At 39.6% G+C, this 72,089-nt stretch overlaps 2 protein-coding genes across 5 annotated transcripts; one reads left to right on the top strand and one right to left on the bottom strand.

Moving 5' to 3' along the window:
* The first annotated feature begins 14,305 nt into the window (after positions 1–14,305).
* Positions 14,306–25,389, top strand: elf2a (E74-like factor 2a (ets domain transcription factor)). 4 transcript variants are annotated; one of them, XM_040118992.1, is made up of 9 exons: positions 14,306–14,646; positions 16,080–16,163; positions 16,960–17,254; positions 18,124–18,231; positions 20,527–20,640; positions 21,074–21,160; positions 22,123–22,315; positions 22,416–22,670; positions 24,151–25,389. In XM_040118992.1, exons 2-9 carry the CDS (start codon positions 16,089–16,091, stop codon positions 24,722–24,724), a joined length of 1,701 nt encoding a protein of 566 aa, XP_039974926.1. In that variant the 5' UTR covers positions 14,306–14,646; positions 16,080–16,088; the 3' UTR covers positions 24,725–25,389. The 4 variants fall into 4 exon arrangements, with proteins under 4 accessions (XP_039974926.1, XP_039974927.1, XP_039974924.1 ...); XM_040118993.1 differs by having other exon boundaries at positions 21,077–21,160; positions 24,151–25,388; XM_040118990.1 differs by having other exon boundaries at positions 20,524–20,640; positions 24,151–25,388.
* Positions 25,388–44,109, bottom strand: nocta (nocturnin a). Its single transcript, XM_040118995.1, has 3 exons — positions 43,426–44,109; positions 31,349–31,642; positions 25,388–30,645 (listed from the first exon to the last, which is right to left on the bottom strand). The coding sequence occupies exons 1-3, from the start codon at positions 43,634–43,636 to the stop codon at positions 29,783–29,785; spliced, it is 1,368 nt and encodes a 455-aa protein (XP_039974929.1). The 5' UTR covers positions 43,637–44,109; the 3' UTR covers positions 25,388–29,782.
* Positions 44,110–72,089: the final 27,980 nt, after the last annotated feature.

The following is a 72,089-nucleotide window of genomic DNA, read 5'->3' as shown; positions in this document are numbered from 1 at the left end:
AGGAACCCAGGGTAACTTCTAAACATCTAAAGGCCTCTGTGACATTGGCTAATATTAATGTACATAGGTGCAACATTGGGAGAACACTGAACAACAATGGCGTGCATGATAGGGTTGCAAGGAGAAAGTGAAGCGTCATGTTTGGAGAAAATTAAACACTGCATTCCATCATAAGAACCTTATCCCATCTGTGAAATGTGGTGGTAGTATCATGGTATGGTATGTTTCGCTGCATCTGGGCCAGGATGGCTTTGCCATCATTGATGGAACAATGAATTCTGAATTATACCAGTGAATTCTAAAGGAAAATATCAGGATATCTGACCGTGAACTGAATCTCAAGAAAACGTTGTCTTAGGTGTGGCAAAGAAAACGACCCTAAGGATCCAAATCATTCTACCAAAGAATGGTTAAAGAAGAATAAAGTTAATGATTTAATCAATCACCTCTTGAACTGTGTCATTTTTTTGTACTCGTAGGTCACATAGTGGCCATTTTGGGTATTGGGCTGATGCTGACTTAAACATTATTGCATTATCCACTAGATGACAGCAGTGAACTGTGCTGTATTGTCAAGATTTTGACAAAAATGGATGTACCACTATAACATTACCTGGACAGCAGTTAATAGCTGGAAAAAGTGAGTTTAGTGTTTTATACCCCATACACTGAGCTTGTGGACACATGACATGTTAAGTCAAGCTCAATATTTTCAATTTTAAACATTTAAAATCAGGGCACCCCTGATTTTATATTCATATAAAATCAGGGGTGCCCATTTTATATTCATAGGTGTTTAGTGTAGACGTTTAAGTAATCGGCGACTAATCATTTTTAGTCTTGTTTTTGTTTAGGCTGAATGAGTTTTTTAATTATAACTGAAATATGATAAGCACATCTCTTACATAACCATAATGTTGCTAAATAGTCTGTGGTCTTTCATGGGCACTAGATTTTAAGAAGTCCCTCTGCATGACTGCAGAAGGGCGACACAATTTTAAATATTTTTAGTACTTCCGCTACTCAATTAGTAGACAGAATTCTACAAATATTAGTTGACTATAATGTTCTTAAGTTGATTACAGCCATATGTTATGTTTTTAAATCCCTGGGAAGGTAAATTCCTGACTGGCTCTTAATTATGTAATTTGGGATCTAATGTGCATATAGTAAACACGTAAAAAGTAGGCTATGAGAGGATAGCCTTTGTCATAGCTACGTAACTCTTTTGAATAAGTCTCTTTCCCATCCCTAGTTTCTGGGTTGCAATTAGGCGTGGCTAAGCAAGGAATCTTAGTAAGTAATTGGATTCTCGTCAGTCCTTGCATCTTATGCAGCAATCATATTTAGGAGAAAGATGATTGATGTGGCTATCTTGCCAAGCTGACTTCACAACACCTCCAATCATCTCCCCATGGGAAAACTGTTTCTTCGATTTTAGCTATATTGAGCATTCAAATTAGCCTTTCATGTTTTGAAATCTACTGTCTTAAGCTAACTAGCTGACTGGGGTAGACTACACCACCCAAATCTGTATTAATCAAGGAGCTGAAAAGTAGCTCAAAAGTGTAGCATAGTAAAGCTAATGGTAACTGTTTCATGTAAGTGGATAGAAGATGCTAAAACACTTAACATCTTAACATCTATGTATAGTTCAACACAGATATGGGTGATCTACCCTAGTCTGCTAGTTAGCAGATTAGTCAAGATAACTAGCAGACTATTAGGGTAGTTGATAATAAGCTCCAAAGTTTCAAATAGAAAAACTAATGCAAATCCTCTCCTGTAAGCAAATGGAAAATGCTGAAATGATAAGCGCCATACTCCAGGAGGTATAGTTAAATAAAAAGAAACCTCCAGATTTGGATGGTCTTGTACCTAGTTTGCTAGGACCTAGTTTGCTAGTTAGTCTATTAGTCAAGCTTTCTAACCAAGTAGGGTCCATTGGATAGATTTGGTAGTTTATTCTACGGCAGCGAAACATTTTAGTGATTGAAAGGAAAATTAAATGGTACTTAAACTCAGAGGGAGCTGTTCATCAAGCGTAATTTAATTGCGCCCCCAAGACAATCCTGACAAATGGTTTGAGCAGCAAAATGAGCTGTTATAAAATAGGTTTTCTAATAGTTATGAACCTTAATTTTCACTAATTTTAGTGGATGCTTTATAAAACACTCAACTTTGATACTGTATACATACGGTACTACTTTAAACATTTTAATATATCTGTTTAATATATCTGTTGATGCCTATGTCGCCATATGGTTCTGAAAATGGTAAATTTACAAAGATTTAACCCTCTCTCTTATCTCTCTCTCTCACTTTCTGTGTGTGTGTGTGTGTGTGTGTGTGTGTGTGTGTGTGTGTGTGTGTGTGTGTGTGTGTGTGTGTGTGTGTGTGTGTGTGTGTGTGTGTGTCTGTCATAGGCTACTTTTGGGGACAAATTTCAGATTAAAGACCAGTTAATAGGGGAAGGCTTGTCCGACTGGGGGAAAAAAGCTGATTTTTGGGTCAGAAGTTAAGGTTAGGCTTAGGTTAAGGTTAGGGTTAGGGTTAGGCAAGTAGTGGTTATGGTTAGGGTGACGGTAATTTTACAGGAAATGAATGAAAGTCTATGTAATAACCCCAAAAGGGATCTAGATCAACCTGTGTGTGTGGGCTTGTGTTACTATATCCGTGGGGGTCCAAAAACCATGAGCCCACTGTACTTGTGTGGTCCACCAGCTTTGTGTGGACCAAAGTGCTGGACTCCACAAGTTTCAATGGCTGTTTGAGGGTTAAGACTTGGTTTTAGGGTCAGGGTAGAATTCGGTTTAGGTTAGGGTTACGGTTAGAGTTAAGCATTCAGTTGTGATGGTTATGGTTAGGGTAAGGGGCTAGGGAATGCCTTATGTCAATGATGGGTCCCCATGAATATAGTAAAACAAGAATTTGTGTGTGTGTGTCTCTTTCTCTGTCGTTCTCCTTCTCTCCTCTCTTAGGATCCAAACCTGAACCAAGAGGCCAAGCCTGGAGTGCAGACCTAGGAAGATGGTCCAGCTGATGCCGACAGTCTGGTCACTGGCAGATCACCATCCCCTGTACATACTTGTCAGAACTCTCTGCTCAAAACCCCAAACTCTAAAACCTTTTCAAACCTTATGAAACTGTGTCAGACTCAAGTGCTCAACAACTGTCTGATCAAATCAATACTGACTGTATGTCTACCCGTAACTTGTTCATGCAGTCTGTGTCTGAAAAGCAAGTCCCTGAAGCCATGTCTGAAGCTGTTGGTAAGCCAGTGGCTGAATCCAAGATTGCTGACAACCATCACAATGCATTTGCATCGCCAAATGCACCTATTGAGAGCTGTATTTCCATATCACCCGTGAAGCCTTTCTTACTTGGCTCACAACTACTTCCTTCTTACTGTACGCTTCAAGCCATGCCATTTGAGGTTAGAGGAGGCAAGGTGACAATCCCAGGAAACATGATGCAAAACTGTGAAGTGCCAACCACCAGGGAAGACTGTTAAAAACAGTAATGCTAAAAGAGACCAACAAGAAGGCAGACCACTTTACTGCGCTGTGTTCAAAGGTGAACATGAGAGTACTGCCACATGAACCAAATCTTTGCATGAACATACAACTAACTGTGAGGTACAGGCAAGTTCATGTAACCTACCGAGTGCAATCAGTATGAACACATTAAATAGCACTGACGTCCATATGAACACAGATATTAACTAATGTATCAATGATCCCTTTCGCTTACAAGTTGCTGAGTGCTGTGACAAAAGGAAGACTTTCCTTAGAGATGGGTGTGAGAGATGAGAATAGAAATCAGACACAATCTGTAACCATATCAGGTATGGGAAGAGTCTGAGACACGAAAAATCAATTCAAGGGGATGGCATCTGTTTCTTTTGAGCTTTATCCTACGCCATTTCAGGAAATGAGAATGGACACATGAAATTGCGCTGGGGAATTGCTGACCCTCTTGTAACTCACGCAGAAGAGTTCCACAAGTACCTATGAGCAGGAGAGTTCTCTATTCCAGATCATTTAAAGAGTTCAAACATGAAATGCACGGGTTCTTTGCAACAGAGATTGAAATCTGGGCAGCTGCTAACTTACTACAGGTTGACATGCACGTACAATGCAGACAGAGGGAACTATTTCCCATGAATTCACATACCAGGTAATCATCAAGCAGGTGACAGAAGTGGTGAGGCTATTTACCCGTATCACAAAAATGGCAATCATTATGATATTGTGACGTGTATAGGACGTGCACAATGAAATCATAATGTGCATCATTTGATAAACAAGTCAGTCACGATAAACACTGTTGTACAGATGAAGAGAGAATAAGGAAAGAACAGTATCAGGCAAACCATTGGTCAAGAAAAAGGAAATTGACAGCTTTGGAGAAAAATATATGCAGCCAACAAAGAAGAGATTTCAGAGAAAAGAAAAAGGACATGTCACAAGGAATGCTAAACATCTATAAAGAGAGAGAGTAAAGTAGGCTAAAGAGTTTCGAGTATGTGTGTGCGCGCCACAATAAATATGCTACTAATACAGTATTTCAATACCATGTGCGTGAGCAAAGTAAGAAAGGATATGCAAATTAACCTCATCTGAAGAAACAATTATGTGTAGCGACACTGCAGAAGTACCACAATGATGAAGCATTTAGAGAAGTAGTGAAAAGCGGAAAATGTATCATGGCTAAAAAACAAAAGGACAGGACAAAAGGACATTGCCAGTACTTGTGTTATTGAAGATTTCCGTAAAACAGTAAAGCACAGTCCAGGATATATCTGCTGCTGTTGTCATAGACTTCTTTTCAGGAACCAAGTTAAAGGGTGTGGGATGAATACATAGTGTGGGTTCAGATGGCAGTGCAGTTGCTGACAAATGTATAACAACTACTTATTTGTATGTATGTGATAAATTTTGTGGGAAGAATTGTAGTTTTCAAGATGAGGCTTTTTCCAAATTATCTGCTATACGTGTGATAGATATCTTCTCAAGGGTAAAGGGCCTGGCCAGAGTGTTGCTTACAACTTGCATTTGAAACCTATCCCCCCCGAGACAGAATGTGTCACTGAGTTGAAACAACACCTTATTTCCCTCACATTCACTTCATCAGACTCAAGGGAGTCCAGAACCCTGTGCAAGGACCAACTTTGTGTGTGCCATCCAAACTATCATGTGACGAGCATTTAGCCAAGAGATGAAAGTGAAGGATAAAATGGTGAGCATGAAACTGAAAGGTAAACTGAGCTATAAAGGACGTTATCAATACATGCATGTTGACAAAGGAAAGTCAAAAAAAGTCAAAAGGGGTCTGAATTATTTAAAACCCAATAATACATGGTATAAAGTATCAACCTAAACTGGATTAACACATTAGATAAAATTGAGAATTAAGAGATTGAAGATGAAACGGCTGAAAATGATTAAAAGATTGAAGCTTGTATTGATTATCAAACTTTAGACAAGAAAGATGATGATACACCAGAAATACAAGATTTATCACATGTTAAAGACAAGCACACAATGTTTGCATCCTCTTGTTTACAACCTGTGGATTTATGACAAGAGATACTAGATCAGCATTTGGATGGGATTCTATCTGTCACCCCAGCAAAGAAAATTCTCCAATTAAACTGTTGTCTGATTCTACAAATGAACCCAAATATTAGCATCCCTAATCCTCTATCAAGAGCAGTGGAAACCGCCCCTATTTCAGCACCACACCCTATAAACCAAAGACTCATACGAAACAGTTGTTGTCCTCAATAGCCATGACCACATTAACTTAAAGCCCATACAAATAAGTAAGCAACTCCTTTCAACACAAACACGACAAACACACCCATTTTGTTTTAAAGATATTCTATGCAGGATTTGGCAGTAGCAGTAGTGGTCGAGCAAGCTAGAGAGTGAATGAAGAGAGGCAGCGGCGTTAGCGAGAACAAAGCACTGGATCAGGGAAACAAAATGTTATTTTGTGATTGTTTCACAGAAGTTACGTTCCAAAGTACAAATAAACACACCCATACCTCTGCACCTCTGCGGGAAGGTGCCGCATTGCTAATTTTTTTTGTAAATACAGGCCAAGCACACACTTCTTCGTGTCTGCTGTGGCCTCTCTGCTTTGCATGTGTGTGAGTGTGTGTGTGTGTGTGTGTGTGTGTGTGTGTGTGTAGCTCTGACTCAACCTCGGTCAAACAGACACACAGACCTGCAGCTCTTTATACATCTATGAAACATAATGAGAGCAGAGGAGAGAGACGGAGACAGCGATGTAACCTGGTCGCTATGTTTTTATAGAGTCCTCACACTCTGTATGCAGTTATTGGCTGGGGGCTACGCACACAATGCTCAAAGGCTGCACGCCAGAAACGTCCCAAACACAGCAAAATAAGAAGAAAATAATAAAATACATGCACAGGGCAGGGTCTCTGCAGATAAATACACCACCACATGTTTCTAGTGGGTCATAAGCGATGTTTGAGAGGGATTACTTTTGTGTGAGTCTATACATTATTTTTTAGGAATATCCTGCATAGTACACCTTAATTATGTCATTTCCATTTCTTGTTGCCGGTAATCGCGCTCATGCTTGTTTCTATTAGTTCATTCATTTCTACTACTTCATTGGATGTTCAGCATTTTGGCCTGGCAAAATTACCGGATTACCTCTGCAACTATCAAAAAGTATGCCATCACACATCTACCACATGCATGCCCCTATACAGTCTACTAACCTTTTCATACACACATGATCACTTATTAACTGTACACTCTCCGCTTTTCTGCAACTTGGCACAATTACTGATCCCTCCTGCATTTTCTCATATGTTCCAGACTTACCCAGGTCACTATTAAATTGATGCGCAGAACACATGTAAAATCGGGACTGTGGGCAACCAATATGGGATACTAATAGACACATGATTACGTCGTTGCTGATACCACTGCCAGTATGGACCTGTCTGCCTGGAGAAACATCACATTGACTTGTAACATGTCAACATCTACAGCTATTCATCTATAACCTGATGTATATTACCTCCTTGTGACACACTGACATCACTGCACTAAACTGGTATCCCCTATTCCTAACAACACTGAGCGAGGTTTGAAATAATTGGTGGTAGCATCACATGCCGCCATACAGGCCCTTGTAACCAGCAACTTAAACCCTGACTCCCACAAAAGCTCTGACTTTGACATGACCAGCATCCGTCAGAATCCAACGTGCTGATCAAGAACACTCTACCCTCCAAATAACTGAAACTTTAGTGCACTTCACAGTCCCAGCTGCCAGCCTCAATGTCAAATATTCAGCGCGGACTCTTACTTCCTGGACACTGACTTAACCTTCATAACCATTTTGTGTGCAGAAGGAAAATTAGGTTCCACCAGGTTCTATCTCTACAGGAAACACCTGTCAGACAAATTATCTGATTTGCTAAACAAGGCAAAATTTGTACATTTGGACTGGGACAGAAGTAGATTACTACTTCATCTACAACAAAATCCATGGAAATGCATATTTTGTTTATACATATTGAGTGGGTTTATATATCCATTAGTATCTTTGTTTTGAGCCTTATCCTGTTTTTGATTGAATTCAGGATATGGCATTTACATGGAACATGAAAAACCTCGTTATTCATATACCGGTGATGTGATCATAACAGTATTCAGGTTTCTGATCATGTGACTGAAAGTGTGTCTTGATTTCTCATTATCTCAGCCACTATGAGATGGCTCAGATGCCTGGATAAGGTGTTTACATGCCAGAGTGTCCTGGTTTCTATTGGAGTACTCAAGGTATTATATCTAGGTTTCTCAAAACAGGGATAAGGTCTTATCCAGGTTTCTGAAACCAGGATAAGCTGTTTACATGCACAATACATAACGAGGATACTCCAAAAACCTGATCATAACCAGGATACTAGTGTAAACACACTAACTGATAACTCACAACAAAGGGTAACATTCAAAATATATTTTAAAAGTGATGATGATGGTTGAAATTACACAATTTCAGAAGAAAAAAATTTACCACATCTGGTGACACAGGCAGAGACGGACATGGCCCATTGCATAAAAAGATACAAGTTTTACTTCATGATCACACACTAAACACACACACACACACACACACACACACACACACACACACACACACACACACACACACACACACACACACACACACACACACACACACACACACACACACACACACACACACACAATGTGTTATTCTTTAATACGATGTTTTTCTGAATAGTTTCCTGTAAATTAATGTTATAGTTGTGACATCTAGCTATATGCTTTTATAGGATTTTCAGCTTCTTTGCGTTCTTTACGTTAATAATGTAATAATGTAAGATATTATTGGTAATTAATTCCATTCTCCTCACAAAAAGTGTCACTGCAGTGAATTTAATGAGCTGTACATTCTCTTGTCTTTCTATACATGTATGGACCCTGTCATTTCCTGTCATGACCCTGCTGAGGCCAGCTTGAATTGATGCTAGTCTATACTCTGAATGATATTCAATCATATCCATATCAGTGATTCCATAAATTACTTTACAGTGATTGCATAATGTTCTATTGTACTTCAATTTCTCTCATATCAATGGTGCTCCACAAATAAGATATTTACATATTATGTCTATTTAGTCTTTATAATTTTGAAATGCCATTACTAATGACCTACTTGAAAATGAGCAAACATTTTAAACACCAATGCAGGTCCAAGTTGCAGGACAGTACAATATTCAAACTTATTGACTTGTGTATTCTCCATTCACTGATCATGCCTAAGAACAGTTTCATAATGATTTGTACAAGATCTTAATTTATTAGATTGACAAATTGGATTAATAGTTGTACAATAGTAAAGCCTAAAGTGCAAGCCAGACTCCTTCTGTTGTAACTGGTACTTGACCTGGGCTGGCACTATCAAGTTTGCGACCCTTCCGGTTTTTGCCCATGTGCATACTGTTAGTTTTTCTTTGATTACGACTCTATCAAAACCAAATTCGATAATTAGTCTTTCAGGACTGAGATACACAATTCTATTAGACATGGGCAAGATCGGTCACTAAAAATGGCCATTATCAAACCAAAAACTTCACAAAGGGTCTGGCTTAGCAGTAAATTGGTCATAACTCAAGCCGTTTCAGAGAAATCCTGATTAATCTCAGTGGGGACATCGAGCACTGCGTCCCGAACATACACATCAATACGCTTAATACTTAAGTTTTACACTTTAAAAATAAGAATAAATCAAACATACCACACAACCTGGACCAATTGCAGCTGAAACAGGGCAAAAAATGATTTAGCGTCATAACAGCACCTTCCATTGCTGTACACTTTTTCTCTTTTCATAAGCTTGTCATTACCTCCAGTCAAAGTCAAAGAATTTTTTGCTAATTCTTTTGGAGGAAAATATTAATAAACAGCATTGATGTAGATTTTTTACATTAATGATGCATGAACTATATGGCAGACAAGATAAGATGTTATTTACTATGTGGACTCTGTGGAATTTAGAATTTTTTTCTGCATAGATTGTGATGATGAAACAAGTGTATAATTGGTCTCAGGGCTTCTTAAACAGAATCAAACTAGCTGTAGTGATTTTACTCGGCTTCGTCAAGCCTGAAACCTGCTTGCTGCTTGCAGTTTTAATTTTAAGTGATTAAACATCTTCCTTCTGTTCCGCGCAAAAAAAGTTGAACCCGCAAATTACCGCTTGCGGCTATTTTTTTAATTTTTAATTTTTTGTATACATGCAGGTAAGCAAGCTGCATTTTACAATGAAATGATTGGTTTTAACTGGGATGATGTAGTATTTTCTGATGACAAGGAGTATGGCTGTAAAACATTTACTTGTAGAATTAAGTCTGTAAGGGAAAAATCTACTGTAAGGGTCCAGAAAAAAATTCCAAAATAAAAGTAATTTATCCTGGTTAAATGAAAATCTGTGGAAACTAATGAGGAAAAGAGATTTAGCATTACAGAAAGCATTTAAATCAAGAAGAGAAACAGATATGTTGATTTATAAAGTCTGAAGGAATAAAGTTATTCGAGAACTAAAGTTAAACGGCTAAATCTCGTTTTTATCCCCATATAATGGATGAGGCCAAAGGTAGTAGTAATTTAATCTGGAAGAATATTAATAATTTTACAAGGAGGTTCACACTTTTTTATAAAGAGATCTCCAGTTCAATGCACTGGGACAATAATCTGAAGACATATCCTGTTATTGTTTGTGTTTTTAAACATGTTTTTCTTGAGTCTGTTCATTAGTCACAAAAAGGGAACTGGATATTGTTCCCTCTGCAGATGTTGCAGGTCAGGTTTTTGATTGGTTTTCAATCAATGAGATACAAGCAAACAAAATGATCAGTTCCTTAAGACTCTCTAAATGTAGAGATGCTTTCCAGCATGATATCATGCATAATTATTTCAACTCCCCATATTGCTCATTTAATTAACTTGTCACTTAAACAAAGTACTTTCAGTAATGACTGGAAACATGCAATTGTCCCTCCTATTTTTACATCTGAAAACCACCATGTAGCCAGTAACTATAGAAGCATAGCATTTTGCCAGTACTATCAAAGGTTACTGAGAAAGTTTACATTGAACACCTGACAATTTATCTTAACACAAGCAATTTTGGTTGACACCACATGCAGTTTGGCTTTAGAGCAATTCATTCCATCAGAGTGAAACCTAAAAGAGAAATTACAATCTAGGCTTAATAAAGGAGTGGTTGGTCCTAAATTTATTTTTTGAACTAGAATACTGGTGTGAATGTCCACATATTTATCTGTGTATTTATGTGTGTTATACACTGTCCAGCAACATTAAGTGTACAGTGGGTGTACTGCAAGGATCGATGATAGGCCCCCTTTTTTTTTATCAATATCTATAACAGTGACATGGGATTAAATTGCAAATGTATCAAGGTGACTCTGCTTTATATACACATGCAAAAACAGCTGAGTTAGCAAATGAGAAGCTAACAACTGCTATGGAAAGCATCACATAGTACCTTGATCAATCATGTATTAGCTTGAACTTTGGCAAGACAAAAGGTATGTTCTTTTCCAAAACCAATCTACAGCCCCCTAATGTTGACACTCTCACCAAGGGTAAAAACACTGATGTACACTCACTGAGCACTTCATAAGGAACACCTGTACATCTCTTATTTCATGCAACTATCAGCCAATTTTGTGGCAACAGTGCAATGCATGAAATCATGCAGATACAGGTCAGGAGCTTCAGTTAATGTTCACATTAAACATCAGGTGGGAGAAAACTGGACGGAAACACTTTGTTGATGAGAGAGGTAAGAGGAGAATGGCTAGACTGATTGGAGCTGACAGAAAGGCTACGGTAACTCAGATACCACTCTTTAAAACTTTGGTGAGCAGACAAGTATCTTAGAATGCACAAAAAGTGAGGCAAATGGGCTACAACAGCAAAATACCACGTTGCGTTCCACTCCTGTCCGCCTAGAAGAGAAATCTGAGGCTGCAGTGGTCACGGGGTCACCAACACTGGACAGTTGAAGACTGGAAAAACATAGCCTAGTCTGACTAATCTGGATTTCTGCTGAGGCAGCAGATGGTAGACTCAGAATTTGGCATCAACAGCATGAATCCAGGGCCCCGATCTGCCTTGTGTCAACAGTCCAGGCTGGTGGTGGTATAATGATGTGGGGAATGTTTTCTTGGTACACCTTGAGCCCCTTAATACCAATCAATCATGGTTTGAGTTCCACAGCCTATCTGAATATTGTTGCTAACCATGTGCATCCCTTTATAGCCACAATTTACTATTGTGTTCTAATGGCTACTTCCAGCATGATAATACACCATATCACCAATAAAAGTCGTCTCAAACTGGTTTCATGAACATGACAATGAGTTCAGTGAACTTCAGTGGCCTCCCAGTCACCAGATCATGAATCCAACAGAACACCTTTGGGATGTGGTAGAAAAAAAGATTGGCAGCATGAATATGCATCTGACGAATCTGCAGAAAGAGTGGAGGCTCGTTTTAGAGCAAATGGAGGCCCTACCCAGTATTAATATGGTGTTCCTAATAAAGTGCTCAGTTAGTGTAGTTAAACTTAAATATCTTGGCATAGAAATGGACCAAATCTTAAGGAAATGTCTTTATGAAATTTCACAAAAATGGTAAAAATACAATTTTAGACAAATTAGAAACTCTTTCAATGAATGTAGCCAAGATATTTATGCATGCTACGATCCTTTACCACATCTCCTGTTGTGTTACATGCTGAGGGCGGGCTGGAGAAACTGTAGACAAGAGTCATTAAACTACTTTGTACAAATAAACCTTAAAAATTCTAGATGATTCTAGGGATTAAAAAGATTTAAAGGGAGTTTTTCCTTTCCACTGTCACCAAGCACTTGCTCATGTTGGGAACTGTTGGGTTTCTCCCTATACTATAGGAAGGTCCTGACCTTTGTAAAGTACCTTGAGATAGTGTATGTTATGATTTGACGCTATATAAATAAAATTGAATAAAACTGAATTGAAAAGCCAATTTCATCACTGTAGGATACTGGATAAACATCTTCTGAGCTCTGAGAATCTTAAATTAAATTCAAATTTGTTTCTTTTGTATAAAAAGTTAAATGGCTCCACCCCTTCTCCATGACATGACTTTGTTTACTTTGGTTCAAAGAACTCTAAGGACCCTCAAGGCTATCTTGAGTTGGGGGGGGGGTGATATATTACTGTGTTGGTATTATGTGTTTTGAGATGAAAATTCACTTTAAGGTAACTCTGATACAATACATCAAATAGTAACATTTATGTTAATATTGTGCTTGGTCCCTTACAAATTAAATATGTAATTTTTTCAGTGCTCTGAGCACCACAAACAACATTTCAGAATCAATAGAATAGAAAGTGAATAGAATTTTCCATTCAATGAATAGAAAAAATGTACAAATGCAAATGTAGAAAAATAAATGTGCGAAGTAGAATTGCCAAGCCTCTTTAACATTAGTATACAGCAGGCCCTTGGTCCTGTCTCCTCTGGTAGTGCTGTCCACTGGTAGCGAAGCGCACAGAGATCATGAAGAAAGCACTGGGGTGTAGAGTCTGGAATCTCGCGGTGATAGAATGGATGTCATCACACGTGGTTGCCGGGCTAGAGGAGGGAGGGATGTAAACAACAACCAAGATGTTGTGTGAGAACTCCCTGGCTATAGAATGGACGTAGCCCCACAGCTAACAGCTCAATGTCTGGGCTGCAGCAACGTTGCATCCTGTCTGCCCAAACCCTCATTATTCCTCAAACCAATTATTCCTCATTTTAGCTTCTATATCAATATCTGTTTATTTGTCTGGCTGTCTCCATTAAGACATCAAATATGATTTTGAGTAGTCAAACATTTTATCATCTTATTTCCATGACAAACCCTTTTCAGAAAACAATATTCAACAATATATTCTTGCTAAAATTCTAAATTACATCTGTCTTCATAAACCTGCAAACATAATTAATATGACGGCAAATTTATTTTGTTATGTTCCAGTTCCTCCAACTGTCTGCATGGCAGGATTATCCTGCGATGACAAAAATAAGATGCTCTTCCACTGTGTATGCTATTGTATACAGTATTCCTGTGCTGGATTACTACTTGCAACCAGGTTTGCAATGTGGTAGTTTGATGTAAAACACTTAATTTAGGAATATGCCCTTTAATAAGTAAATATGGTGTCAGTTGAAATTTTGGTTTCAAAAAATAGATTTTGACATAGGAATCAACATCAAGATGGGGCTCCAAGGGGGAATTTGTACTAAAAAGACCATCCATTTGATTTGATTAACTCAGACTGCTGAAGCCTCATATTAACTACAGAAAAACTTTGGTATGTATTTTGCATGGATTTTGTTCTCCATCTTTGCATAAAAAGGGGATATCTTAATGGCCAGCATGAACAGGAGGAATGATTACAGCAAACAAAAACGCTTTAAAAGAGATGAGATATGACATATGAGAACCTGACTATTGTTTTAAGACAGACTTTAAAAACTGTGAATCTGTCCTTTAATAGTCACAGTTATCAAACTGATATGAAATTATTTTATTCATCTATTTATATGTATGGATTTTGATGTTTATGTAATGACAAACTATACGTATTTTTTTTTTTTTTCTTTTTTAGAGTTTGGTTAGGAGTTACAAGCTAACATCTTACCGGAGCGTACATACGAGGATTCTTATCGTTGATGGGGTTTGTCCTCGTGACGTCACAGCGGTCTGTGCTTTGACCCACTGGATCGGTTGTGGCGAAGAGGCGGCGCGCCGGAAAGCTAAAGGATAGCAAGAAACTAGCAATAATCAAAACCAAACTTTAGGGCCTCCATCCGCGTTCATCCTTTAGATTTCAACGCAGGACGTCTATAGGTGTCTGCAAAGTGATTCCCGAGGGACGGAGGACTTGCAAACGCTTGGTTATGCGAGCGAAGTAAGCGTTGTAGCCTCGTCAACTTGGCTAACATTAGCTAAAATTAGGCCCAGCTAGTGCAAGCCGTGGATCTTTTCGCTAGCAAAAGCAAAACAAGGTAAGGGGAAGAAACTCGTTTCATTAACATATCAACAGGCTCCGATAGACCACAACTCCCAACGCAGATCTCGTAAATTTACTCTTTTGGCCAGTCAGTCATAGTTTAGTCCTTCATTAAATACGGTGTATATGTTCGCTAGCTGTCTGCAAACTGATTCGAGCTCAATAACTAACCTTAATGATAGCCATTTCTAAGTTATTGTGTTGTGGGGGATCTCCCCTTTAAATGAGAAGGCAGTGTTCATTATTTTTATCTTACTGAATAAGTGACGATACTTAACAAAGTACTTAATGTAGTAGCTAAGTTGATTAAGTCCTCTTAAGTAAGTAGCAGAAGCGTTAGCTAACTAGTTAGCTTGAGAGTTTGGAGCTGCAGAGAGAGACAGAGACGTTCAGAAAGTAAACATTGGCCTGTGTGGTTAGCAGGGTCAGTGCCTGTCCTCTCTTCGAACGAACCAGTCGTGTTTGACATTATGGACACCTTTAATAAGTCGTTTTGGAATTTATCCAACCCTACGGGTTTCCTCTTTGCATCCTGAGCTGCTTGTATTCAGGATACTTGCCTTGTTTACGGCAAGGGATCAACTGTCAGAAGAAGTCCTTTCAGAATATCAATTAAGACAAGTAAACATGATATCATATACCAAGCCTCTGAGTCAACACTTTGCATACATTGTGTGAGCAATGTTTTTTTAATATCATATACTGATTTGTTTAAACTTGATGAACGGGAATTATGAACGATTATGTTTAGTCTTAACCCACTATAGTATATTACAGGAGGCAATTGTGAACAGTGTGAAGCAGCTTCATAAGATTTAATGTTATTGAAATATTAAATTGAGTGTTATCTAATGAATACTAGGTAGACAGGTGTGTAGGAAAATCTGTAATCATGCATGTGTGTCATGAATTCCCACACACTCTTAGCGCTATGTTAAATTAAAATCCAGCAACTCCTCCTTTGTTGGTTGTTGAAGTCTGTAGACTGTAGTATAAAGATGTTGTTTCTTATTGTGAGTTTGATGCTTGACGAAGGCCTATGACCAGTAAGTTGCATTCTCAATACATTTAGTGACGGTGATACTGATTAATAATTAATTGATAAATAATTAATGCTTGTTGTTAGACTACTTACATGATAAATTCAGCATAAGACTGTATTTACAAGATTATTTTTTAACTGGAGTGTGACATGGTGTTCTTCCCTCACAACAAAGACCACAACATTACTAGGACTAAGTCATGAGGAGAGCGGGTGGCCATGGGGCATTCACATGACCCCAGCCCCTGCACAAATACACACACAAGCACACTCAAAACTTGTGTATTAATGAGATTACAAAATCACACTTATACTGTAAATCTTTCAGCTCTGTTATGTTTGCACTACCTTCTCCGTCCTGACCTCCTGTGCTTTTATTTTGGTAGGAATGAGTGATGACTTCTGTGGTAGTGTCAGACGGTGGAGGGAACATAGTGGAGTATGTCACTGTGGTGGAGGAACCCCAGCAGGTAAGCCTGTTTTTCAAGTTGTCTTAAATATTGTAACACTGTCAGCTTCTGCACACAACACAGCACCGTCCGAATTTAATGGGAAACAGAGTTGGACCAAGGCAGAAGTGATTCAGTATTATAATTTAGTGACCAACTTCAAATCAAATGTTTACCCAGAATGCAATTGAAAACAAGTAGGGTGTCATTTGAAATGGGAAATGTCCAGTAAGTGTTTGGCATTAGAATAATTACTAGTAGATACAGAAGGTGACACAAATGTTACACATCTGCCTTTAAAGTTTATACAGTGTCTGTGGAATTAAATATGAGAGGGCCAAAAATACCCTCAGTTTTTCATATTTAACTTCATTTAGCTTTTTTTCAAAATAGATGGTTTTAGGGAGTCTTTGATGACGCAGTAGAAAATGTTGACACAAAGCAGCAAAGAGAGGAAGGAAGTACTTATCCCACACAAGCTGCTGTTTCCATAAAAAATACACCCAGGATGTTAAGAAACAGTAGGGAGGTACAAGATGGAAAAGTCAGTGGGTTTTCTGTAAGACCTGCTGCCAGGCGAGAACAACAACAAGATCTTTGTGGCACTAATATAGCATTTAGTTGCCTCTATACAATGAAATTATACAATAAAATTTTTTTTGAGAGTGTGTTTCATACAACGTGGACCTAATTTTTTTAATTTTGTCCATTTTGTCAGTTTTAACATTCTACTCACCCAGTTAATTGTTGAGAAATGGGAACACAGTGACATCACTAAAAATCTCACTTTTTTTGTATCTTTCCAACCTGTATTCAGTGTGAGCAGCATCCGATTGAGGAGGAGGAGGAGGAGGAGGAAGAAGAAGAAGTGGTTCAGCAGGAGGTAGAGGCAGTGATCATGGAGGGCGGCGAGGAGGTGGAGGAAGATGTGGAAGAGAAAGAAGGTGTGGTGCTGCAGGAAGAGGGCTGTCCAGCTGTAATCGTGGAGGAGATGCCCAGCGCCCAGGTGGAGGAGTGCTACTCAGCCCAGGTCCTGGTCTACGATGACGAGACATATCTGATGCAGGACGTGGCTGAGGAGCAGGTGGTTGTCACTGAAGTGGCTGAGACTGGTGAGGTTAAATTCTCGGATTGTTAGGTTTGACATATAAATAGTGGACAGATTTTATGGATAATTGTGTTTATTTTGAGAAATTCTTTTATGGGATTAATCCTAACTTCTCTACATTAGTTAGGGTGATTTTCATATTACTAATACTGTTCAGTAATTCCATTTCCGTAAGGAGCAGAGGTTAATTTCCCCTCCCTCTCCAGTTATCAATTACAGCCCCAACAGCTTTGGAGATGTCACATAGAGACCACAAGAACTGTTATTAGCTGCTTGTGCTTTCTCCTACATGTTTCTGATGCTGGTAGAGATTGTTCAGAGTGAATACAACATGAAGCAAGTTGAAAAAAAGACTTATTCTGAAAAAAAACGCATTCTGTCTGTTTTGCTTAAATGTCAGTGGCCTTAAAGTCTCATATCACCCTTGTTTCATTAATTTTGCTTGTTATAGTGAGCTTAAATTCAGGTCCAGGTGGTCTAAAAATAAATTGTATATGACTTTCTTAAATCTTCACAAGCTTAGTGTCATTCATACTGGTCTACATTTTCTTCAGCACTTAATGGTACCTGTTCATCAGGGACAAGTGTTCTCTTTGCAGTTTAGTTGCTGTTGTTGTGTGTGACAGCAGAAGACTGCCCTCTGCTGGCAGGAAAAATATGTAACCTTTCAGACCAGATTGGAGGAAACAGGAAGGGAGGAACAGACTGCCACTACAAACCTCAAACAAGGAAGTCAGCGTTTCAAAATAGCTGAGGTTGCAGTGCTGTACTATTGTGAATGTAACCTTTTCTCACCAGAAACAGGATCTTTGTGATGTTATTTGATGTCACAGAGATCTGTGCAGTGACAGTTTTGTCTGTTCCTCTTCTCAGTGGAGATGTCGGGTCATGACATGGTGTGTTTTGACAAAACATTTGAAGCAGCTGAAGCTCTTCTCCACATGGAGTCTCCTGGAGGACTGCACAGTGAACGCAACACAGGTAAACACACAATTAATGTAATACTTCCTCCTCTGTGTGATGGAAACAGGAGTCTATGAGTCATATGGACAGTGAGCTGCAAGCTCAGCTGACCATCAGTATCTGTTATCTCTGCATTTTAAGTGGTGATTACAGCATGTAATGATGGCTGGAAATGCTTTCAGAGAATGAGGATTAGAGAGGCAGATGAAGTCAGATCTTGTCCAGGCTTTGTCATACACTTCTGATACAACTCAGTTTGAGTATATATAATATATAATATGCATTCGGTTAATAGATGACAACAGCCATACTCATTAAAATATGTCTCATTTGCTGTGTGAAATTGTACTTTTTTCCTTTTCCCCTGAAGGTTAATGTTATGTTTCCTAGAAATGTCTTATTTTTAGGATGTCATCAGCTTTTAAAGTCTGGGAACCCTTGTATATATTTATTGTATAATTCATAGTACTCTGGTCATACAAGAGGAGGCCTTGTCCAGAGGTGATTCAAATAAGACATTGTAATTGGGTTACTTGCAAATATTTATAAATATAATGTTACAGGTAAAAGTATTACTATGTTGGGATAGGACATTGGAGGGGCAGGGCTGAACATCTGAGGATTGCAATTTTCTTTGCTGACTAATATCATGATTGTGATCTAAAATGCTTTTATGATTTTATTTTCTATGGTTTATGTGTACGTAATATTAAACATAATACTTCTACTAAGCTTAATCACATAATTATCTTGTTTAGCAGAATCAGTTAAATAATGCCGTTGCTTGTCCTCCCAGGATTCAAACCACTAAAAGAAAAGCCAACTATTATTTAAACTTGAGTAGTTTTCTATAAAAAAAATCAAGTAAATAAAATATATAGAAATAACATAAATATATATAAAAAATATTTGAATACTGTATAATCTTGGCCTTCAAAGTTGTAGTTATATTTATACGTAACAGCTAAATTATTGAGTAGTTTTGTATTATTGAAAACTGCTGGTTTGATATTAGACTGGCGACCACTAATAATGCTGTTGACAGTTCTGCACTGTAGCTGCTTAAGCTAACATTAGCCTCACAGACTGACAGGACAGACAGCTGCACAGCCCTGGATCCCAGACGTCTCAGATCTTTACAGGGACAAGCTTTAAACAATGTTATTAAAGACTCCAACAACTTTGTTGATTTGTTTGTCATTTACTTTCAACATATACAAGCATATCTAGCTACCTGTGTGAAACTAGCATGAAGCAATCACCTACATTGTTCATCTAGAAAAAGACTTTTTTGCACGGCAAACAAAAGATTGCTCAGTTTTTTTTTCATAAAAATGGCTGACATGAACTTTCACCAACCATAGCTTGTGGACACACTGTTAATTATGTAAGTCAGGGATGAAGTACGAATGATACGCAATTCATTCAAATAAAATTGAATTCGCCATCCACTGTGTAGAGCCCAAAATACTTCCACACACTGCTTCTGAGATGCTTTGGTGTCATGGTAGTCCACTCAGGACGGCTTTACTTGCTAGTGTCCTCGATTTTCGGAGGAAACAACATAACATTACTAGCTGCATAGGTCAATAGAGCATGTCATAGATCAAGCTGATAGGGAAGTTTTAGACTGCCCTCTGCTGGATCACAATGAGAACCCCCTCAAATTGTCTGTTGAGCTTTTAGTTTATAAATTTTGAATTTGAACAGGTCATTACAGTTTGAATATTAACCCCCCCCCCACGTTCAAATGCATGTTTTAATTTCAAATAAAAAGTGACAGCCCTAGTAACTATTTACAGGCATTTTTCTTTTTTTTTTAGCATTGTGCAGTGTAAGTTAATAACCTGATCATTAATGAGATCTATCTATTATTTTAATTATGTTCTATTGTAAGTATTGTAATTGTTAGCGGGGCCCTAGCCAAACCTAAAAGGTAGCATTTATTAAATGTATGGCGTAGTAGTCATAAACTGACAAAATATTGAAGCAAAAATGTATTATATTAATATAACAAATGGATTGAATACTAAGGTGAAATACTGAAAAAATGGTCTTTTGTCTGAGTCATTCTCTTCTGTGTTTTAAGTGTAATCGACCCGTTTAAGCCCAAATGGCACCTGTTTGTCACCTGTTTTGTGTCACACACACACACAGTCCTGCATCATTATTTAATAAAGACTCCTGGCTTTTTGTAGGCATCTTAATAAAGATGCTATTGCAAACCCTAAATACAGTGTCCATGTGATATTTTCACTCGGTGATCCAGTAGAAAGAATAGTGTTAATGTTGTGTTTTGCTTGACCCCAGCAGAGGATGTGATGATGGAGACAGTGGTGGAGGTGTCTACAGAGTGTGGACCCATAGAGGAGGAGTCCTTCCCTATCCCGCCTGAATGTGAACCTGCTGCCAAGAAGAAGAGAGGAGGTCAGTATCCCTACACTGATACTACTCATTCTGATATTATATGGGGCTCTGTTGTTCATAATGTAAAAAATTTGGTCTTCACTTGCAGTAAAACACTTCTTAATGCTGAAGGCTATGTAGGTTCTCTTATATCTCTAAAATCAGTCATGATGTGTAAAATGTTGCTCAGGTTCTTAGTAGGCAGGCTGTCTAGGTTGCATATATAGCCAGTCTGCACTCATTGCATGAGATTGTCCCAGCAGTGACATCAGTGAGCTTACAGTCAAACACATGAATTGCAAGCCTTCAAAGTTCTTTTACAGTTTTTGTGTGTGTGCGTGTGTGTGTGCGTGTGTGTGCGTGTGTGTGCGTGTGTGTGTGTGTGTGTGTGTGTGTGTGTGTGTGTGTGTGTGTGTGTGTGTGTGTGTGTGTGTGTGTGTGTGTGTGTATAATGCAGGTGGACGTAAGCCCAAGTCACACCAGCCTACTTCCAATGGATCCTTTGACCTGGGGATCAAGAAGAGACCAAGGGAGGGCAAAGGTTTGTATTGGCTCCAGCCACCCTGTGACTCTTCAAAGGATAAGTGGGTATAGCTGATGGATGGATGAAAAGTATCCACCCCTTTTGATTCACTTGGGATATACTTAATAAGGAAAATTAGAGTCCCAAATTTAGATTTTTCTAAAAATCCGGAATCAGGAATTGAATTCATCCCATGTCTTAACAGAGTTTTAACTCTTATTATGCAACTGCATCTGTCTTGTTTATGTAAGAAAAATGTTATCACATTGAGACTTACCTTTATTCACTTGTTTTATACCAGTTAAAGCTTTTGGCCAACCAGGATTGCAGTAGGCTGTGTTTAAAATTATTTTGGCCTCAGTGAGAACAGTTGTAACAGATATGTCTTTTATATTTTGGGCTTTTATGATATGTTCCCTCATCGAAGTGCCACCCTAACTGAGGTACTGCGTGAGATCTCAGATGTAATGGTACTTTCAGCCAAAACTGTTTGCCCCCAACCATTGGTGTATTGATTGATCAGTGTAAAGATAACTACAGACAGGTGACAAATTAAAGGAAAAAACTGAAAAATTAGTGCGAAAATGAGAAACAGGATGACAGAGGACTTTAGGGGTCACTGAATGGCTTGAGTATTAAAATAATTTTAATCATATATATGGCCTTAGCAGTCACCAGACGTCAACCCAGTTGAACACCTACGGGAGATTTTGGACCAATGTGTTAGACAGCGCTCTCCACCACCATCATCAAAACACCAAATAAGGGAATATCTTTTGGAAGAATAGTGTCCATCACTCAAGTAGAGTTTCAGAGATTTGTAGAATCAATGTCAAGACACATTGAAGCCGTTCTGGTGGCATGAGGTTGCCCAACACCTTACTAAGATATTTTATGTTGGTTTTTCCTTTAATTTGTCAACCATCTGTATATGATATCAAGCTTCAGGATTTTATGCTGTTGTGCTGTGTGTCCTCCAGGCAACACCACCTATCTGTGGGAGTTCCTGTTGGAGCTGCTGCAGGATAAAAACACCTGTCCTCGGTACATCAAGTGGATGCAGAGAGAGAAGGGCATCTTCAAACTGGTCGACTCCAAGGCTGTGTCCAAACTATGGGGGAAACACAAGAACAAGCCCGACATGAACTACGAGACCATGGGCCGAGCCCTGAGGTCACCCTGTCTTGTCCACTAATGCTTGATATTCCTGAAAAGTGTCTGTCTCTGTCACACATAATAACATAGCTTTGGTATTCTTTTTATGTGTGTGTAGGTATTACTACCAACGTGGCATCCTGGCGAAGGTAGAGGGTCAGCGTCTGGCCTACCAGTTTAAAGACATGCCTAAGAACATTCGCGTGATCGATGAGGAGGAGGAGGGCGAGGAGGTGGAAGACAGTGAGGGCGTGGTGTCTGGCCAGCACCTGGTTCACCAGCAGGGCCCTGCCAGCCTGGGCACCAACTCCCCTGCTGCCACCCAGCCTCAGCAGACCTACGTCACTGTCATCCCCAGCAATGCCACCACCAGGTCTGAGAAATATAATTTGGCATTTATATGTGATAATGAATACATCTTTAACAATAAGGTTATAGAATTCCTTTGCCCTGTTCTTCAATAATGGCTTATGTAATCTGGGCTAACATGATATTAATCAGCTAAAATAATCCTATTCATCCCCTTTTGGCTAAATTGGTTCTTTGAAGGCAGTTAGAAGATTGATTGTTAATTTTGAAAGAAATCTTAAATAACAGTGCACTCTTATTTTAAAATACAGGCACACCTTTTATCTGATTGGCTGAGTGTTGATTGCTGTCAGTAAATCTCATTTATATTGCTAATAGGTTTCCAAACTAAATTTAAGATGGTGAAGTGATAGGTGGTTGATCATGTATAGGTATTTAACAATTTATTGTGACAATTACATTGTGATAATTACATCAAAAGATCACAATTTCTCCATAACTCACATGTTGTCATTAAAAAGTATAATAAAATCGCCATTTCTCTATTTGTGGCTGTAAGGGTACCCTAAAAAAAGATTAGTGTATTGTTAACTTCAGAATAAGTGTCTCAATCACTTTTGCTTTAGGTTGGACCTTTAACGTCTATGTGTAACTGTCAATACGCTTGCAGAGTAAATGTGATTTTTATCTGTGTTATTAACAGCACTGTGATAAATGTATCACTTAAGTATCTCTTATGCACAAAGGAATTAAAAAATCAGCTTCCTAAACTCTGAAACTTTGAATGAGCCGATTTCAAGTTATTAAGGATATTCGGACATGGGCTTAGTTCAACATTTTTGAAAACATATTTCTTAACTTGCTGGTGCGTTAGATGAGAAGATTGATGCCATTCTCATATTTCTATGCCAAATATGAAGCAAGAGCCAATAAACATTTGGCTTAGCCCAGTATAGAGACTAGAAGCAGAGGGAAGCAGCTAAACTTTCTGTCTTTAAAGCTCACAAGTACACTTACCATATCTACCGTACAGACAAGAATTATTGATCTGGTCATTTATCTCTTGTCAAGAAAGTGAATAAGTGTATTTCCCAAAATGTTGAAATTGTTCCTTTAAACATGTTTTGGTCACCTTGTGGTGTGGAGCAGAAAAAGGTAAAAACCTCCACAGTAATAATTATACCTGTAGTCTCCCTTCCTTAATATAGTTTTTGCTTGTCATTCATGCCCAGTCCATTGATGAATAAATAAACATCCACAAAACTCTTACGATACAGCATCATAGCAGACATACTGTCATTTTGTCGTTCAGTGTTTGTGCACTGTCAGACATTATAAAATATGCTGACTTTAACAGAGGAAGCCAGTGGTGTTATGTATTCCATGTCTGGCGAGGGTTATCAACTAACTCATCCATGTATGAAGAACAGAACTCTGGACTGTTATGGAAAGAATAGAGGTATAATGCAGCTGTAGGACATTTGTAATGCTTTGGACAGTATTTGGGATGTAATATCTTCTCTCCCTTGTGCCTTCTCCTGCAGGCCCATCCGAGCCATGCCAGTGGTCATGACCAACTCACTAGGTCAGATGACGTTAAATTCCTCGCCCATTCTCACCACCACGGGGGTCCCGGTAACGGTTGCTAACGCCTCCGCCAGTGCTACCCCCAAACTGGTGATCCAGGCTCTGCCGACTGTGCTACCTGCCGGCTCCAAAGCAGGAGAGAAGATCACAATCATCACCATCCCGGCCAACCAGCTGGCCACTCTCATGCAGGCCAACCCACCTGGCCAGGTCACGCAGCTCATCCAGGCCAAACCTGTTTCTACACAGCTGGCACAGGCTGCTGCTAAACCTACACCCGGCACTGCGCCTACGGTCCAGCTAACGACGGGCCGGTCGGCGCCACAGCTCATTCTGGCCAAGCCGGCGGCAGTGGCTCAGCCGTTGCCTCAGTTTCAGGTGAGCCAGTCTCACTCCGCCCTGCCCAAAATACCCACCCAACCCTTGAAGCCCTCCAACTGTCAGCCTGAGGCAGCACAATCAGAAGTAGCAGCAGAGGCTCCGCCCCCCTCCAGCCCACTAGCAGCATCAGCAGAAACCCCATCATCCTGAGAACATTGCCCTGAGCTGGGGCGGGGGGGGTTGTCACTGGGGACACTGCTGAGGAAGTGCGGGACACATCCCACACCCCCCCCCCCGCCTCAGACCAGACCTACGCTCTCATTGTCTCAGACTGTCAGCCTAATGTTCGTCTCCAGGGAAACTGAGGCCCCACAAAGGATTAAAGGGACTGTTGTACACACGCACGCATACACACACAGATCCTTCAGAGCTCAGAAGATATGGGCAGCCTTAGATTGTACATGAAAAAACTCCTTTTTGTAATCAAACCTAATATAAAAAGTCTGACAAGACTTTGTTGTAAACAGAAATGTAAAAAGCATTTTTTGATACTCAGCGGATATGTATCAGTACAGACGTAGTTGGAGTTCACCTCTTTGTTTCCTCCTCTGTTTCAGTCTTTAATGGTTTGTCTTCAGAGTTCTGTTACTCACAGCACTGTCACCTTCTCCCAACACTTATCTCTTTTTGTACTGTTCATAAAAAGGGAGTAAAAGGATGTTTGCATCAAGATAAAAGAACTAAATGGTGTGCTCCACATTTGAAGTATGATATACTATTTTTTTCTTGTACTATCAGTGTATTGAAGTAGATTTTACTGAAATATGTATTATAAAAAAAGACAAATGTGAATTAAAACTGTCTAAAGTTGTTTTATTGAACCATTGGAAAAATGAAACGCTAGAAATTTTTAGTGTTTATTTAGGATTTACTGACATGTTTTTGGTGCCTTTTTTTAAAAAGAAATTTTGGCATTTGAAAAGGAAGTAAAATGTGCTAGTAAGGCCACAGAAAGGCACTGTGTTGCTGCTAATGAGCAGGACTCATTTCAATTCTGTATGAGATTAGTGAACTGTCAGACCCCCTGACAGTTCCCCTTATGTCAAGTGTGTTAGGCGAGCTATTTGCTGGGAGATGATTATTACTGTTCACGTCTTTCTTAATATTTCTTGGCTTTGCAAAACTTGCAGACAAATTGAGTATTTCTCAGTGTACAGAATCCGAACAGCTGTCACAAATATTTAAATAAATTTGTTGACGCGGAAAACATTGAGAATGTAAAAGGAAAAACCCAGCCAACACTTTTAGTTGATTCTTATATAACTAAAATAGTTTTACATGTATAATGGTAAATGTCCTTCAGAATCAAAGTGGATATAGTTTTGTGATTTACAAATGTTCAACAGTCATACAGGTAGAAGTCTAGCAGTAGCCTACGTAGCACTGAATGCACTGTACACTGTGGGCCCACGCTCTACACAAGAAAACATATCAAAACACATCACACATCAAATGGACAAAACACAAACATATGAAAATCTTCAGCACTATGAAAAAACATGTTACATTAAGAAATATGCAAATGAATGAAACGCATACAGTAATTTTTAACAAAATATGCCCGGCATAACGAAATAAGCTGATGTGAAACACTACAATTCATTAAATGGAGGTTTTCTAGATTACGTGCATACACTTTAAAATTGTAACACTATATTGCTAATATCCCCAGTATCAGAATCACACATTTAGATTGTTATCACTAAAATATACAGTATGTATGTATATTGCTACCTCATTTTCCAGTATCATGAGTGGTCATCTCTAGTTTTCGCTATATCCACAGCTTTTCAACTACATGTCATGATCTTCCAGATCATGCAAGCTCTAGCCGCTGGAAAGACAACACCAAAAAAAATCTCAAAAACAAATCTAAATGCCTGTTGGGTCTTATTCCATGTGTTGTTTTACAAATGATGTTTTCTTCATTTTCCTGTGTTTCCTCTATTTGCATGTTCAGCTTTTTCTTGCAAGTATATGTGTTTTAAAATGCTGGAGCACTGACAGTGTTGTCAAAATTCTTGGAAATGTTGAAAATCACATCCTCATGGGAAGGGAATTGGTGTCTGAGGTGAGGTAGTTAGAACACTGCTAACAGGGTGGATTATTAAATTGAATGCTTAAAATTAGCAGCTACTATAAAGAACATGCCACAGTCAGCACCTTAGGTTTTCAAGGTTCCAAAGAAGCCACATCATCTTTTAGCTTTCCACAAGATGTTATACCTAGCTGTGGGAATTTGCTCGAATCCAGACACAAGAGCATTAGTGAGGACCAACACTGAAGGTGGGTGATATGGTCCGGGCTTGTTGTCGGAATACCAGTTCGTCCCCAAGGTGTTGGATGGGGTTGAGATCAAGGGTCTGCAGGCCAGTCAACTTCTCCCACGTCAAACTGGGAAAAGCATTTCTTTATGGAGCTGGCTTTCTGCATGGGAGCATGTGATGTTGGTACAAAGCTGGAAGAATTATTATCTAAAATATTGTATGCTGTAGTATTTATTCTCACCGAGCACTTTATTAGGAACACCATACTAATACTGGGTAGGGCCTCACTTTGCTCTCAAAACAACCTAAATTCTTCGTGGCCTGGATTCCACAAGATGTTAGAAACATTCCTTTGAGATTCTGGTCCTTTTTGATATGATTTCATTGCATTATTTCTGCAGATTTGTCAGATGCACATTCATGCTGCCAATCTCCTGCTCTACCACATCCCAAAAGTGTTCTATTAGATTCAGATCTGGGGACTGGGGATGCCACTGAAGTTCACTGATCTCGTTGTGATGTGGAGTTGTGATTTGCTTTGTTACATGGTGCATTATCATGCTGAAAGTAGCCATTAGAAGATGGTATACTGTGGCTATAAAGGGATGCACATGGTCAGCAACACTATTCAAACTGTGACATTGAAACCATGATTTATTGGTATTAAGTGGCTTAAAGTGTGCCAAGAAAACATTCCCCACGTCATTATACCACCAGCAGCCTGGACTGTTGACAAAAGGCAGGGCGGGCCCATGCTGCTGATGCCAATTTCTGACCCTACCATCTGCGAGCCTCAGTAGACATCCACATTCATCAGACCAGGATATGTTTTTCTGGTCTTCAACTGTCCAGTGTTGGTGAGCCTGTATCCTCTGCAGCCTCAGATTTTTGTTCTTGGCTGACAGGAATGGAACTTGACGTGGGCTTCTGCTGTTGTAGCACATCAGCCTCAATTTTTGGTGTGTTGTGCATTCTGAGAAGCTTTTCTGCTCACCACAGTTGTATAGAGTGGTTATCTGAGTTACTGTAGCCTTTCTGTCAGCTTCAACCAGTCTGACCAATCTCCTATGACCTTTCTCATCAATAAGGTTTTTTCCGTCTGCAGAACTGCTGCTCACTGAATGTTTTTTGTTTTTGGACACATTCTGAGTAAACTCTGGAAATGGTTGTGGGTGGAAAACCCAGGAGACCAGCTGTTTCAGCTGATCTACCTGGGAGTATATATATACACACAAACATATGCATATATATATATATATATATATATGCATATATGTATGTCTTTAAATCAAAATCTTTATTTAAATCTAAAATTCAGACCCTTAATTCAAGACTTTTAGAAGCCCATTTGGCAGCAATTATAGCCTCGAATCTTCTTCGGCAAGTCTGTACAAGCTTTGCATGCCTGAGTTTCGTCAGGTTATCCCATTCTTCCTGATCCGTCAGATTGTATGGGAAGCGTCTGCAAACTGCCATATCCAGGTTTCTCCCCGGGATGATTTATTGGGTTTGAGTCTGGGCTTTTAGTGTAGATTGATGAGCAAGAATGGCAATTTTATTTATTTAAATTCAAATGTACAATACAATGAAGTGTACAAAAGCAGCTACTTTCTCAAGTCATTGCATGCTTTTCTTAAAAAACAAACAAACAGCCTTTTAGTTGATTAACCTTACATACTAAACAGTTTGCTTCAGATGAGTGAGAAAGCCGTAGCTTATAATTCACATAATTTTCATATTTATCAAATCATTCAGTGACCCCTCGTGCCCTATGGATGGGGGCATTGTCATCCTGTTTCTCCACTCACTTTTAAGGCTTTTCCTTTAATTTGTCACCTGTCTGTAGGTAGCTTTATAAATGGAGTTGAATAGAGGCTTCATGTTCTTCCTGTGTGTGTGCTGAGACAAAAGAAACCAATCCACAACATAATCATTCAATTGCACTAGCCAGCAAGTCAAACAGGCAACAATATGAGCTAAATTAATTTCTTAGTTATAATTTATATATTAACATTTTTCCTCATGTTCAGTATAGTTACAGTCACTGTCATGATTGCCAATGTCAAACTGAAGAACCACACTGGATTATTTCAGTATAAAATAATAAATTAAGATACACTACAGGGAAATCTGTTGATTATGGTAAACCAACTGATATAAATTATAAAGAATAATTTAATAAAATTAAGTTATAATAGTGAGTTGGAAGCGATAAATAAGTGTCGAGGTTTTTCCCCAGCTTGGTGCTGTGGTGGCCTTTTAACTTTGTTTCCTTGTGTGTGTGTGTGTGTGTGTGTGTGTGTGTGTGTGTGTGTGTGTGTGTGTGTGGTGGCCTTCAGGTAACGTAAAATACGAACGGCCCTCTTTAGAGTCAGTGGTTTGTCTGTCCTGGGCTACTGTAGAAACATGGCAGTGCAATATGGCGGGCTCGGTGGAAGAGCACCCGCTCCCTATGAAGATATGAAGGGCTCATTTTAGATTCAGGTGATTATACAATGACGAAAACATAATTATGAATATTATATTCCATTTTTGCCACCAGATCCCCCTAAATCCTACACAGTGTTCCTTTAAAGGGCTGAAAAATGCTAGATACTGACAGGCTCCAGTGTGACGCCAAACCCCTACTTATCCCAAAAAATATACATAATTTTTTCCGGTCATTTAACTTTTTAAAGTTCCAATTATGAATATCTTTAAAATAATAGCATTGTTACAGAAAGTGACACATGCTTATTTGGGTTTATGTGTGCGTCATGATTGCAAATTATTCCCGCTCAAATCATATTTGTCTTGCCCCACCATGACTCTGCCTCAAAATCAGCGAACACGCTCTTCACTTTCTCTTACTGTCATTTACAGTACAAGTTCACACTGATTCTGAATAAGCAGTCTCCTCACTCAATCTTCCTATTGGTCCGGAACTGCTGTGACTGGAAGCCTACATCAACCTATGGGGTTCCTCCCTGAAGGTGATGTCACAGAGCAGTGATAAATGGTCAGAGGGGTAGTGGTAGGATGGGAGGCGGTCTGGGCCGATCTGCTCTTCAGTGGGAATGTCCAACAGGGAGTCCACACTCAAAGAATGATGGGTATACCAGATATAGTCCAGTGTGCTGCAGCTCTCTCCAGAGGGGCGGATCTTCCATGTGGTATAGGCTGGCTCTGTTTGTCCGTCAGAGCTCAACAGCTTGTATGCAGAGTTCAGGCCAAGGGGGGAGGAGCTGAAGCGTCTGTAAACATCTTCAGAGGGCTCTGCGTTAAAGTCTCCACACACTACTAAAGGGACGATGGCTGATGCCGCCTCACTCTGACTGCCATCCCGGGATATTATACTGCTTAAACTCTGCAGTAGGTCAGCACCCTGTGCACTCCGCAGCCTCTCCCACCCACTACGGGCTTTAAGATGGGTGACGGCCACGCACAGCTGACGGCCTGTTACCCGGCAGTTCAGCGTCTGAACGATGGCGACCTGGTTCGTGGGCAGCATCAGGGCTGATAGCCGCAGGTGAGCTGTGGCCTGGAGGGAGAAGCGCGAGCGTCGATAAAACAGAGCGCAGCCGTCAGGACCGTTATTCTGCTCTACATCCAGACAGGGAGACCAGGGTTTTGCCAGGAAGCTGCTGTGGTAACCCAGGTTGGCCATAATTGGCTGGAAAGTGTCATAATAGTGGTCTACTTCCTGTAGACAGAGGATGTCCGGTCGGTAGGTGAGGATCTCTTCCAGGATCAAATACTTCCTTTCCTGCCAGTTGAGAGCATCCAGTGGACAGCGGATAAACCCGTCCTTCCCCTCCCCAAGAGCTGGAAACAAAGAGAGATAGACTGATATTAAGTGAATTCATTTTCATGCCAAAACAAGTGGACAAGAGTTTATAGATGTGCTAGCAGCTTGATGAGGCTGTAGTTAGACACAGTGGTGCATTGAGTTAAATACTAATACATCTTTGTTTAGGGTCTTATCTTTCACCATTTGATAATTGGCAAAAACACAGTTTACAGCTGAGGCTGACTGGAATGTCATTTGTTTTACAGACATTCTCTCATAAATCAAAGTACTGGACAAAGTAAATGTTGACCTGGTGATGGTGCTAGATGAAAAGTTAAATAGTCACCAAAGTTACTACAGTTCATCCTCAGGGGAACATGAATGTCTGAATCAAAGTTGATGCCAGTCCATCCAAGACATTTCACTTAAAATCCCAAAGGTGAACCTCATGGTGGCGCTAGAGGAAAATTCAGATGATCACCAATGTAAGTAAGATTCATTCTCTTAGGATCATGAATGTCTGAACAAAGTATCATCTCAATGCATGCAGTAGAGATATTTAAGTCTGAACCAAATTGATGGACTGAGCATTTGACAGACAGACATAGCCATCTCTAGTGCCAAGCTGCTAACCTGGCTAAAAATAACCTACTGGATTTGAGTATAACTTCCAGTTTTCTATATTTTACTGTAGTCCTCATAAATCCGTAGTTGTAATGTTTATCGAAAGATCCATACCTTGTGCGAGTATATTCCACTGCATGACCCGTATGGAGGGGTTGTGCATATGGTGGCAGGGCGCAGTTCCGCTGGGATACACCAGATCCCGGTGTGGCCGGGCTGGTCGCTTCTGCAGTGCATCCTCACACTCTCTGAGCAGCTGGTCTGGGTCTGTCTCGGACAGGTCCTGGTCCAGGTCCTGGTCTGTGCTCTCCTCTGGGTACGGGTCTTGTTGGGCCAAGGGGGAGCTGTTTAGCGACTGGGTCAAAGTACCGAACAACCTGCTGCTGCTGGTACCACCCATTGGACAAACTGATGAAGAGGAAACAAAGGAGAAACATATGTTATCATTAAAAGGTGCTTTGCACTTTGTAATGTTTGCTAACATTAGCCACCATAAGCTACTGGTCATACCAGACCATGAAAGTATCAGCAAAAGCCCTGAGTGTATTGACTTTAGTGTGAGATTTTGTTCTGTCTTTTTTCATAATAGTATTGACATTAGCACCGGGTACTTTTTTTTCCTCATTAGTCCTCTGAGGCCCTATAGTTTCAGTTCTTTCATTAAGGTATTAATATGAATCGTTGCCTCATTTAGCTGATGGTTTCCACATAATTCCAGACTTTCTTGAGACCCTACTTTGATTGCTGTCAATCACTCTTAACAGAGTCAGTTTCTCAGTCTGTCACTAACTACAAAGTTCTCTGCTCAGTTGAGAGTTTCTTGGTCCTCAATAATTCTGCAGCATTTGAGTTCCCCGTGTTTAGTCAGAGTGAAAACTCTCATCAGAGCATACTGATTAAACATTAATTCAGACCACTCATTGAAATGCTGATCACGAGAAAACAAAGAGTCCAACAGCCCACTACATACAAAGGTAGGAGAGGGCATTGACTGGAAATTCATCTCGATAAGTTAATATACTGTGATCATCCTTTCAATTCAATTCAATTCAATTTTATTTATATAGCGCCAAATCACAACAGAAGTTATTTCAAGGCACTTTTTATATAGAGCAGGTCTTGACCACTCTTTATAGTTATATTTACAGATACCCAACATTCCCCCATGAGCAAGCACTTGGAGACATGGGCAAAAAAGGGAGGAAAGAGAGCATAGCACAATGCAGATTCCACAGAAAAATGTATAGTAGTAATAAGACTAATAATAAAACTAATAATTATAATTATAATTAGGGCTAGTAATATTAATAATAATCAGACAACGACTACTACACAATAGGAGTTTATGATTCCTAATAATGTTGCCTAAAGGAAGCATATATAAGGTGAATAGAACTGGTCCAAACACAGAACCTTGTAGAACTCCGTGCCTAAATTGTGAGTATATGGAGGATTTAGCGTTAATGTGCAAAAATTGAAATCGATCTGATAAATAACCAGCTTAGAGCAGTTCCTTTAATGCCAGTTAAATGTTCCACTCTCTGTAATAGAATGTGATGGTTAATAATGTCAAATGCATTACTAAGAGCTTACTAGACAAGTACAGAGACAAGTCCTTTTTCCGAGGCAATTAGAAGGTCATTTGTAGTGCTGTCTCTGTGCTATGATGCACTTTAAATCCAGACTGAAAATCCTCAAATAAACTATTATCATGGAAAAAGTCACGCAACTGGTTGGCAACAGCTTTCTCAAGGATCTTAGCGAGAAAGGGGAGGTTGGATACAGGTCTATAATTGGCTAAAACACCTGGATCAAGAGTGCGCTTTTTAAGAAGAGGTTTAATTACAGCTACTTAAAAAGGACTGTGGTACATACCCAGTTAATAAAGACAGACTGATTATATTAAAGGAGTGCTAACTATGGGTAAAACTTCCTTGAGCAGCCTAGTTGGGATGGGGTCTAAGAGAGAAGTTGATGGTTTAGATGAAGAAATTGTAAGTTGTTGAAAAACAGTCTAAATATATATCAGGTTTTATAGCTGTTTCTAAGGTTCCTGTGTTTGGAGATAAATCGGTACCAGCTGAGGGCAGGAGATGAGGAATTCTGTCTCTAATAGAATTTTAACAAAGAAGCTCATTAAGTTGTCACTACTGAGAGCTACTGGGAGTAGTCGTCACTACTGAGAGCTATAGTAGTGATGGAGTACATTGATCAGTAGAGCTATGACTCTCTATCAGCCTGACTACAGTGCTGAAAAGAAACCTCCAGTTGTTTTTATTTTCCTCTATTAAAGATGTATTAACAGGTTGAAGTAATGGGCTGCTCTGGCATTACAGAGGGCCTTTCTATATATTTTAAGACTATCTTGCCAGGAAAACTGGGATTCTTCCAGTTTGGTATATCCTTTCAAGTTTTTGCGTTGTTTGATTTATATGTGGTTTTTGGAGTTAAATCATGGAACTAACCTCTCTTGTTTTATTATATATTTTTTTAGAGGGGCAGTAGGGTCGAGTGTGATTCTCATTGAGCATGCAGCATTATCAACGAGATGATGAATTTTAGAGGGACTCAAGTTAGCATAAGAGTCCTCTGTTATATTTAAACATGGCAAATTAAATGCTGATGGAATCACTTCCTTAAAGTTAGCTACAACACCATCAGATAGAAATCTAGCAAGGACATTTTTGCCTAATGGTCTGTAGTCCAGTAATAAGAATTCAAAAGTTATTAAATAATGGTCTGATATACACTTTGAGCGAAGCCAATTGATACTGTTAATGAGATAAACGCAGTGCTAAGGCTATCGTTGTCGACGTCCACCTGAATATTAAAATAACCTACTATAATTACTTTATCTACACTAAACTTGATAAAAACTCAGAGAATTCAGATAAAAATTCTGAGTACGGCCCAGGAACGCGGTACACTATAACAAATAGAATAGAAGCATGCAAGACTGCAGTTCTGCCTCCTGGTCTCAACTCTGGGTTGTCATGGTTTTGGTCTACTAATAAACTCAATCAGATTTCTAGATATGAGAGCTGCTCCAACTTGGGATGTATGCCATTTCTCCTAATCAGACCAGGTCTGCCTCAGAAAGTTTGTCAATTATATACAAATCCCACATCGTTTGCTGGAAACTGCCTCGACAGCCAGTGGTAGAATGATGACATGCAGCTATACATGTCACCACTGGTCAGATTAGGTAGGGGCCCAGAGAAAACTACAGAGTCCGACATTGTCTTTGCATAAGTACACAGTGACTCAAAATTCATTTTTGTGACCTCCAATTGGCGTAATTGGGTGTCGTTACCACTGACATGAATAACAGTCCTACCATATTTACGTTTATCCTTAGCCAGCAGTTTTAAATAGGATTCAGCGTCATCCTGCTCTGGCCGCAAATAATCTACACTTATTACATGTACAATTATCGCTAAAGCAGGCAGACGAATAACTAAACATAAGACACACCAAGCAAGAGAGAGCAGGAGAGTGAGAGGGAGAGAGAGAAGCCATTGCTAACTGCTAAGCTAAAGTAACTAGCAGATATGAATAGCGAAAAAGTAACGAAAAAGTTGCTAAAAGAAAAGAGAGCACAGAATGCTTGGGCAGAACTAGTGTAGGTTTAAATGTACACGGCATAATTAGCCACTGTAATGAGGAAAATAGCAAAATTAACTGGGTAGAGGCGGAGCAACAAAACGTGCTACCAGTGACACAGAAACGCCAGGAACTGGATAAGACACACTATGCTTACCTAGGCACGTCAGCCACAAGATCTGTGTTCCAAGGTAGGTTTGCATAAAGTCACAGTAGATACAATGGGTCCCAATGGTTAATCCTTAAATGTACGCCTACAACAAACTCACATTATCCCTTAAATCAATGGCTAGCTGGTAGCTTAATATTTAAACTGCCAAAAGTTTGGCAAAGACTGTACAGACACTGCTGTAAGGCATTAGTACTAACCTACTGAAATACATTATATAATTACATAACTTTAGGAAAGGTGGTTTCAGTGGCAATGTGCTGGTAAAACTGCTTGAAATTCCTGAACGGTACTGCAACAGTAATGCTTTTTTCTTTGATTGTCCCCGTGGTTTTGGTTTGAACCTTGTCTTAACCTGTTGACAGGGTCTTATGTTGTTGATACATTTGTATTAATTTTGATTTTTATTAACTTAAATGGCAACAGTCTTATACAGTATAGATTTACTGAGATAAAGACAATCACTCAGCTGCAAGAGCTAGACTAAAGCTTCAAATTAACCAACTCAACCAATCACTCCACATCATTCCTATGACATTAACTGTACCAGGCCAACCTAAACCAAACCACGTTCAGATGCTATGCACTGACTTTAGCTCAGTCCTACATCTGATGGTGAAGCTGAGCTCATTAGGTCTCAACAGCTCCCTCTGCAACTTAGTCCTGGACTTCCTCACTGGCAGGCGACAGTGAGTCCAGCTACACCTCCAGCACCACCACACGGAGTACCTGCACTCCCCAGGGCTGTGTACTCAGCCAACTGCCGTTCACACTGCTGACATACGATTGCACTGCATCTTTCAGCTCCAGCCACATCAGCTTTTCTGATGACACAACAATAGTGGGCTTCATCAGCAGCAATGATGAAACAGCTTACAGAGAAGAGGTGCACCTACTCACAGTGTGGTGTAAGACCAACCACCTTTTCCTAAAGACAGGGAAATTGAAGGAGGTTATCATCGACACGTGCTGATCACAAACTGCGGACCACTGACAGCACCACTGTGGAGGGGGTCAGTAGCACAAAGCTCCTAGGAGTGCAGGTCACAAAAGACCTCTCGTGGACCTCACATGTGACAGCACTCTGTTATAAAGCACACTGTCTCCACTTCCTGTGTCACCTGAAGAAGATGAGACTCCCTCCACCTGTTCTCAGCATGTTCTACGGAGGCACCGCTGAGAGCATCCTGGCTGGTATGAGGAACAGTACAAATACTGAAACACCTTTTTTGGTACCTTTCGAAAAAAAAATTTTTGTGTTCATTTAACAAAAGCAACCAGCGGTTAACAAGTTTTTCTGAAATAAAACTATCAAAAGTCAATATTTACTTCAGGACCTGTCCAATAAAAGTGCTTCAGATACCAATTTCAATCAGTACACAAAAAGTATTGATGTTTGATCCTTCGCCAAACTGAAATACAACTGTGTTTGTACTGTTTATCCCTGGTCTATGCATCAAAGAATAAACTGAATTTTTATAAGAATCTATCACTGTATAATGGGAAATGGTGCTGGTATTAATTTGAAATCTTTTTAAAAGGAAAAGGTATTCAGATATACCTTGATATTAAATTTCTGGAGAACAAACTGAGAATCTTAATGGATAAAATAAGCAGATATGTCTGTTTTTGGCTGTTACACTAAATGAAGTAGTTGACAAATCAAGGTACTTCATTGCAATGATACAAATATCAAAACCCAGAGTGCCTTATATCAGTCCTGCTCATTGATTTGCAAAATACTGTAAGTGACTGTAGCATAAATGTCTTACCCTTGACCTCCATGTCATCTCAAAATCCTTTCCTCTATCACAGTCCAGCACAGTCCACCTCCTCTGTCATTCACTCTTGCCCTCTTCCCTTTTATCCTCTTTAATTACAAGTGTTCCATCTCTCTATCTCTGTCTATGCTGTGATTCATCCTTTAACTGTCTCATCCTTCAGTACATATGTCTCCCTCTCTCACTGAATCATCAGTTCCCAACCCCCTCCCTCTCTCTTGCTCACTGGGTGACAGAATGGCCGCTACAGTGATGGGACACAAAGTACGCCCGTCTCAGACAGAGAGAGAAAGACCCATGAGATTTCTTTATTATCACGGTTGCCATAGAGATGAGAGATGCTGATTGTGAAGAACAGGAGGCATCTTTAGAAGGAAAGGAGAGATAAAAAGAGAAGAAAGGAAGGATTGGAGTAAGTAGGTGGGGTTTTGATAAGAATTGGCATGTTGTCCAACAGGTGGGGATGGCAGGACTATCCAGTGAAACAACCACACACACACACACACACACACACACACACACACACACACACACACACACACACACACACACACACACACACACACACACACACACACACACACACACACACACACACACACACACACACACACACACACACACACACACACACACACACACACACAGAGGACATGTGTTTTCTGATTAACTGAGGATAGAGGAGGGAAGAGAAAGAGTGTGGGTTGTTCTCTTTGTCAGTGGCACATTTATATGATTTGCATGGACAGACACCATGGATTTAACCTGGTTAATTCACTCTGATTTTGTGTCTGTGTTCACTATTTCCTGCAGAGTTCAAACACCTTCTGAATCTGTGCGGCAAAAATACGGAATAAAAAACCAGTAGAAGGGTAGTAATACCCAACTGCTCATGCACATACCTTAAACTGTACCCCTATTCATATTTTTAGGTAATTGACAAGATACGTACTTTACTCAATTCTACCTTTGGTAGGCTGGTCAATGTACGTACAATCCCTGTATATTGTGTTCTTTCACATTAACAACACAGTAAATCATGGAAGAAAACACTGTCAGAGAAGAACTGATTCAACTATATGATTACTTTCAGTCCACAGTTAGTGGTGGTTTTACATTGGATATTATATTGAATTGGATTATGTGTTGTATTCGCATTCTCTTGAAACATGTAAACAACCATGCTCTCTCAACCTGCTAACATGCTCACACTGTCAATATTATTTGTTCAGATAATTAGCAGAAAATTTTTATGATGTTCGGCTTCTTAGTTTAGTGTGTTAACATTCTAACATTTAGTAATTAGCACTAAACAAAAAGTACAGCTGAGGATATTGGTAACTTCAGCCTCAAAATGAGGAAGGAACTCAATTACCCAAATCTGACACTGTTCGTAAAAACTGAACATTACAAGCTTCACAAAAAATTGATGTCCTGCAGGACTATTGGGATACGAGATTTCTGGTTAGCAGACCGGACTGGACTAGATTTGAGTCAATAAAAAAGGAGTATAAATTATACTCTTAGCCTCATACAAATATGAACACAATATATACTTACATGGAACAAAATCGATGAAGGAAGCACACACAAACAAAAGCACACAGTTTTCAGCCTGTCTGAGGGTTATCCACCTACAATTTTTTCTTCTTTCCTGCCTCAGTCATCCCTGACTCTTTCTCCTTTGACTGACTGAGTGAGAGCGGGCAGTCTGCTGGATGTGATTATGGAGGGACAGTGTGACACTAATAAGACAGACCCAGTAAATGCTGCTGTGCAGCCAGATGAAGGAGTGACCCAAAGACTGACTGGCCCATTCATGAATGCTCTCTCTCCCTCTCTCTCACACACAGACTCATACACACACACACACAGCCTTGTCTTACTATATCTGTGGGGACGTGTCATTAACGTAATGCATTCCCTAGCCCCTTACCCTAACCTTAACCATCACAACTAAATGCCTAACCCCAGCAATTACTCTAACCTTTAACCTAAACCTAATTCTAACCCTAACCCTAAATACAAATCTTAACCTTCAAACATCCTTTTAAACTTGTGTGGTCCAGTATTTTTGTGCCCATAACCAGAGTGGGCTGCCGCTTTTTGGACCCCACCAATATAGTAAAACAAGACATATGTGACCTGTGTGACATGAACATGTGTAGATTGTGTATACAAATTTCCCGTCTTGGGACAATTAAGACCATCTATCTTCACACAAGTCAGCTTCAAAATCATCCCAATAAAATGGGAGGAGCAAAAAAACACTTCTGAGCATTTGAAGCATTCTTGGCTAAATGAGAACACAAGAAGTACCAGACTACCAGATTGAGAGAGTCCCTGCTTAAGTGACGACTGACCAGTGCCACAGACATCACAGTACAAAACGGACGGTGTAATTTCCATCCCAGTACAAAATATACTAAATACAGAATTTATTGAGCTGAAAAACGCACAAATCAGGGTAGTGCCACTCTGAGTAGCACCTATTCCATGTCTTCAGTCAAACTGTTTTTTTCTGTGCCAAAGAAAAGAGCTTATGGTGGCAGGAGTCCAGTTCCAGGACCAAGTGAAGCTGCTGTTGAATAATAAGACAGACTGTGGTGCTGGTTATACAGACAGAGATTCCAGTTAATCTTCTTCTCTACTGTGAGGAACCACATGCCAACTAACTGAATTACTAGAGTGACAAATTAGATTAAGTGGTACAGGGTGAATAATGAATGAGGGATTGTCCTGTATAAATGTTACGTTAATCAGACACTGAGCTGTCTGAAACTGCTGAATTCCACTGAAAGCAAGACACAGACTGACACTTAGGCCCTGTACATACCTGGCATTAACATGCATCTTGGGGGAACTTAGAGCTGTCCACTTGTGATCGGAAAACCCGAGACACATGTCAATTCCAGGTATGAACAGGGCTTGAGAGAAGGTTTAAAAGATACCGACTGAAACTGGATATTGAGTTGAAACCTCTGATAATCATCATTACTAAAATGTTACTAAAATGTTTTTTTGCCACCTACAAAGATCAACTGTTGTTCCACTAGATTAGATTAAGCAAGTGTATCAATAATACTTGCATGCAACAAATGTAACTGACCTGAATCCTACGCTTTTATAGCTTTACAAATAGACCCAACTTCATCCCAATCATCAGAATGATTTTATGTTTTAGTTTTAATACTGTGTTGTCAACACTGCCAAGCTAACTCAAGACATTTAAATTTTTAAATGGAAGCTAATATAGGCCTGACTGATTGATATAACCCTAGTGTGTGTTCACTCTTCACTCATGTCTTCTTTACTAGATGGTTATGTAACGCCTGACCAATCCCATTACAGATGGAGGCCAGTAAAGATCTGCATGGAGTTAGATTAAGAGTTTTAGCCTCCAGAGTACTAAAATACAGAAACCAGTAAATCGGCTAATTTAAGGAACCATAACACCCAGGCCATCGGGAAATGTTTGTGAGTATGTTGGTACGTATGTTTGGATGGGGGTGACCTGACCACAAGCATGAAACAATATACCTGACCTGTTCCACTGACAATACCTAAAGTAGACAAACCTTCAACCTGGTTAGAACAGCTTAAAGACTTTGACCCAAACGCAGGTGCCTGACTGGCTTGTATTTAACCAGTATGAGTTTTTGAAGGCTGATATTTAATTAAAATGATGCTTTCCTACAGACACTCATTAAATACCATGTGTCAGTTTTACAGTAAGTACTGTATTTCAATAAAATCAATAAAATACTGGCATAGTTAGGGTTTGGTTTCGATAAAACAATTTTGCAGATTATGTCACAGCAATTTTAGGAGTCAGAATCTTTAAGGTACACTTAAGATAGTAATAGATCTGAATCAGGACTTCGTATGTTTGGATCAAGTGGCTTGAGAAAAATGTGTGCATGTAAGTATGCTACATCTTTTATTGCAATGTGTCAATGTGCTACATTTAATCAAAATGTCATATCTTCTGTTGTTCATTGGGCACATAAAAAAAATTAATAAAAAAATAAAAATATTAGGGCTGTGGTCTAGTCTCCCAGTTGACTGGTTGATTAGTTGGTCGATATGCTCTCATCTGACCAAATTCTCATTATTCAGACAGTCACTGGTGTTAGTTTCCTAAAGAGAAAAGCACTACATCAATAGCCTTCCAGAATTGATCCATTATTTACTGTGTCAACTTTCGTGTTTAACGCTTGAGGCTTTGAGTCTATATTATTCAGTAATTCTTGGGATCATCAGTTGATATAGTTCTATTTTCGAAAATTATAAGAATATGGGCAGGTACACGCTGGTCGGCCTGAATCTGTTGTTATCATGTCAGTATAAAATATGTTAAAATTATTTAATATGCTGCAAATACTAGCTTTTAATATTTTTTATTTACAATTCATTTAGGCTAATAAGGCTGCCAGGTAGGGTGCACTCAGTGCACTGTGGCTGATTTCGTTAATCTAGAGATAATGTGCAGATTTCTTTTCCCCCATGACCAAGCGATTCGTTGAAGAGTAGGTATGATTTCAATTTTCCAGGATTTTCTTTGGTTGACTAAAGCCCTACAAAATATATAAATTAGAAAAATATGTCCGGTTCCTATCACAGAAAAGACTTGGTAATGGCTGAAAAAGCACACACGCGTGACTGCTGCTGGGGTTTGAACCAACGTTACCATAGGAGCCTTGTTTGCGAGTTTTGCATTCTGGGATGGTAACATTACCCTTTTCAGATGGTGGAAAAGGTTTGTTGTGTGTCCCGTCCTTGTCGGCAAAGTGGGCCTGCATATATTGCAACAGATATTGCTCTGCTGTTTATGTAGCTTTAAATATCCAAACCATTTCTAAATCAGAGATGATGTGTGACCTCTCTTTGCTACAATTTCATTGTTCTGTGCGACTGTCTTCACGGTCGCTCATCTTTTCATTTCCAACGATGTGTGGGTGTTTTTTTCTTTGTTTTGCCCTACATGAGTCAGTTTCATAACCCTATTGCTATAGCCAGGCTAATAAGGTAATTGTGCAGATGAGGGCTGGCCTAAATGCAGAACAGATACATTTATCAAAAACTACTCATCCGTTTTATGTCGTTATCGTAGGGATATTTTTTGTGATATTTTAAAGTTCATTTTATCGTCCACCCCTAGTTGTGCTACTCCTATCTTTCTGTCTTATCAGGCAGTAAAGAGTTGAATGAGTTTTATCCTCATGACTTCAGTTACTTGCAAAATTCAAATCATAAACCTAATTAGATTCCATAGGAAAGTTGAAAGGATTTGTATTTGACAAGTGGGTTTGATGGTGGATTTGGACTGAATAAAACAATACCAAACCCAAATCCTTGGAAAAATAAATGTCAAACCATTATATCAGATTAACCCTCATCATTGAAGTGCAGTGTAATAGTTTGCAGTGGCAGGAAGGAAAGTGAGGCCGTTGAACAGATTACTAGACAGGGGTGCCTGCTTAAGACCCAAAATAGAGGATATCAAGAACATCCTGTATCATACTTTTAGAGAGTGAATAAATAGAACTGGTTATTTAGCAGGAGCATTGTTACCCTCCACGGCAGAAGAGCAATAAAAGAACACCACCTATAGAAGTTCCAAAGAATACATTGATTGGTTGACGGGTCAAAAGCCCCATTGTGCCAGTGAAATGCTAGATGGCTGGGGCGGAGAGGCAAGCTTCCCTTCCAGAAAATGCTTCTATCGTGACTTCGATATAAGAACCTAAGCTGGAAGTTTTGGGTGCAGAATTGCAGATTTCAGTTCATATTGTTCAGTAGATGACATAACTAGTAGACCAAGAAGAAGTTAGGAAGCAATTTTAAGGAACATTCTGTCATATGCAGAAACATATTTTAACTATTCTCAGGAGTCCCTGTTCTAGCCATTAGGTAACGTTTCTTGGTTGTACCGGAAGTATCATTTTAAAGCATTTTGAGCATATTACATTTCTTCCAACAGGTGGTTGTTTTAGTCAACTCCAAATATATAGGGCAGAGGTCAGTGGGGCTCTCTACGGAGGAAAGAATCCTGACGGGAGATGTCTGTTACATCATCAGCGTAACCACAAACACATGCTCAGTCATGTGTGTCTAACGTATAAGATAGTTTTGCATCTAAGGTGAAAAGTTTAACTTACAGCCATTAGCGCTACATTTAAGGTAGAAGGGCAGTGGTGATGGTAGTAGTCTTATCCACGTGTGAGGATGAGACCAGTATCTTCTCTTAATATGAGATGTTTTTCATGTTGGGCTCAATGAAAAACACTAGTATTGTCAAAAAACATAATTTTATTTTTTAAAATCATTGCTGCTTTAGTTTGGTAAAACTGACGGAATAAGAGTACGCTATTTTAACAAAATCTCAAATTGCAAAAATGTATCAAGAAAAGGAGTAGGGTTGAGGAATTTTACAGAGCTAGCCATTCCTTCATGGAACGTATCGTGAGGAATTGTGGGTTGACTACTATCGATTCAGAAACCACATTTTAGGTCAGATACCGGTAGGTGAGCGAGTTTTAACCGTTCATAATTTGAACGGAGTTTGGTAGAAACAAATACTTGAGTTCTTTTATGGCCCTAAATCGTAATGAATAGTATACTTTGGTGTACAATACCTGGTGCTGCCCCATTGGTGGATGCTCCGCTCGGCTTCAGCTGGGGAGAGTTCCCTTTGACTCCCACTCCTCTTCCTCCGACACCGGAGTACTGTGGTCCCGCCGGGTTTGAGACGGCTCCTGCTGAAAACGGTCTCCTGGCTGTCGGTCCCCCCCGTGAGGACACGCACATTTGACCCAATAAAGCCGAACAGCGACGAGCCGCATTCATTATTTACTGTACTGAGTCCAACAGAGAAAGAACTGTAAATTACACAGATTGTACGCTGTCCTTTCACCTATGCTAACCAAACCAAGCCATTTACTCAACAAAAAGGTTGAGAATGTTCCCACAATGCGCAGTTTGACAGGATACTCTTCCTTTCTCTTTGTACTTTTGAAGGTAACAGAAAGCCGGCAAAAGTTACATCATTTTTCTGGTGAGTCACGGAACAGTGGCTACTGAGGGGTTGGCCAAAGATGGGCTAGTCCGTGACTTTTTCAAGAGGGCACCACATACGTTAGAATTGACTATATAATACACAAAGTGAATATAGATCGTGGAAAAATGTGTGTGACCATTTTATTTTCCTTCGCAAACGGATAAAAGTCTTAGTCTAAAAAAGCAGCATACAGCAATCTCCCTGATGTCACCAGTAGTTTGAACCGCACTGACACTTGTACCAAAGAGGCGGGAACTAGCGAGAAGAGGACGTTAACTTTTCCCCTAATCGAGCCAATCAGCTCTCATCTTATTTATTAGACAGGAATCGCGGCGCTGACGTAAACAACACACCCATCCTCAACTGTTTTCTCTGCTGTTACGCAGTGTTCTCAAATAATCCCCTTCTCCTGAAAACCAGTCCTGTAAAAACAGAACAGCCTGGTCTAGATCGGCCAAGATACTGCCAGCCTGTCAACCTAAAGAATAAACAAGATTAAGGAAGGCAGGATCAGTTAATCATCTTTTCTTTCTTTCTTTCCTTTTTTACGTAGAGATTTTTTTGTGGTTGTTGGGATAGATGTCCGTGTGGTCTTGATTTTTGAATCATTATCATACAGAAAAATTTTTTCAAATTATCACACTTGTCAAATAAACCTTAAGAGAAATCTGTATCTTCACTTTTTGCCAAGAAATGAACTCGGTATAAGCTTTTTGGCAAGTAGTTTCAGAGCATTCTCATATGTGGAAGCTGCTGTGTTTGAAAACCAAAGCCAACCTTTTCCCATTATAAGAAATGTATAATAAATAATGTAAGTAGGACCTAAAATTGTCATTTGCATTGGTCATTAATTACAAAGAAGTGCTTAATGTTATTTCCTTGCAACCAAGATCTATGATTTATTCTGTGTCACTTCCCTCCATGTTCATTTTGATCTGTATTAGATTATTTGAGGCCAAACTAATGTTCTACAGCCATTTCATAACTAGATGAAGGGTCAGTAGTATCTTGACCCAGGAGTGCTCCTCTGTTAATTATTCATCAACTCGAGCAAAAAAACAGTGTTTTCAAGGTTGCATGGGTTGTTGTTCCAGGTTTGATAAATAAGTATGTTTTATCTAAAGTCACCGCTATATGAATAGATAGTATACGTCATAACACTGGAAAAAAAAGCAAAGAAATCAAAGCAAGTAGGGAAAAAAACTTTTTTTTAATTAAGACTTGCCAGGCTGTTAGGCACAAAATAGCAATTTTACTATTGGTTGTGTAATAGGAAAAAAAACCCTCACATCTGTGCCCATGGATTGCTTAACCAACCCAACGAATTAACAAACTGTGCACATGGTTTTGGGTAAGGCTTCTGAAATACATCAGACATTCAGAATAAAAGTGGGCAATTATGATAAAGAATGTTTTAAGAAATTTTACGTAGTATTTAACTGTCATGCCAGACAAATGAAAGCAGAGTCTGATAACTAGTGTCTCAAGATTACTTTACTGCGGCTTGTACTTTTTCTTCACATATCAAGTCATATAAGTAATCATTAGCACAGATGCTAATTCATACAATGCTCTGGCTAATTGTCACTCTGTTATGTACATCATGGAGAGGACACAAGTTATTTTTCTGGCATTGATTAATAAACCACTCATTCAGTGGGCATAAATGACAAATTATATTGCCTGAACAATAACGCCACAACCCAGTTATTCTATATATATATTTCACGATATGATCTCCTCTATTTCACTATCTGCAGAAATATTTTACAATTCAATTGTTGCTTATACATTTAACACTGGTAACACAGTTGTTTGATCAAATACATGCTTCAGTGGTTTAATAATAATAATAATAATTCTGAACTGTTTACACAGCAGCTTCCAGTGTGTAACCATCAGGGATTTAAAAGTGCTTCATTAGTTATGTTGCAGGTTCACCGTCTTTTCTTCCTGTCTCTGTGGTCCCCCCTGGTGGTCATTTAATGAAAATGCATGGTTTGGATACTCTTGTTACGAGAGTCGACAGTGTTTTGATCAATCGAGTGGTATCTATGTAGCTTCAAATTCTTTCAGGTTCTGTTGTCATTCCTACACCATCGTTGTTTTTTGTCACTGCTGCTTGTGTGCTGCTTGTGTGTGTATGAAAAGCTAAACGGGGAGATTTAGTGATTTGGGGGTCCTAGCCAAACTCAGGCATGGGGCCTCTTTTGGACCTTATTTTCACCCTTAGATCATTAGATTGAGTGAAACTAGTAATATCACACTCTGAAAACTTTAAGTCATCAGCAACAACATCATCCACAACAAAATGTATTTACACTGGCTTAAAGTCTCTTCAAGGTGGAGCTAATTTTAACTGCTTTATATACTATTAGATTGTTTAATCTAAAATGCTTTATATTTTATTTTGTTAATCATATGTTTTGTTGAATCTGCAAAGTAACTAGTTTCAAGCTGTCAGATAAATGTAGTGGAGTAATATGTACAATGTTTCTCTGACATCAAAGGGACTGAATCCCTCTTTGTTGGAGTGAAGTAGAAGTATACAGTTGTATAAAATGGAAATATTCAAGTAAAGTACAAGTATCTTAAAACTGTAATTAAGCACAATACAAGAATAAATGTATTTGGTTTCTTTGTACCGCTGATGTTAAGGAGGTTAATGGTTGCCATGCATGCAATCATTTACCTGGTGTTTCCTCTGCTTCTCTGACATGAAAACACCTCTCTTATTTACTAAAGTGAGGCCCTTTATTTGGTTCTTTTGCTGGTTTGTATATCTACTCCACTAGTAGATTAAGATTTTAGATCAAATATGATGCATCATTATAGATTAAACTAGAGTAACTTCAGCAGTACATAAAGTACAGCTGTACGTAATGTAAATTAAGTAGTACATAAAGTAGTTACAATTATAATATTAAAATTAAATTGTTGCTCACATGTTTATTTGATGTTATAATTCCTATTTTTGTCCCTTTAGGACTGCTTATTGTGATAACTGTTTCAGTTTGAAGTTGTGTTGAATTATGCAATATTTTTGGACACAGCATCCTTAGCAACAAGTGTATTTAGGTGTGCACTGCTGTCCAGTGCTGCCAAATTTGACTGATGCCAAGTAGCCCAATCAAAGCTTCAAACCTGCCCAATCTTCATAAAACTAGCCCAGTTTTTTAATTTATACGTAGGAGCGTTTTTCCCCCCATCCTTTATCAAAATACACTGCGATACCATGATTCTTGCTTTTTTACAATCTGTAGTGGTGTGAGAGAGAGTAATACCCTACTTCTTCCAACATTTTGACAGATCCTATCGTTCTATTGTTATCAACCACGCCCCCTTTGACCTTTCTTGAACTTTCTCCCTTACACACTAACACACACGCCACCAACAACAACAAACCGAAAAACTTCTCTCGCACAGACACACCTCCCCCTCCCTTTCATTCCCTCCCCCTCCCAGCAAGCGGTGTGAAAGTATGTCGGTAGAAAGGAGTCCTTCTTTCCTTAAGTTGCATGCCATCACAGACGGAAGCATCTGAAAGACGAATAGAAGCTTGTTCATATAAAAATCCTCTCAGACACACAAACACAACCACACACTTCCCCCTCCATGTTTTCCTCCTCTCCCGGCAGGAGTTGTGAAGGTCTAAAGCATCTTATTCCTTATACCTTTAAAGTGGCTTTTGTTTTTTGATGACTGATCATAGGCCGGTGATTGCTTGGGAAAGTAGAGCCGACAATACATATATTCAGAAACCTTATCAATAAGGTGTTGAAGGTCAGAGTTTTTCCCATGAGAGAAAACAGTATTCCTCACATACTTTATTATTCATATAGTTCGCTACCTGTTAATCTAAAATAAAGAATATGCAAGGTGTAAAATGGTCCATCTCTTAAGAATCCCTCAGAGAATTCACTAAAGACGGGCTGAGACACGGACATCATGAGCGGTGGTACGGAGACTTTAATCTCCATATTTCGCCTGTTTCTCTATTTCCTTTTAAAAATAGATTTAAATCTAGCATTCATATGTTATAGAGTCCGCGCTGAGATTCGTCCTCAAGGCAACGTATCTCCGTTTAACAGTAAGCGGGCTATTCTTTTCTCTACTCCAAATTTTTTCACTTTTTCCGAAAAAAAGTGTATTTTTAAACTACGATTTTTACCTTTTGTAGTCACTAGAGAAGAAGTAGAGAACCTGAGCCTTACACAGTCAGAGTACGGTGCTTATGTTACACATTCCCGTCTGAGTTTTATTTTAACTCCATAACATCGTTAACAACTTTACCCAGATTTTTTTCATTTTAGAAACTACTTACAGATTTTACAAATTTAAAGATTACGGAACGCCGTGAAAATCCTGCAGAATTTACTGTGGCGACAGAACCCATCGGTGAGGAAAATAACTCAGCGGCACTTCAGACAGAGGTTGCCCCCCCCATCGACAACTGTTTGCGACGTAAAGAACCACCTCACTCCGTTCAGAAAGCGGATACATCCTCCGACAATACCCAGTCGGAAGATCCGGTCAGAGAGTCCGTCAGCATCCGAGATGAAACGGGTAAAACTTTTATACGCTTACTCTTTTTTTTCAAATAAGGGTAAAGTCTCACGCTGCTTAGTAAGCGTTAAGCCTACAAAATTTGAATGAAGACTGACTTCCTGTTGACTAACAGGGCAACTGTTGGGTGGATGAAAGAGTGAGAGAGAGAGTCTTCCAGTGACGTTTAAACATATAAGTTTTGTAGGGTAGCGCCACCTGGGGCATGGGATAGTAATCACTTTTTAAATAACAAGTTGTACGATAACGATGCGCGGAGGTATTGCAGTCAGATAGAAATACACATTCATAACATTTTTTCATCTATTTTTCGCATAAACCGATCCTCGACCATCATCTTCATCCAGCGCCAGGACTGTGACAAAGCCACGTAGATCAAACGAACGGGCATCCGTTGCAAAGAGACTGGTCAGAGATAGGCCCTGTGTGTGTATATATACACACGCACACACACGCTCACACACGCACGCACACGCACACGCGCGCACACACACACACACACACACACACACACACACACACACATCAGGGTAACCCAGGACTGCAACCCATTCAAGGACTTTCCCCTTAAGCTCGGAAAAGTGAAAGAGCTGCGATCCTTGGTGTGAGCCAGAATCTTTCTTGTGCTGTGTTAAGGCTGTGTGACATTTTAAAATCGATCAAGATTTAGACATGCTCGCCCACTGCTCCCCAGACCTTCTCAAGGCTCTGTGCGAGATTGCTTTAAATCTTCTGAAAGGAAACATTCCGCTGTCTCATTCTCAATACAACAAACTAAAAAACTGAAGAAAATTATCAGACTCCTGGCCGATAAAAAAACCCCATCTTAAAACGCAAGCAACAGACTCTCAAGGGACAGTTGGGCGGTTTCATTTTACCCCTGCTTTTAGCAGCCATGCCCATCATCGTAAACCTTCTCGGAGGATTAATTAACAAATAAAAAAAATGTCTCTGACAATGTCGCAGAAAACGTTTCTCATCTCACCCCATCAGTTAAACTGCCCGACTCGACCAGAGTCGTCTATCTGACAAACAGCCGAAGACGCTTTGGATGCCAGAATGAGAGCCGTATTGAACAAGGCGGGACTGAGCCCCTGTGAGAAAATTAATAAATACGATGCCCTGCTGCAGTCATATCTGACCCTGATCAAGCAAGGCCAAAAGGACGAGCGGTGACTGACTCTGACTCTGCAACGCGACCCGTTGATCGACAACCCGACGGCTGAACCCGAAACACGTGAGGTTGATGAACCTAAACCGCACAAGGTTGACCGCTGTCCCTGATTGGATCAGACAGACTCGGATGACACGGCGAGTGAGGTATCAAGAAGCCTTCCTCCCCACCATCATAAGTAAGCGGTGTACGTCAGGAAGAAATTATCGGAGAGCGACGCGGGTTGGACTTCGAAAGGAGAATTTGTTTATAAGGGAGAGGCTGTTAAAGGGTGTCATATGATCGATTTATTTAAAAACCTTTCGCTCCTTTACAAAAAAACGCCAAACCCCACCATCTAGAGTATGGACGAATTTCTTAAATACTCTGACGGAACTCAACATCCCCATATCCTCCACGAATAACCCTCGAGCTCGCGATCAATACCGACGTATCACAATGGACGGCCCGCGTAGGGCGAAAAAACCCTCCATATTTTTCTGTCTTTCCTCAATAAATTGTTTTTTAAATCATAATCAGAGTCTAGAGTCTTTTTTATCATTTAAAAAAACAAAAACACTACAGCAGAAACATAACTAGTCCAAGGACATTTTTTCCTTTATTAAAAAAAAAAAAGAGCAAAGAAAAAATAATTAAAACATGCGACTCACAGGTGGCAAACTTTAAACATCTGTAAAGAGCAGGCCGTGTGGTTAAAAGACTGCGCCCCGATTACTGATACAGCATATTTTTTCACAAAGTTAAATACCCGGAGATCATATTTCAACACATCGTCACGTATAAAGACAATACTTGTTCAAAATACACACACTATGGCAAAGATAATAAAAGCAGTGTTGTCCGCACACGGTGGACAGGAGGTGCTGAAGCTGATGGTTATGGTAGAACACACATCGAGTCCTGGTATGGTTTTCCAAAAACTGTAAGATGCTCAAAGGGTGATGAGTGAAATCCGGTGGGAATCCTTAAGAGTCGAAAAAAGTGGCTTTACCGCCCCCCTCCAGATTCAAAGATAAAAAGTGCTCTCTCGGCATGTGTGCAGGGTGTGTGTTGACAATAAAGTAGGCGTGTAGTCTAAATGAACGGGTCAGTAGGGGCAGCTGATCGGAAGCCCACATGCCGCAAAATACATCTCCAAACAGAGGGTGCGTGAGACTTTCCAGTTGATGACTATTCATTTGTTTTGTTCATTTAAAAAAAAAAAAAATCCACCAACACCTGTCTTTTAGAATCAATCTCCAGGGAATCGTAGCAGGCATAGACAATCAGAGTGGTGGTTTGTGGTGAGGGCACAAGTCCGAAGTTGTCCTCGCTCGGCTTGATTTTAAAAATGAATAATGAGTACCCGTCCTGAAATCCCCTGCAGTTGATGCTCTAAGGTAAATCTTTGAGATGTCTCCCGGTGGTGATAAACATGTTCTAAAACTGGGGCGTTGTTAAATCAGGGTTAAAAAGCCTTAGCTGGAACTTGTTTGCTGTCCCGACAGAGAGCCAGATATTCCACGTGGATAAAAGTGAAGGGCGACAGGTTTGTTTTCCCTGTGAAGGCTTTGTGGTGTGTTATAGCCAAAACCACATATTTCAGCATGGCGCCCAAAAAGAGATTCTCCAGGGTACGTATCCTGGAATTCTCCGGGATGATGACGTGTGTAGGGGTAGAGTGCGTTACCCTTCATCAAGGCCGCTGAGTTACCTAGGTGAACAGCCAGAGAAACGGTTACTTTTCTGACAAACAGGCAGGACCCTAATATACTCAGACGGTAAGTGGAGTTCTCAGCTCCCATGAGGCAGAAGCCATCGTTGGCGCGGGACAGTTTGATTCTTATATCCACCGAGATCAGAAGGAGTCTCTCGCAGAAAAATATGTCCCCTTGGAGAGGGCCCAGCAGGTGTACCTTACGGGAATTGCTGGTGAAGACGGCTAGACAGACATCCATGGGGGCTGAAAATAAGTCCAGCTCAGCCAGGGTGCGCTCGGGGAATTTCTGATGTAATAGAGGCTTTTTTTCACGTAGTTACTCCTCATTAAAATATATCTGCGTTCTAGACAGCCCTCCTCCCTTTAGGCCTGCTTCTCCCGACCTTTCTCCTCTTCTTAGACGTTCTGCATTTTATAGGTCCCGTTGAAACGCGCTCTCTGGGCGTTCACCTTCTCAATCTACACACTAAAACCATCAAATCCCCTGATCCCTCTTGATTCTGGTTATTAACCATTTTCCCCACAATTTGCCTCATCATGTCGGAGGCGATGTTAGTAGCGGTTGATTTAGGATGAGGTTTAGTGATGGCGAAACATTTTTTTAACAGAGGAGAAATAAAGCGAAACAATCTCAAGAATATAGACCCTATACCTCGACTTTATATGACAGGTGCTCTGTAAAAACCGGGTAGCGCACCCCCTACTTGACTTTACAAAGCGACGAGGATCCTCTGTCTGGCATATGTGAGGCATATCTTTTTTTTTTTTTTTTTTTTTTACAGAGGACTCTAAGATGTAATGGGCAAGTAATGTTCACCGGGTCTCCAAAATCACCTCTGAAATTTTCCACACCAAGCAGAGGTGAGTAGCTGTTGTCAAGCACTTGATACTGAATGATGTCCGTATAAACAAATAAGTTATATATGCTGGCTTTGAGATCGCAGGGGTAGGGGCAGGAGCGGTTGGAGAGGGTCCATCATTCGTTCTCTTTCAATACCAGCATGTAGGCCAAATGGGTATACGTGTGGACTTTGAACTGCCTTTGAAATCGAGGCATTTGGTCACGTCGTTGTAAGAAATTTCGGCTGTAGGATCATACTTTCTGGGCCCTCAGACTACGTGCTCCAGGAGCTCTCTCGGACAGTGGTAATATCCTCCTCGACCGAATTTCATAATCACCAGCGGCTGAGGTTCGTCCGTCGCTTTATTCAGTTCAAAATAAGACGGTTCCTGCGCCAAATTATACCAAGTATGGGGTAAACAATTTCGTACAGGCCCACCATCCATTCCCTGCTAAGCTTGATGGGTTTAGCCAGGTTGACCGTGTAGCTAGAACTGGTGTTACTTTTAAACACTGTGTTTACCTGTGTTGGAGGGCAGGGTAACATAAAATCTGTTGCTGATCGTTCAATCTATGATGCGGCATGAATGCTCTAGTATTTTTGTACTGTTTATTTTATACGTTTCTCAGATCCAAGGCCTTGACCCAGCTGTTGAATTTCTCGGGCCAGTTTTTCCAGCGTACTACAACCTGCTTTTCGTCCCTGACGGTACGTCGTTTCAAAATTTCTGCCACTGGACATATCGTGTCTTTGCTTTTTTTTTTAAACTCTGCTCCGTAAAACAAACCCTAGATAGGCTCTCCGTCATAATCCGCAAGTTAGTGTAGGGGGAAAACAAGGAACGCAGTCAGACACTGTAAACACTTCATCTGTGAAACTCTGATCAAATTTTTTGTCAAACACTCCTCTCAACTTGGATATTCTGATGAGATCACCCTTCTTAATATTCATCATTAACATACCCTCGTGACGGAAGGGAAACATACCGTACAGGTTTTGAAACACTTGAAAGGTGTCATTTTTATACTTTTGTGGTAGCCGTGGTTATAGCTTTTGACCAAGTCTTGTAAGACGTTGAGGTATCAGCGGGTTTTGTTAGCTGTAAAATATCTCCACATTCTAGTTTTTACAATTACAGTAAAGTTAAATCTTTCAATCACAGAAGCCTTCAGTCCCTGGCTTGGCAAAATGTCCGATACTGTGTTTCTTTATCAAAGCCTCAAAACTCTTGGGTAAAAAATTCTTTACCGGCATCTGGCTGTCTTTCAAGATGGATCCAAAGGCCTTGAATACCTCTGCGGCGTTTTTTTTCTTCAAAGCACGCATCTAAGTCTTTTTTGAAAATATGTCTATAACCGTTAATGAATAATTAAACCCATCGTTATGTTCTGCCATGGCTTGCATGTCGCATAGGTCTGCTTGGAATTGGTTTAAAGGTCTCACGAAGCTCCCCGAAGCTACCTGGATGGGCTGGATTCTTAATACAGTTTTTTCATGGACCATCTCTCAGCCATCCTCTCTTCTACATCCTCTGAGGTTTTTGTGAAAGGTATCCAACAAACTAGAGTCACTTAAATAAACGGTGTGGCATGCAATCTCTTCCCAAGGTCTATGTAGAGAATCGAAGCGGACTTGATGCAGAATGATTTCATGTCATTCCATTCCCACATTCCCAATAAAAACGTCTGTGTCAACTGTTTTTAATAGCGTGCTCCAAAAGCTCTATTAATTGACAGATGACGATTTGGTCCTCGACATACGAGGCAAGTTTTCTCCAATAATTACCCATTTTTTTTCAACAGAGTTTAAAAAACTGGACACAAAGTCTTAATGGCCTTCCCAACACTCAGTCACCGTACGAAGTTGAACAATTTTGACCACGTCCTGTCTAACCAGGTTGTCGCACATGTCATAGATGGGCTCGAAGATGTTTTTCTGTGACCTTAGTTCGTGGAGAAGAGTCTCTGCCGCTGTTTGAATTCTGGTGTCGTCCGCTCGGATGTTGTGTTGGATCAACAGACGATGAATGGAAGGAATGAATTGGAGAGTACAGAGTCTCTTCATGAGCCGGTGAACTTTGCTCTGGTAGTTGTCTCCTTCGATCTCCTTCAGACACGGGTAATCTCTCTGGCTCGGATGGTTGATCTGGCTTGTGAAGAGTACTGTTGAGCTTATGGAAGACAGCGGTTTTAACAGTATCGAAGAAAATTGAGGACACCCATCCATTGATTTCATCCCCAGCGCTTTCTTCAGGCGAATGCGGAGGAATGGAACAAGGTGTTGGTGTGGAGACGATGGTCAGGAGAGACGGTGAAGGTGAGAGGGATTCTTGAGAGGCGGGGAGCTGGGACTCCTCAAATCCGTCGTGGAGGATTGAGGATGGAGCTCCAGTGTCCTTGGGGCACGTCCATCAGAAGGTGTCTCTGTGGGTAGTTCTGCATTCCATTCATGTCTGAATATCCCCGCAGTCTCTCTCTCTTTTTATGATGTAAACGGCGTGGTGGAGGCATGGTTAAGCCGTAGAGGGTGGTGACGGAGGTGTGGCCCCGAAGGTTAATGATTTTCTCACAGCCAGAATATCCCTCCAGTTATGACAGCTGCGAAAGAGAGACGCGATTTTCTCACCCATCTCTCCCATCTTGTCTGCCCAAGTGGCGATCGGTAGGACCAACAATGTCTAGAATATGCCACAATCAGAATTGAAACTCTCCAAGACAAAGAAGTCCGCCTCATCCTTCATCAAGAAGGGAGACGTGATCGGCTTACCCCCTTTCTTAGTACAGAGGGTGGCGCGTAAGAACCACTGACCAGAGGCTGCAATTTTTGACTGCCATATGGTGCTGAAAATAATTCTTCGCAGGAGGATTTCGTTGTTGGTGGGACAAGATTCCAGCTGGCGGGTTGGTGGGTCTGTGTGTATGTGTGTATGTGTATGTGTGTATGTGTGTGTGTGTGTGTGTGTGTGTGTTTGTGAGAGAGTTCAAGAAAGGCCAAGACCGAATGGAGGGAGAAGTGTGTGTGTGTGTTTGAGAAAGGTCAAGAAAGGTCAAAGGGGGCATGGTTGATAACAATAGATCAATAGGACCTGTCAAAATGTAATGAGGGGGTGTGGTCAGTAACAATAGAACAATAGGACCTGTCAAAATTTGATAAGAAGTGGGGTATTACTCTCTCTGGTGTGCATGTGATGATTTTATTAAAATAACATGCAGAGCTCGGTCACAAATATAACAGTTTAACATTTTATCTCAGTAATTATTGGATTTGTCCTGCAGTGCTGGGAAGGGATTTGGTCAGATTATAATGAGTAATGCAATATGAAAAAAAAGTATTATGTCATTTATGCCCTTAGGGCCACCTGTTTTGAGTGAGCAGATTCTTTCTTTCTCCACACTGGCCTTTCCATCTCTTTGGTCTCATAAGTCCATAAAACTTTGTTCCAGAACTTTTGCAGCTCATCTCTTTATTTTTTGCAATTTTCCAATCTGGGCATCTGATTCTTACTGCCGATGAATGGTTTACATCTTGTGGTATGGCCTCTATTTTTCTGCTCTCAGTAACTGGAAATGATGTGCAAGTGCTTTCCAAGAAATATGAGCACAATCAACCAGATGGTGGTGCTGCAATTAAGGCCCAAAAACCGCAATTTTGGAAAAGCCACGCCCCACACGATTGCCTGGAAATTTGACACACTAGTCCAGCTCAATGTGCTATAGGAAAAAGCTTTTTGGACTATAAAAGTCTGCCATTTACACATTTTGAATTTTCTGAAAAATACATTTTTGACATCTCAACCTAGACCATAGGTCCGATTGCTACCAAATTTTCTGTAGATCGACATTGGACCAAGTTTATCAAAAGTTGCATAAAGCTTGTTGATATTTAATTTTCACGATATTGACCAATGAACTTCACAGAAGGTGGAGCTTATCAGCAAAATGGCCATAACTCATTGATGATTTGCCCAATTATCATAGATGTGGATACATATCTTCAGGCTGTTTTTGAGAATAGGCCTACCAAAGCATTTTGAGCCCGATGCATAAAGTGCACCACAAATATAGAAAACGTGTACCTCAAAACCAAGTGGACAGAATTTCACCAATGAAGTGTCGTATTGATTGGTGCAAGTGGGCGTGGCCTATCATATATTTGCTCATAACTCAAGATACCGTTGAGCAATCCTGATCAAACTCACTGGAGACATCCTGCACTATCTCCTGAACACACACACAGACGTTCGTTCAAATGCGATGCAGTACGGACAAATGGTGGAACTTTGAGTGTGCAATTATTCAAACACTGCAGGCATTGTGATGCGAAATGAGTGTGTGATTGGTCTCACTCCTTCTTTAAACAGAATCAAACTAGCTGAATTTACTGCTTGACTTTGTGAAGTGTGAAACCTGCTTATAGCTGGTCACAGCTTTAATTTTGGGTGATTGAGTTGCTTCCTTCTGTTGAGTGCAAAAGGCGTTAGAACCCATACATTGACACTTACGGCTATATTACTAATTAAATTTGTAGTGCTAAGTTGACTAGTAAGATAAGTTGATCAGAAGAAAAGTGTCCTCAACATCCAACCAGCCTTCAGTTGTTACTGGAGCATCAAGACCTCCTCTACTAGGCTTTGAAACAGCTTCTTCCCTCAAGTTGTGAGGATCCTCGACAGCTTGCACATGGCCAGCCCCCCTAACCTCCTCCAAATTGGTACATCAGAAATTATATTTCACTTCTACATATGTATGTCATAAATGTGTATGTGTCATAGATCTGGTATGTGTCGAAATTACAATTAAAAAAAAATCTTGAACCTTGAACCTTGAATTGAGGAGTTGAAACGTGCACATAATCTGCTATTTAGTCATTCATCTGAGTGAATCAGAACAATACACTCTTACTTTATCCACCGAGGAAACAAAATATTCTGTTCCGACAATTTGTGTCTTTTTATAAAAAGGCTTGATCAGGTGCCAATGTAACATGAAAGAGGGACTGGTCTACATTTTGCATAAATGTACCATGGGTAGCTTTGATATAATTTGCCTTTTCAGTGCCGGAAGTGTTTTTAATATTAGAAGTAAATGATTGAGTTAACAAAAGAAAGAACAGGAATAACAAGTTGAAGGCATAGTAGGTATTTGATAAGCTACAGTAAGTTTTTTTTATTATTATTTGTGGTTTGCAGTGTCTTGTACAGTGGTAAAAAAAAAGGTAAAAAGGTCAGATCAGAAAGATGTAATACCATTAGATAACTGAGTGAAATCATATTGGATATTCCATCATTTTGATATATGACAGTGCAGACATACGTAGCTACATGTATGTAAGTAGATTTACTCAAGTACTGTAGTTAAGTACAACTTTCAGATACTTGTACTTTACTTTGGTACTTCCATTTTCTGCTACGGATTAGACCACCCAACAGTATCTAGAGTTGTTAAAATTATCTCCACCTAGATCACCTTCAACATTAAAATGCCGCTTGCTGATTTACACATCAATACAAATCATCCTCTAATATAATACATAGTAATGTAACACTGACAGGGGTCAGGAAGCAGCATCAGGTGACTAGAAGGATAAGTCTGGTGATATTCCTACTGTCATCACATAGACCCAAACGAGCAATGAATTTATCCCTCTGACAAGTGTTGTCTTTGTATCCAAAGCCTGAAATAGGTTGTCATGTTACACTTGGTTGTATGCAGGAAAAGTGGTGGAAGTAAGTACAGTAAAGAATAAAAAAAGAGCATCAGAGAAAAGTAAATGGACTGCACTTATATTTCACTTTTCTAGTTTTATAGACCACTCAAAGCGCTTTACACTACTGCCACATTCACCCATTCGCACACACATTTATACAGTGCTTTTTCTATACATACAGAGCTTTTCAGTACATACACACACTCACACAACAATGATACATCAGGGGCAATTTGGGGTTCAGTATCTTGCTCAAGGACACTTTGGCATGCAGACTGGAGGAGCCGGGGATTGTCAACTTCTGTGGACAGCCTGCTCTACTACCCACCCCAAAAAGGTCAAACTGCTTTCTCACATTGGCACTCCTGCCTAGTCATGCATAAAGGGGGCATGCTTTTCAGATTGCCAGTTTTGGAAAGTTACAAGAAACTGTTAGACACAGCCCCTCTAATTCTGACTTCAAAAGGTGTTGGAGGAGGGGGTTTGTACACTGTTCGAGGATCCGACCATAACTTCAGTTGTAACATAATGACACCTTTAGACTAACCGCTTGACATGTATTGCTACCTTTGGAATTGACAAACTCTTTGTTGTACATTTTTTTTGTTACTTAGCTTATACTATTGTCCAGTCTCACAGTGGACAAAACAGGAGCACATGGTTCACTCTGTGTATTGAGAAAAGGTTTAACTTCCTTCAGTAACTGAGAAAACCCAGTCTCACAGTAAACTTGAATTTTTCTGCTGAGAAGGAGAGCAGACTTGGGGGTTGTGTAATTAATCTTCATTTTGAGTCGATAATGTGTATATGCAGAGGTTTTACAGAGAGCTGCACAAAAGTGCCTCACTGATGCAGAACAGAAATGGAGGTTGCTGCTCAGTACTGATATCAAACCATATGCATGTGAGAAGGAAAGGTTATGATTTGTGATTCCATTGACATATAATGTATGAACATTGATAAGACCTGAAACACAGCACACCATTTCCTCGACAGTTATGTACCTCATTCAACAAAGCCTTGCTGAGAAAGCAAAACCAATGGTGTTATATGTCTGTGCATGTGTGTACCCCTCTGTGTGTGTGTGTTCATGTATATTTTTAGTGAGAGACTGATTTGTCCAGTCTCAGTAATATTTCCGGGTTTATTACCCAGAGCAGGGCTTTTATCCTCCTAAATGTAGTTTGAGTGGGGATCTAAGCTGTGTGTCTTCATGCATACACTTTTAGAGCTTGGATTTTTGTGCTAATATTAACTAAGACGGATTAGACAGAAGAATTTAGCACCTCAACAGCAAACAAAATGTTATTTTGAAAGGCAATTGCAATGAAAATCACTTTGATACATTAATGATGTTCCACAGTGCTGTAATTATGTAAAGATTAAAGATGTGGGAGCATATTTAGGCCTTTTTTTTGGATTAGTGCGTGTTGCAGGTGTCCTACATCTGTGTGAACACCAGGTGGCACCAACAATCCATGCTGAAACTGCATCTGAAACCATGCTGAGCTGTATTCAAACCAGCCTGTATTACTGTACTCACAGGAGAACTTTGAGATGTTCTTTTATTTTTCAGAAAATGTAATCTTCCCCCCATCATATCTTGACATTTTTTCCTTTGTCTCCATTTTTTTGAATTCTACACTGATGACATTTGGCAAGACATGAATGTTGAGGTTCAGATTTGAAGCTGCAAGAGGTTGGAGCTTGAGGTGCAAATGCCAATCCCATGTTAATATACACCAGGAAGAAAAGAATCAGAATCTTAAAACCCTCTCCAGATGACATTAATATCAAATTGTACTTTTATTTACCTATGCAAATGAGTAATTCCAGCCCTCCAGACGGTTTAATAATCTCGTGGAGATGGTGGTAATCCAGGGTCATGTCACTGAGCATTACAAAAAATAACAGCAAAACAAGCGAAACTTCAAGAGGCTTCCTATTGCTGTTAGGAGAAAAGTTTCTTTAGCTACCTGTTGTTATGTGTCTCTGGTATAATCCAGATGCTGAGTGCTGTAAGTGTGTGAAACACCAGATGTTTTTCTGAATGGGATTCAGGGTGAGCTGTTTACGACCAACAGCTCATAGTGTGAGCTAGAAGCAGAGGCAGTGTAATGGTCTTTTTTGGCAAAATTATGTGCTTGAGATTAACATACTGAGGGTACTGAAGGACAGCAGAGAAGTGGCTGATGCTGCAGGAGGTTTGAGAAATTTCTGATGATGTTTTGGAATCTATTGTAACTGAATCCAAGCCGACAGCTGTGAAGGATGAAAGAACCAACTTCATCTTCAACTTAAAGCTTTTTATTGTTCTTTGCAATGTATAAATGAAATATCGTTTCTTGTGGATTTTTGGCTCCACAAACTGTGCGATTACTCAACAGCTTTAGGGAAGAAGCTTGATACTCTGGTACCTCTGGCTGGATATAAGGTGTTGAAGAGGCTGTGACTGGGTTGGGTGTGGTCCTTCACAATGCTGAGGGCCTTGTGTATGCCCCATGCCTTATGGATTTCTTTTATGGAGGGGAGAGAAGCAATGATGATCCTCTCCGCTGTGCTCACTGTTTGCTGTATTGTCTTACTGTAAGAGATTTTGCAGTTCCCATACCAGACAGTGATTCAGGTGGTCAGGATGCTCTCTATGGTGCCCCTAAAGAATGTGGTGAGGAACGGTAGATGCCTTTCAAGTCGGTAGGGGGTGAGTGAGTGTTTGACACTATAAAGATTTTGGGTGGAGTGTTTCTATAAAGGATAATACAGATTCATTACAACTTATATCTCATTTTTCATCACATCATTTTCCTATTGTATTTCATCACTTATGATAATATTATACTAACCAAAATATCTGCTAAGATCTGGGAACACAACTACAAGTCTGACAGGGCAACAAACACAACCAGTCAGATGATCAGAAAAGTTGTAAACTTTCAATGGAAGGAAAACTCGAAATGAGCTTGCCACAATGTCTATAATAAGTCCTCAATCATTTACATTTACATGTGGTCAAGTAGAGAGAAACCAGCTTATGCAGGTAAGGTTACTATATGCACTGTAGTAATTTGGTTACTATAAATCTTTGTATACATGCAGCAGGTCAATAATCTGACACCGGGAATGTGTCTTGATTTTACAATTAGTCAAATGTTTAGTGGTGGAAAAGTAGCTATTTAGACATCTAGAGGATGATTTGTGTTAGTTTCAGTTTTACTCTGAGTTTGTATGGAATTATTGTAAACGCAAGAATGAATTGATATAGCTCTCCTTTAACCCTTAAGAACATACCTCAGGTCTTTAGTGATGTGGGACTGTATTATACCCTGTCTAATTCAATTAAGCATTCAACTCCGTAGTGTTCCTTAGTCTTTAACAATGTTCTGGTGTCAAAATGTTTATAATAATAAAAAGCATTGTTTTTTGAATGTTTTTCTCTAAAACCTCTAAAGGGTATGTAACCCTCTTACATACCCGAGGTATGTAAGACTGATAAAAATTTTTTTAATGTTGTGTGGTTATGTTGTGTTTTCCCGTTTGGCACTGTTACTATTAATAAATACAGACATAATGATGGTGATGTCTGTTTACTCTGATCATCAACAACATTAAAACTGGTAACTGGTTTTAATCATGTGGCTGATTGGTGTATATTATCTTACTGTCACATTAAAATGATGTGCAGCACCTGGGTGTCACATATGGTGCACTTTCCTGTAAAACCTGGGCCTTCAGGTGTTGTGGCCACAGCTGGAGAAAAAGGAAAGAGGTGCTATGATTTCCAGAAACTAGATGGATGTTCTAAAATTCTTTGGTTTTTCCAGAAACAGAACCTTCAGCTGTGGAAGTCCCACAAAAACGCTGGATACGCTACATCTTTCCATCTGCACTCTACTGCTAAACAGTGAAGCGGTGTGCAATAACCATGATGCACTGACCTCGAGCACTTGACTGTGATTAGTGATTATTGTCCTGACTAATTTGAGTTTGGTAGGTGTCAGTCAATGAGGAGTTACAAAAAAACATTAAATATAAAAGGCTACAATGAGAAATATTACTGAATAAAAAATACCTATATTTGTCTATAGCTATCTATAAATAATTGTACAATTTCACAGATGACAAAAATATTTTTTTATGTGTTTTTCCATGTCAATAATAATATGAATAAAGTTTTCAAGCAATAAGATTTTAATATATGGCTTAATGTATGTATATAGGAATGTTTTAAAAAACATGCATTTTAGGGCTAATCCATTGCTCATCTGTTACTCTACCTAGTCTATCTAGCTAATCTTTTGTTATACACATGCATACTTGTAAGAAATCTCCATACTTCAGGGCAAATCAGGTTTCTTCAATCCCGTACCTCGAGTACAAACAATTTTTTGTTTTGTTTAAATGAAGTGTAAGAAATCAGTTTACTGTAGAAAGCTAACTGCAACACTGTTACTAAAATGAATGTAAATGCAGTGATTGTTCAGTAAAACCGTGTGCACAACTACTTTAAGTACAGTATGTCAAAGTTGAATAAGAAAGTAGGTCTGTAAACTGTGATGGATGTTTACAACAGACAGTTAGGGTAATCATTTTTATGGCTTCTCTTCAATATAAGTGAGTTTAACCTGGGGGTTTGGTTACAGCTTGTCTGGTTGTCTGACTTGTTTTGTTTGTTGCCTTTCAGACTTCTTTTTAGTTTTGTCCAAACCTACAAAAATAAGATCCAAATAATAATCTGGAATTAAATTCTAATTATGGAAACAGTAGTTCCTTTTAATATTCATTATAATGTTGTTTTTAAATAATAAAAGGAGGAATAAAAGGTTTTTGGGGATATATCAGAAATTTTCTTTAAAACTGTAAGCCTCTGAGTGGATGTATTGAGATATTTCAGAAAAAACTTTAACCTGCTAGTGGTGTAAAAGTCATGACAATTAATTCAATTGTTGTCAAGACATTTCACTAAAAGCCAACAATGTCAACCTCATGGTGGCATTAGAGGAAAAGGCAGTAGACTTCAGCGTCTGGGAACCGTGAATGTCTGTACAATATTTCATGGGATTTATCACTAGTTGTTAAGATACAGTATTTCAGTCTGGTCCAAAGTGGTGGACTGACTGAACAAAACTGCCAGACAGTTGTTATCAGTGGTGCTGAAGAATAAGAACCACACCTTTTAGCATCTAAACTGACCAATCTTGACATCTGCAGTTTAATGTACTACATTTCATGTTAGCAAGGTACGTGTGATGATAGTATTTACCTACCTAAACCAAGAGGACCTCCATCAGTTTCATCCTGACCACACGGGGCATTACTCATTTCCCTAGCTACCTTAGAAAACAGAAAAATTAATTTGCTGCTTTACATTTTTTTCCCTGGAGATTTCTTTCATACTGAAGTGGCACCTCAGTAATTACAGGAACAATCCGGTGATTACTAGCGGCGTGGGTTTCTGTGGAATTGGCATTTCCAGTGTTCTCTCATTTAAACAAGTTTCACCAGGGTGAATTACTGCTGTTTTTGAGGCCAGTGTCTCTGGTGGTCCTGAGGATAAGTTCAATGTTGAGAAATGGGTGTGTAACGTAGCCTAAACTGCATCTCTGAAGGTCAGAAATTAGATAAATTTCTGTCTAACATGGAAACAGCCCTCAAACTTCCTGCCGTCTAGCTTTAGGAACAGACAGAGAAAGGGCAGTCATTGGGACCAGGCAATCAATGTCTCCTCCACTGCTCAGACCTGTGCACTATTGATTCCCACTCTCCGTGAAGAGGAGGTGTTGATGGACTGAAGCCGCTCCCAAAGGGAATAGAATATAAGTGAAAAGGAAGAAAAACAAGGTAGGGGAAAAATTAGCGGCGCCTGCTTTCCTGACTCTACCTGGAGCTACGAGTAGGCCCGACCTGCAGGAAAATTCAAACAGACCCTCTATCTCCATCTGCTCCCCTGTCTTGAGTCTGTTTCTAATATTTTACTAGTCAGATAGTAAAGGGGTTGAACTGAAAAAGCTTCAGAGATGGATGGTAGTGATGGATACAAGTTTTTCCTCTCCAGAATGACTAGGCATGCATAACCTGTTTTTTTACTTTCAGAATAACTTCTGTTTTTAGTATGGAAAACTATTAATCTGTATGTCGGAAATTCATTGTAAACACTGTAGCAAGTATTATCAACCTAATGTAGTGAAAAGGACACAAATGTAAGCTAACACATCCCTGCAATTGATTGGTTTTTATTGAAGTTTTGCCTCAGGGGGCTTACAGACTGGGGACTGAGGTTGTGCCCATCTTTTAATACGTAACGTATTGTACAATATATAAGCCTGAATCACTGTGTTTAAACAACATACCGTTTTGTGGATATCGGCCATGAAAGCAAAAGCAGTTACTGGCCAGTCAGTGTCGCCTACAATATGAATATATCCACTTGTTTTCACTGGTCATGAATTTTCTTCCTCTACACACTATATATACATGACTATAAACACACACACATCCACAGACACATTTATATATACAGATGATCGACAAAGGAAAAACCAACTTAAAGTGTCTTAGTAAGGTGTTTGGCCACCTTGAGCCACCGGAACAGCTTCAGAGTGCCTTGGCATTGGTTCTTCAAGTCTCTAGAAGTCTTCTCGAGGGATGGAACAACACCATTCTTCCAAAAGATATTCCTTCATTTGGTGTTTTTATGATGGGGTGGACAGCACTGTCTAACACGTCGGTCCAAAATCTACCATTGGTGTTTAATTGGGCTGAGATCTGGTGACTACAAAAGCCATAGCGGATGATTTACTTCATTTTCATACTCATCAAATCATTGAGCCATATGGATGGAGGCATTGTTATCCTGGAAGAGACCATTCCCATCTGGATAGAAATGTTTTATTATAATATGAAGGTCATCACTCAGAACATCTTTGTATTGATTTGCAGTGCCCCTTCCCTCTAATGTGACAAGTGGACCCAAGCCATGCCAGCAAAATGTGCCCTAGAGCATAACAGAGCCACTGGATCCCCTCACTGTAGGGGTCAAGCATTCAGGCCTGTACTGAACCAAACTAAAGCCAGACTAGTGCCAATGGTTTTTTTGCACCACTGAACTCTCAAATGTGCATTCATCTTCGTGATGAGGCATTTATGCACTCCAACCCTACTATAATATCCCTCTCTATGTAATTATCGACGAACGGTTCTTGCTAACACAGTCTGATCATGTCCTGCATTGACATTCTCAGTATCCTGAGGAAGAGTTGCTCTTCAGTTTCTTCTTACGTATTGCATTAATGCACGAGCATCACGTTCATCAAATGTGAGCTGTCGACCACAATTTCTGAACGTATTGACTGATGTCTTTCCAATCGAATCAAATACAAATGTCACTTTACTCATTGTTACTATTGAAACACCAGCCAGTTGAGTAGTCTTTGTGACTGAGGCTCCTGCCATTTGTGCCCCAACAATGAACCCTCTTTCAAAGTGACTTAGCTCTTTTCCTTTTGCCATCGTGATACAAAATCAGAATCAACTGGGCCTGCTCATAATTTTTATACAGGCCCTCAGTAATGCCAGAGCAGCCTATTACTACAACTTATTACTAAATCTTTAATAGAGGAAAATTAAAACGGCCCTAAGATTCTTTTCAGCTCTGTAGCCAGGCTGACAGAGAGCCATAGCTCTATGGATCCAAGTATTTGTATAGCTCTCGTTAGTGATTACTTCATGAGCTTCTTTAATGATAAAATTCTAACTATTAGAGACAAAAGTCACCACCTCCTGCCCTCAACCGGCACCGGCATATCTTCAAACACAGGAACTTTAAAACCAGCTGTAAAACCTGATATAAATATATAGAGTGTTCTTCTCCAATCGACCTTCACCAACAAACTTTAACAATTTCTTCATCTAAACCATCAACCTGTCCCTTAGACCCATCCCAACTAGGCTGCTTATGGAAGTTTTACCCTTAGTTAGCACTTTTGTACTAGATATAATCAATATGTCTTTATTAACTGGGTATGCACTGCAGTCCTTTAAAGTAGCTGTAATTGAACCTCTTCTTAAAAAGCCTACTCTTGATACAGGTGTTATAGCCAACTATAGACCTGTATCTAACCTTCTTTTTCTCTAAGGTCCAAAGAAATCTGTTGCCAACCAGTTGTGTGACTTTTTACATGATAATAGTTTCTTTGACGATATTCTGTCAGGATTTAGAATGCATCATAGCACCAGAGAACACTGTTGAAAGTTGTAAATGATTTTCTAATTGCATCAGACATAGGACTTGTCTCTGTACCTGTCTTGTTAGCTCTTAGTGCTGCATTTGACACTGCTGATCATCTCATTCTATTACAGAGACTGGAACATTTAATTGCCATTAAAGGAACTGCTCTAAGGTGGTTTATGTCCTATTTATCAGATCGACTTCAATTTTTGCACATTAAGGATAAATCCTCTATATACTTACAAGTTAGGCATGGAGTTCTACAAGGTTCTATGTTTCGACCAATTCTATTCACCTTATATATGCTTCCTTTAGGCAATACTATTAAGAAACACTCCATAAATTCCCATTGTTATTCAAATATTACCAAGTTGTCCTTGTCAATAAAGACCGATGAAACCAAAAAGTTAGCTGAACTTGAAGCATGCCTTAAGGACATAAAGACCTGGATAACCAGCAACTTTCTGCTGTTAAACTCAGACAAAACTGAAGTTACTGTACTTGGCCCCCAATACCTCAGAAACACATTATCTAATGATATAGTTACTCTAGATGGCACTAACCACCATTAGGAATCTTGGAGTTCTCTTTGATCAGGATATGTCCTTTAAGGACTGCCTTTTTTCACCTACATAACATTGAAAAAATCAGGCAAACCCTTTCTCAAAAAGATGCAGAAAAACTAGCCCATGCTTTTGTTACTTCTAGGCTGAGTTATTGTAATTCCTTATCATCAGGCTGGCCCAACAAGTCTTTAAATACTCTAAAGCTGATCCAGAATGCTGCAGCGCAAGTACCGACAGGACCTAGGAAGAGATTTCATATTTCTCCTGTGGTAGAATCACTGCATTGTCTCCCTGTAAAATCCAGAATAGAATTTAAAATCCTCCTCCTCACCTACAAAACACTTAATGGTCAGGCACCATCATATCTGAAAGAGCTCATAGTACCCTATTACCGCACTAAAACACTGCGCTCCCAGAACGCAGTCTTGCTTGTGGTTCGTAGAGTCTCCAAAAGTAGAATGGAAGGCAGAGCCTTCAGTTATCAGGCTCCTCTACTGTGGAACCATCTTCCAGTTTAGGTCTGGGAGGCAGACATCATCTCTACATTCAAAAGTGGGCTTAAAACCTTCCTTTTTGATATGTCTTGAACCATTCTGTAGTTATGCTGCTATAGGCCTAGATTGCTGGGGAACTTCCAAAGATGCACGGAGCTCTTCTCTCCTCCTGTTCCTCTCCATCAATCTGTATTCATATCCCATTAATGCTTGTAACTAACTTGTGCTTTTTTGTCTCTCCCCTCCCCCTCCCGTCACTTTCTGCAGGTGTTGCTGCCTCTGGAGTTGCAGAGTGTGGACCTGTAACTTCAAAACACTTACTGCCCCCATGATCCTGCTCAAAACCTAGTGCTACAATTATTATTATTAATATTATTATTATTGTTATTATTATTATTATTATTGGTCTTATTATTTTTCTTATTATTATAATTATTAGTCTTCTTACTATTATACATCTGTATGTGGAACCTGTATTGAACTATGTTCTCTTTCATTGGTGTTTTTTTTGTACTCTTCATGCCCTTGTTTTTTCCTTTCTTCTCCCAGATAAGATTCACATGATTTCCTCCATGCTTGATTGTCTCTTCACTCCTGTGTGACGCTGGTGCTGGCAGAACCATCACCTAACCACCCTTCAAATCTCTTGATTTATCTTTTGATTTATATCTTTTGCTGCTGCTTTTTTTCCTTCTGTTTCCGCCCTCACCTTCCACCTGTGGGCTCTCCTGCAGAAGCGGGAGCAAAACAGCTCAAATCAATATGTTGAGGAGGGTGACTGCAATCATCCAAGGTTGTGTTGCCGACCCTGTTTGGCCTTCACAAGTAGGTGCAGATTATTTAACAAGTGCAGGCAGAAACATGCGTACCATAGACACACATACACACACACACACACATACACACACTCACACACACACACACACACACACACACACACACACACACACACACACACACACACACACACACACACACACACACACACACACACATCTACAGTACATATTCAGGAAGAAAACCCTCAATAAAGCACTCATGTAACACAACAGCACTGGTTCCAGAGTTGTAAAGGTAAAGATGTAGAAAGAGTGTTACCTGTCTTTTTCACACTAGAGGAAAGCAGTCAACCTTTACAGTCCAATAGATTCATCACAGTAGTCTTGTTATTCCAGAAGTGGTGCGATTTGTGTATATATGACCATTTAGGACTATCCAGCCATGTAGGTTTGGTTTCAGAAATGGAGGGGGACACATGAAGGCAGAGGTTCGTCAACTCTTAGGGAGCCATTGGCCTTGACGTTGGTGGCAGTAGGCTGATGGAGGGGTAAAGCTGCGAAGAGGCATTTAGAGAGCTGAGGTGAAGCTGTAACATCTGGGTTCTGTTTGAGAGGTAGGCAAACCTCATTCATTTGTAACTACGCTATTAACTAAAAATCCAGACTTAGAGCAGAGCTTTTCTCAACAGTACATCATGTCTAACTACTATACTCCTATATCTAATACAGTATTTTTAGATAAGGATGGTAATTTTTTTTAAAAGCATCTAATATTGCTTTTTATTCAATATTTATTTTCAGCAGTCTTCAAGGAATACAATTTCCCATAAGCCCTAGACATTCAGGGGCTAAAAGTACACTTGATGCAAGCTAGGTGAGACAGAGAGGAGGAGTTGTGAGACAGCAGAGATTACAACTACAAAAAGTTGAAAGAGAGCTTTGGTGAGTTTTATGAATATGGATGAAACCAAGTCATGAGACTGCACTGAATTACAAAAGCTAGTGTAACAGAGGCTCGAACAGATGTGATGTCAGAACTTCGGCTCACTTTACAAGTCAGTCTGCTGAGTCCGTTTGTTTTGTTCGGTTCAGTTCAGAGTCATAGTCACTGACTATGTAGTTCATTAGCTTTTTTCCTAAACTAAGTGATTGCATCACCTTTGAAATGCACTTCAGTATGCACAACAATAAGTGACTATATCATTGTGAATGTAGGTATATTGTTGTTCAGCATAGTCAGTTCAGTTTTATGAATGCAAAAAATGGCCATAATGATAAACAACTGAATACGTAAGTGTGAAATATAATCGCTGGATTATTTAACTTTGAAAACCATCTGTCTGAATTTTTGTGGTGGTCTGAATGTGGTCTGAATTCCCACTTTTTAAATATGTATTGTAAATCAATCAATCTACCATCAATCAATCAATCAATAAATCAAGTAGTTTCTTATTTGTAGTCAGCAACAATTGGTTTTGTTGTCTCTGGCAGAGTTGTTTCAATTGGAGCTATCTAGGTAAATTAATTTTTACTCAGGGAATAGGTTGAAAGCTATGCCTCAGCTTAATATTAAATGTCTCCAGGTGACTCATATGAAAACCTGCAAGGGGTTTTAATTTGAGTTTGATGGTTAAGTACATGAGCTACAGTGATTAGTCTTTTAGTCAATCTACAGAAAATTCTTTGGGTTAATAATTAAAAGAATTAATAATCAAGTAACTGTTTAAGTAATTTTTCGAGCAAACATACCTAATAGTTGATGGTCCTCAAAACGGAGAATTGACTGCTTTTCCTTTTCTTACATTATAGTAAATTGAACATTTTTGGTTTGGTTTTGGACAGTTACTCAGCCAGTCACCTTTTGCTCCAGAGAGTTTTTCACTGGCAATCGTGTACATTTTTCACTTTTGTCTAATTTGCTTTTCATCAAATAATTTATCAATTAATCAAGAAAATAGTCCCCAGATAAATCAAAAATGAAAATACTATTCCTAAATATCATGTTAGATCATTGTTGTGTGATGATATAAGAAAGACTTGGGTTAAAGCTTACAGAAGTAAAAAATCAGCTTCCATACCAGTTGATAATCCAGGTAAAAGACATGAATGTAAAGAAGCAGCATTGTGTTTGTGTTGCAGGGTAGCACTAGTTAGCCCTGGTGTTATAGTTTAATATTCTGAGAAAAAACAATTATATCAGACTTTTATTTATTTCTAATATAATTCCATTCAGAATTCAAAATTCTGAAAATAGAGTCATTTCTGAGGTATTGGGAGGTTCTGAAAAATGTATACATTTCTTTACTGCTGTTCCTTTTGTAACATTCTCTGTGAGAAAAGTAGTTTTGTACCATTGGTCGTTACGTGACCTGGAATATTGAGACAAATGTAAAGTACTGTAAACACAACACCACCTTATGAATTAAATATGTAAAAGAAACAAATATTCAGCTGTTACTGGGTTTGCTTCTCATTTCTTTATGCAAACTGGGCTGTGGGGCAAAGCATTGTTGCCATGGTTCAGGCCTATTAAATTTGATTGTTGCCGCAGTTACATGACGTTTATTAAAATTTTGCCAGTAGGCTCGGCAGCTGTGCAAGGTAACTCAATTACTTTTAGGCACTGGTAATGGCTTACAGATTGTATCAGGTTGCAGGGCTGACAACAGAGCCTCATAATAAGGACTTAATGAAATATGAGCCTTCAAACCTATTCTTGTTTGAAAGATGAGAACTCACTTGCTTTCTGTTCACGCATGTGTTTTTTTTCCCTCTTCATTCCTTCCCTCCTTCTCCTCAGCTTTTGCATAAGAGGGTGTTTATTAAACCAACTGATTGGAAAAAACAGAAAGAAGTAAAAAAAAATATAAAGAAAGAAAGATAGATTGCACTATACAATCACAAAAGCTTCAAACCCATGACTTCATTATTCCTCTGAATCTCTCTCAACAATTGTAGTAATAACGCAGATGGATGGTTTCTATGCTAGATCACACACACCAAGCACATTATCTGTACTCTGAAATATTTTCTGTTTTAGTTTGGTCCTTTCGCAATGTGCTTAAACTAATGGATCCAAATTAAACACTGCCAAATTAATGCAAATGCATGTCTTTGTTTAAGATAAAGCTAAAGAAAAATAACTTTTGACTTGTTTAGAAGACCTTTCACTTGCACTGTTAACTTCTGTGGTGTGTTACTGACTGTGCTCTATGTTTTACAAATGTTGATACAGAGAATTTTATTCCACACAGTAAGTGTGTACCTTTTCAGCGTTAAGCTTTTGGGAGGACCCATTGTGCTGCACAGTCTGTATTCAGCTCTGAAAGTCGTACCCTTCATGTTATTTAAATAACTGTGTCACTGGCAGCTCCAGCAAACCCAGAACTGTCTTTGCCCTGCATTATATAAAGGAGGGGGTATAACTAGGGTCAGCTGCTGTTCTTCCATGGGTAATATTCCTAACATCATATTTACCTTGAACTAGCTTTGAAAATTGGCATTTTGTGTTCCTTTCCTCTTTTCCATGGCCAGAACTGGCTTCACACTCTCATCCTTGTTTGAGGTTTTTTGATGCATTGAATCATTCTCTCCTCTACGCTGCCTCTTTAAACTGTTTTGTGAAAAGACTCACAGTGTTTCGAGTTCTGCGGGCACCAGCCCAATTGGACCAGTTCAATGATCACAGAGAAAATATTGTGTGACTTAAGGCAAATGTTCAATAAAGAAGAACTCTTCCCTCAGGTTCTACCTTGTTCCTTTTAACGGTGGCTCTATACTCCTGATCTCTCTGTCAGTTCCACTTTCCCATGCCGTCACATCCGTCCATTCACAATGTTCTTTAAATATCACTATCTGTCTTTCAGACCTACTGCACAAGCCAACCCCTCACCATTACCAACATAACCTGCATATTGTCCAGGGACTCTTGTCCAAAGAATTTCATTAACCATCTGCTGGCTCTGCTCCATCACCACCAGCTTCCAGACTCTGTGGGATTCTACCCTATCTCCTATCAAGATATTGCAGATTGATGGAGACTAATCGCCAAAATTCTCTGTTGCTTACCTCAATAATGTTTGTTATTCAATTTCCATTTGATCACTCCTAATTGAACTGCACGCCCAAGCTCACTGCTACAGTGGTAACCTGCTGGAGGGTGCCAATATACAGCTCGTCCAGTTAGGTCGTG

Source organism: Xiphias gladius, chromosome 23 (assembly GCF_016859285.1).
Source record: "Xiphias gladius isolate SHS-SW01 ecotype Sanya breed wild chromosome 23, ASM1685928v1, whole genome shotgun sequence".
NCBI lineage: Eukaryota > Metazoa > Chordata > Actinopteri > Istiophoriformes > Xiphiidae > Xiphias > Xiphias gladius.
This window is presented reverse-complemented; position numbering and strand designations above follow the sequence as displayed.

Coding starts and splice junctions, on each gene's coding strand:
- elf2a (XM_040118990.1), top strand. CDS start 16,089: ATGACTTCTGTGGTAGTGTCAGACGGTGGAGGGAACATAGTGGAGTAT. Junction 20,641..21,073: donor TGCCAAGAAGAAGAGAGGAG/GTCAGTATCCCT, acceptor GTGTGTATAATG/CAGGTGGACGTAAGCCCAAG. Junction 22,671..24,150: donor CCCAGCAATGCCACCACCAG/GTCTGAGAAATA, acceptor CTTCTCCTGCAG/GCCCATCCGAGCCATGCCAG.
- nocta (XM_040118995.1), bottom strand. CDS start 43,636: ATGAATGCGGCTCGTCGCTGTTCGGCTTTATTGGGTCAAATGTGCGTG. Junction 31,643..43,425: donor CACCAATGGGGCAGCACCAG/GTATTGTACACC, acceptor CCTCTTCATCAG/TTTGTCCAATGGGTGGTACC. Junction 30,646..31,348: donor GTGGAATATACTCGCACAAG/GTATGGATCTTT, acceptor CTTTGTTTCCAG/CTCTTGGGGAGGGGAAGGAC.